At 36.7% G+C, this 72,089-nt stretch overlaps 2 protein-coding genes and 1 non-coding gene across 3 annotated transcripts; 1 reads left to right on the forward strand and 2 right to left on the reverse strand.

Moving 5' to 3' along the window:
* Positions 1–6,230: 6,230 nt before the first annotated feature.
* On the reverse strand, positions 6,231–7,817 carry LOC133792378 (uncharacterized). Its single transcript, XM_062230278.1, has 2 exons — positions 7,614–7,817; positions 6,231–7,211 (listed from the first exon to the last, which is right to left on the reverse strand). Exons 1-2 carry the CDS (start codon positions 7,815–7,817, stop codon positions 6,231–6,233), a joined length of 1,185 nt encoding a protein of 394 aa, XP_062086262.1.
* Positions 7,818–34,442: 26,625 nt separating this feature from the next.
* LOC133793304 (small nucleolar RNA R71) lies at positions 34,443–34,548 on the reverse strand. The gene has a single exon (XR_009874754.1). It is a non-coding gene; the product is annotated as a small nucleolar RNA R71 (small nucleolar RNA).
* A 25,653-nt stretch (positions 34,549–60,201) lies between these two features.
* On the forward strand, positions 60,202–63,120 carry LOC133792379 (uncharacterized). Its single transcript, XM_062230280.1, has 6 exons — positions 60,202–60,260; positions 60,626–60,728; positions 61,247–61,600; positions 61,719–62,151; positions 62,232–62,338; positions 62,437–63,120. The coding sequence occupies exons 1-6, from the start codon at positions 60,202–60,204 to the stop codon at positions 63,118–63,120; spliced, it is 1,740 nt and encodes a 579-aa protein (XP_062086264.1).
* Positions 63,121–72,089: the final 8,969 nt, after the last annotated feature.

A 72,089-nucleotide genomic window follows, 5' to 3' on the forward strand; every position in this document is an offset into this window, starting at 1 on the left:
GCCGCGGCGCCAAGGCGTTTCAGAAGAACCCAACGCCTCTGACGGGTGTCATGTCAAATTTAATTATTATTTTATTTTCAGTATGACAAATTATATCAGTATAACAGTAAGTACGTGTCGAACCCACGCGGACTAGGTTAAAATTATTATTCAAGAATTAACAACGAAAATTAAAGAAGGGGTATTTTTCTCAAACTGAAACTTAAATACTGTAATGACCCAACTACTCTAGACTTTTGGACCATTAACGAAAACTATACATAAACACTAATTCTTAATAACACTTACAAGTGATAAGATCATAACTTTATTAAAACTTGAAAAAAAACAAAGGGTCAAACTTACATAAAATTTAAGTTAGGATATGGGATCCCATTGTTTTAAAATCAAAACATGACATAATGATAATTAAAAAGAGATTACATAATAAAATGCAGAAAAAAATACATATAAAAATCATAAGAAACAAAAAAACTACATCCTCGAATCGAAACTCTCGGCTCTTTGAATCCATTCCACCTCAATACACATTCCCCGAGCTTCCAAGAACCTTTCCCGCCACTATAGCTATTTTCTTGCACATATAAACATAAAAGGAATGAGCCTAATGCCTAGCAAGGAAAATCTAACATATAGCCATATACATAAAAATTCATAATGCTACATAAAACATATCATAACACTTATGTCACATACATAGTATAATGACCATTATTACTTGGGGTCCCATAAACTAAGCAAGTCATATGCCCATTAGATTAGTGGGGTCTTGCTAGCTAAGCAAGTCTTATGCCCATAATCTATTTGGGGCTTGTTAGTCATATAGGTCATATGCCCAAGTCTACAATCATACTTAACATAACATATTACATAACATAAAATCATAAGATAACATATAAAAGCATATAACACATAAATCCTATCCTATTTTCCTTACCAAAATAACCAGGATATGAGAACTGATTTGGGACCTTGGAACACTCCTAAAAACCATTTATAATAGGGTGAGTATATTGAAGAAAAAGGGATGAAAGTGATGAGGGAACTATACTATCAAAATATACTTACCAAAAGCCTTGTGCTCAAGAACCTAGATTTCCTAACCAAGAATAGGAATAAGGTTAGAATATGAGTAGAAGACTATGAGAACTTTAAAGAAAATAATACAGAAATGGACTAGAGTTTGGGATACCTTGAGTACTTCTATGACCAATCTACACCTTGAACCGAAATGTGAATAGAACCTTACTTCCCAAGTGTTTGGTAAGCTTATAGTGATCAAGCTTATAATTCCTAACCCAAGTGTTTACACTCTCACACTAACCTAGCAACTTGCAGCCTCTGAACTTAGAGTAATAGATGAATAAATGGCTGGGTACTAGGTCCTATTTATTGAGTTTAGGAATGAAAAGATCTTCATTTAACTTGAATAAAAATAATGGATTTTTAAGTGAAAAACATTTGAATTATCGTTCAGCAGAGGCTGAAGACTCGTTCAAAAAGATGTTGGACTTATCAAGAGGTTGAAGGTTTGAATGGAGAACGTTTTTGAAAACTTTCAAAATATGTTGAGAGAGGCGATATATCGCCCCCTGTAGGCGATATATCGCCTGGGCCAGTATGCCTGAGGCAATCGTGCAACGTTTCGTGTTTTTTGTATCTTCGTGCTGCGATATATCGCCCCCTATAGCTGCGATATATCGGCATACGCTGAATATTTAAACACGAAATTACACATTTTTAGCTTAATTTGAATTGAGTAAACAGCCTTGACTAAGCCCTCTAACGTTTTCAAAGCTGCTGACTGACCTTAGAGTATTCAAATTTTAACCTTAATAAATTTGATCCTCAAAATACTTAATCATTAATAAACCTATACATAACATGTGCTATTATCTTATTGGTTCTTATCTAAACCTTATAGTATAATAAATATTATCCTCAATATCAGTCATATTAATCAAACCTTAGGTTAAAATTAATATTCCTAAACTATAGGTTAAACTTAGAAAATATACAAGTACTACTTATGAGTGTCCAAATAAATCCCGGTCTGAACCAAAAATCCACAGTCATAAAGATAATACTATTATTACTATTATACTACTATCTAACTTAGCTAAGTAAATTTCTTTGGACTCTACAAATACCATAAACATAAAAGCAATAATGAGTTGATAGTATGATTTAAAGAAACAGTTAAGAGTCATTCTCCACCCTCCACAATCATTCAATACCAAAAATAATAAACATTATTCTAATTTCCCAGTTAAATTATTAACCCCGTAGATAACGCTAAAGCAGTCAATTATTCCAATTACAATTAATCAAGGTGAAGCACTCAATAATTAAATCTTTATAATAAGCAATAGATCTATGAAGCATGTAATCTATTTAACCTAGGAATAACATTAATATATATGGAGATAGGATAATCTAAGCAACAAATCAATTTACCATATAATTTGTTTAACCTAGGTTCTAAACTTCATCACAATCAATAATACCTATGACAATAGTATCAATTTCAAATTATCACATACACTTAGAACCCTAAACTATTTGGTGAATAGTAATCTAAGATGATAGTAGAACAATGAAACATCCTAATTAGTTGGCCATCTAACTAAATATCACATAATCCATAACATTAATCATAGAAGCAATTTAACATTGGAGAAATCAAGAAATAACATTCATTATTGAAAATCAAGAATTTATGTTTTGGGTTTTGAAATAACCCTTAAACTAAAAGAAGATTACTCCATAGTTACAAACATAACCAATAACATAATGATAATTGAAATTAAAGAGTTTTAAAGAGAAGAAGGAAAAACTAGTTTGACGTAGGAAAGATTGTTGTCCTCTCCTCTCCTCTGTTCTTCTAATCTCTAGAATTCGTAATTAAAAACATATGAAAACCTTAGCCCTAAAACTCTTTATATTCCTCTTAAAAATATAATTAAAAATAAGATAAAATCTGGAATCGCGTTGACTGGCTGCGGCAAGGAAAAGTGGTTGTTGCAGCCAGTGTGCCTGATTCTTGATAAAATTCACCTTGAGCCGCGACCTGGAAAAGTAGTGGTCGCGGCCAGTGCACAGTTTCTCTTAAAAATTGGTATTTTGGCCGCTTCTTGAAGAAGCATTCGCCGCAGCCAAAACTTGCTGTTTCCAAAATCCTAATTCCTTGTAATTAGGTTGCGACCACCACTTCTTTGAGCCACAACCAACACTCCAAATTTCACTTCTCTTGGTTTTGTAAGCCGCTACTCAAGCTTCATTCACCGCAACATCACCATATATGCTTAGAGACTTTAAAACACATTATAATTACATCTCAACTTCATCTTGCAACCCTTTTTGTAGCCTATAAAATTCTTAAACCAAAATTGCATCAAATATATTAGTATTATCAACAAAATTACAACTTAGTTTAAAGATCGAAAACTTACAAAATGAAGCTAAAATATCTTAATACGCTAAATTAGCATCATCTAAATATGAAATAACATGCAATATATATATAACGATGAACTTATCAAATTCCCCCATATTTGAACTTTGCTAGTCCCTTAGAAAACTACTAAAACTAAAATAAAAATAAAAATAATAAAAATAACATCAAACAAAATAAACTAGACTCAACTAAGCAACAATCTTGTTGAAAGTGATGATTGTCTCAAAGAATCACACAAATTTATAATGCTAGAATAAATCCAAATTCCATATTCATTAGAATTTTAACCCTAGAGTGAATCACTAATAAAATTCAATCTTTATGGCCTCATTCATAATCAATCTTACCCACTTAGATGTATCAAAATCAATTCCTGCATGTCAAACATTTTGTTATCCCCAAAATTTCAGTTCGATGACGTGGCAATTAGAAGTGACAAGTGGCAATGCATGGTAAAAGGGGATTTAGATGCACGTGGTTCCAAGTTAATGCCAGATAAATAGGATGTGAGGAAATTGCACATTAATAGCCAATAAATGTATTGGCTCTTCGGAGTTGTGATATTAAAATTATTTATCTGGTTTGGAAGTGATCTGACCGACTTGGTAGAATTTTTGTCCGACCAATAAAATTTTTGACTGACCAGTTAGTCGTTTTGGCCGACCAGTCATTCGTTCTGGCCGACCAGTCAGTTGTCTTGACCGACCAGTCAGTCGTTTTGGCTGACCAGTCATTCCTTCTGGTCAACTAGTCAGTTGTCTTGACCGACCAGTCAGACGTTTTGGCCAACTAGTCATTCATATTGGCCGACCAGTTAGTCATCTTGACCGACCAGTCAGACGTTTTGGCCGACTAGTCATTCGTTTTGGCCGACCAGTCAGTCGTCTTGACCGACCAGTCAAGTGTTTTGCTAGACCAGAAATGTGTCATGCTAGACCAGAGATGTGTCATGTTAGACCAGATGTGTGCTAGAGGAGTGCTTTTGCTTGTGCCGACTGGTGAGTTGTCTTGGCCGACCAGTCACTTCAGGGATGGATTTGGTCGGTCCACAAATTAGAATCTCAGAAGTTACCATCTACTTCAGTAAAGCCTCAGTAATAGCTTCAACCCGAATCATTCTCAACTGTCGCGGGAATCTCTCAGATATCCCGGAATAATAGCTATATTATTGTAATTTAAATTCATTCATATTTTATTAATTAAAGTCTGTTGGAAGAACCAAGGACTCGGTCAAAGGAATATATCTGATGTACGATCCATTAGCCTATAAATAAATGGCTCATGGCATCATTTTGGGGGGATCTGATCTTTGGAGACTGAGAAAAACTCTCTAGTTTGGAGACTATGGGACTGTGACTTGGGGCATTTTCTGAGAGAGTTTAGAGAGAGAAATTATATATTTTTCTACTTACACCTAAGAAACTCAGTTGGCTCAAGTTCATCTGATCTTAAGTGTAGGATATATATCACAACTCCAACTGGATTAGGCTATTACCAATAAATTGGGGCTGAACCACTATAAAATTATCAGTGTCGTATTTTTCTCTTGAAGGTTTATTGTAGTTTTGACGTCTACTCGTCGTTGACCAAAATTGTGGTCAACACATTTATATATATATATGTATGTGTCCCTTGTATAGAAAATACTTATCATGAAAGAACATTCACTCCATAGACATTGACCAATTATTCTCCACTAATATAAATACACATAACCAAGAATCAAAAGGTCTTTATAAGCTTGTAATGTAAGGCTAAGGTTAGAGGTAGATGAAAAAGTTACATTTATGCTCAATTCACACCATAGCATACATTTTTTTCTCTAATCTTTAGATCTTCCCACAAACTTCCCATACAAACCTAGAATAAATATTCTTTTATCTTTTTCTTTTCACATCGATCTCACTATTTCTCCCACACTTATTCTTTTGCAATATATATTTTTGAAATTTTTCATTGCAAACTCTTTTTTTTTTTCAATTCACATTTCACAGGGAAATAGGAGATCATTTACATTCACAGCACAACCCAAACAAAATAACCATAACATAATTTGCCTCCCTTTTTTATAATATCCATCCCACAAAATAACATTCACTTATGACTATGGTGCAACGGGTTACAAGAAAGGATTAAAATTTTCAAAGCTGCAAAGGTCTAGATTCGAGGTTCATAGAATAAAATAATAGTCATTATGGCTCAAAAATGGAAAATTATGGAATAACAAATCAAGGGTAGGCTAAAAGGCTTAAACGATCCAAAGAACTTGCCTTAATCATCTCCCTAACTATGTGTACTCATGATTTCGCCTCAAATAATTAATTAATGCTTTCTAGAGTGATAAGGACTTTAAATTTCCAACATGGAAAAAATTGCTTCCAATACAAAGAAGAAGTAAAATCAATTGTGTACATAAATTCCAAAATACAAGCTCAAGCTTAAGTAGCAATCACGCATGGGTTAAGCACACAAATCATACAAAATTCATCATTATCTAGTATCACATTCAGTGAAATCCATAGTTCTCATCATCGACCACTACATTCAACAAGAACAACACAAGAAAATACACAAACAAATAAGAAAAAGGAAAACATAAAGAATAACAGAAAAAATAAACCCAACAACAGACAAAATGAAATTGTTCCTTCCCCTACACTTAAACAATATTTTGTCCTCAATGAAAATAATACGAAAGATAAGGAAAGGAAAACTCCCTCAAGTGCGCTTTGTTTAACGTCATTAGCTCGACTGAATGTTGCTCTCAAGATCTTTATGTTGGGTATTTCAATGAAGTCTTTGTCCCTTTCATCTTACCAGGAGAATCAAACATATTGAATTTGATAACTTCACCATCAAATTTCATTGTCAGCGTTCCTACTCTAACATCCACCTTTGTATTTTTTGTCATCAAGAATGGCCTCCCAAATAAAACTGGTGTCGGATTGGGTATTGATGCATCCCCCATTTCAAGTATATAGAAATCTGCTGGAAAGACAATGCTATCAATCTTTACCAGTACATCTTCAACTACCCCTAAAGGATAAGCATTAGTGTGATTAGCCAGCTGAACAATAACTCTTGTTTCCTTTAGTGGCCCAAGATTTAAAGAAGCATGTGATGAATATGATATGCCAGTAATCAATGCTCCCAAATCTATCATACATTGCTCAATCCTTTTATTCCCAGTCATACAAGGAATTGTAAAGGTTCCAGGATCCTTGCATTTTGGTGGCAGCTTCTTTTGGAGAATAGCAGAGACATTCTCCCCCACACTTATCTTTTCATCACCCTTCAATTTCTTCTTATTCGTGCATAACTCCTTCAAAAATTTAGCATAACAAGGCACTTGTTTAATAGCATCAAGTAATGGAATGTTTACCTCAACTTTGCGAAAAGTCTCAAGAATTTCCTTGTCAACTTCCTCTTTCTTAAACTTTTTCAATCTGCTTGGAAAAGGCAGATGGGGGACATAGGTTGACATAGTTGGTTTATGTGACTTTTTCTGCATTGATGATTCATCATGGATGGAGTTGTTTACTACTTGCTTTTGCCCTGGAGCTGGCAATGAAGGTTGTGTTGGTGGCTTACATTGTATACCACTTTGCAGTGTTATCACACTTACATTATCCTTGGGATTCTTTTCAGGTTGTGAAGGCAGTTTATTAGAAAGATGAGCTTCCAACCTATTATATGATGTTTCTAGTTGTCCCACCTGATTCTTCGAACTTTTGATGGACGCTTGGGTAGTTTGCTGAAATTGAAGCATATTTGTAGCAATTGCATTGATTAAATCTTCAGTAGAGGGTTTTGTACTTGGTGGTTGAGCAGCTTATGGCGCTTGTGATGGTCTAGGTGCATAATTCTGTTGAGATCACTACTAAAGAGAAAAACCAGGTGGTATAACAGGTGTAGACTATGGAGCAGCTTGTTGGTGATTCCCGTAATGAAGATTTGGATGATCACGCCAGCCAAGATTATAAGTTCGTGAAAAATGTTCATAGTACATTTGAGGTAATTGACCTGGGAAATTACCTACAGCATTAACACCCTCAGTCTCTCCCTCAAATATAGTAGGGCAAGTATCAGTAGCGTGCCCCACAACCTGACATATTCCACATGGTCGCACCTATTGGCCTAAAGCAAGTTGTTGTACCACTGTAGTTAATTGAGCCAATGGATGACCAAGCTGGTTCTCGTTTGAATTGCTCACCTCATTAATTGACTTTGGTGGTGGATTAGGATCATGGCGAATGCTAAACTGTTGTGAGTTGGCAGCCATATTATAAATCAAGCCCCTGGCTGCAGCAGGAGTCTTATCAACTAGTGCACCCCCACTGGCTGCATCAATCATACTCATATCCAATGATTGTAATCCTTCATAAAAGTACTGGATTAGGAGTTGTTCACTTATTTGATGATTATGCCAACTAGCACACAACTGCTTGAATCTCTCCCAATATTCATACAATGACTCCTTTGTATACAATACTGCAAATCTCTTTCTTAATGCTTCCAACTTTAGATGCTAAAAATATCGTTCCAGGAACATAGTTGTAATGTCTCAAAAATGCTAATAGGGTTTAGTGCCTTGATTAGCGTGCCGAGAGGGCATAACTGGATATATGTATGATTAACTGATTAAATGCATGACTATGTGGCATGCATGATATATATATATATATATATGATAATGTGAGTATGATTATATGCATGTTTATGAGTATTAAGTATGCATGCGCGCCCACTCTTGATAATTGGAGCATATTTGTAATATTGGCCCGTCTCGGGCATAAATGTGATTATATGTGTGTAAATGATTGAGACCACATTATTATGTGGATATATTTTCAGTATACGACTCGAGGCGATCCCAGTGAGCGAATTTGCAGAATAGTCACAGCGGGGTTTAATACCCGGCTTAGGGCGAGCCTAGGTGTATTTTGGGAAGTTTAATGTATATTTTGGGGTTTATTGAGTAATGGGTAAATATTTCATGATTAAATGGGCATGTTGGGATTAATTGGGAATTTGTAGGCCTACTTGAGGAATTAGTGGGAACTACAGCAAAAGACTGATTCACCCTTGAGGGCATTAGAGGGTAAGTTAAAGGGCACGGGCATTTCTGTCATTTACTGCCTAAAGGGATGACATAGTCAGTCAATTTGAATAGTGTAGAACCAAGAGGAAACCTTTAGAATATTCAGTAAACTCTCAGCCCCTCCTTTCTCTCTCTATTCGGTTCATTCTTCCTTTTGGCTGGGGAAAACGCATAGGAAAAGGTTGGATTTTCTGGGTTTGGGGCCTCGGGTCGCAACCCTGTTCTTCAGGCGTCGTGACCTGCATGCTTGAAGAGGCTAGGAAGCCTTTATTTCGACAAGCACACCATGACTCAGGGGAGAGCAAGTCGCGGCCCTAAATGGAAAATAAAGGGGAAGCCAAGGTCTTAGGCTTGGCGAGGCTCGAGGATTCTAACCTAAGCCCGGGACAAATTCTACTACCCAGTTTAGTACAATTTGAGGTCCCAGAGGCTAGTATTTGTTTTCAAAGTATTTAGTTGGTTTAGAATATTATGGTTATACATTATCACAGTGTGACTAGGTTTTACCGCAAGGGCTCGAGATTTAAGGATCGTGCTCGGGGCCATTATAGCTTGCTGCTCAGGATCTGAGCTAAGAAAACTGCACACCCATGTGGTTTTTGTTGGGACTGAGATTCCCTGTAATTGAATATATGGATTCTATGAGATATATGTCTGTTATATGGGATATGAAAGTACGGCCTAAGCGTGTTGGGGCTGATAATAAGCGTTCTGGACGCAGCTTGGCCAATGCGAGCTGGGGTCAGCTAAATAATCAGAGGACTCGGCTTAAGCAAGTCGGGGTTAGCTGAGTAAATAGAGGGCTCGACCTAAGGGCGCTGACCCTGAATATTTTTATTACTGATTGAAATGTATGCTTGAGAATATATGTGTTTGTCATTGTTTAGCTTAATGCTTGTACTCTGTTGAATAATTGACTGGTTGGGTCAAGGTAGACTAAATGCTACTATTGAGATTGTTGACTATAATCTATTACCAGTTGAATTTGGTGAATTATGTTTATTGTTTTTATATTGTTGCGTAGTTGTGCATGTTGTTTTAAGTTTTCTTGCTTGACCTTGGCTCATGGGTGCTACGTGGTGCAGGTAAGGGAGTTGGTAGCTAGACCAGCCATGAGTTGGAGAGATTCAGGGGCAGTGTATACATATGCAGCGTGCTCGATCACCACGGTCAGGGTAGCTTGGGAGGAACTAGGGTTAACCCCTGTTTTTGCCGCCTAGGACAGCTAAATTGTATCTGTTTATCTTTTACTAATCTATAAATTGATTTTTTGGGATCCCGTGTAAAAACTTAATATTTTAATGAAAAATTATCATTTTGTTGGCCAAATATTTTATTACATGACCTTGAATTAGTCTTTAATTACACATTTATCTTGCTTATCAAGTTAAGCACTATTTTAAACACATAGTGTAACGGTCTTGGTTATCCAGGGCGTTACAACTTAGTATCAGAGCAGTCTAGGTTTTAAGGGTTCCTTAAGACTAGTTGGGTGTGTACACTGTTATATTGTTTTATAATATAATGTAATATTATATTATTTTATAATATAATGTTTTAGATTAAATAAATGTGACAAAGAGTGTCACATATTGTAACATATAATAGAGAGTTACATTATTTAGATATATGTGAAATATCCAAATATGTAACATATTTGGTGTTACAAATTCAATCACAAATTTGTAACTTCAAAATATTACACATTATTATGTAGATTTGTTGTTACACAATATTGAGATGAATTTCTTAAATCCATATGTGAAATGGCTGTTAGAGATGTGATTTTAACTCCCATAATGTGTATGGAAGTTACAAAATCAAGTAGGAATGAATTTGGAACGTGTTGGAAAATTTGGAAAATTGGTTGCTGAAAAAACATCTTGGGTCGCGGCCTGTGCTTTTCAGGCTGCGACCCAAGAGGCTGAAAAACATCGTGGGCTACGGCCAGTGTTTTTCAGGCTGCGGCCTAAGCGGCTGATAGCATTTTCCAAACTTCGATTTCACCCAATTTTGAACATTTCCAACAACCAAGTAACTCCCAAATCTCTATTTTAATTCCATAAACATCCAATTAATCATTGGTAACAACCACGGGGGTTGGTGGAATTTGAAATTCAAAGGGTGTCTCAAAACTCTATAAATAGGAGCCTATTGCTCACTTGAAAGACACAACTTTTCTATCCATTAGAGCACTTGGCTAGAAAACATCTAGAGACTTGATTATTCCAGAAAGCATTTCCAAAATCTGTGAGAGATCCCTTAGTGCTTGAGTTAGGGGAAAAAAGCTTTTGGACAAAGGTTTCAGACCTTGTTCAAGCTGGTGATCCCCAACACTCTTCACTTTGGTTGTGTGAGTGAGAGTTTTCTTATTGTTTTGTTCTTGTTCTTATTTTTCTTCTATTGCTTCTCTTCTCATCATTCTTGTTATATTTACTTGTATCTTTGTTTAGGGTTGTAATCTTTATTTCTTTTGTTTCAAACCCTTCACTTTATTTGTATCTTTTGCTTAGAGTTGTATTTCACTATTCTCTACTTCTATTTCTTCTTTTGTTTATTTGTATTTTTAGTTATAGAGTTGTAACACTTTATTTTATCAATCCTTGTCTATTGTATTTTTTCATAGAGTTGTAAATTTCTTACCATTTCCATTGAGGCAAATATATATTTTAATAACATACACTCGCCGCTAAAGATAAGTTCGACTCACGGTTAGGTATTTAATGACATGATTATGTGGTTAATTGTTTAAATCGAACCTATGTGCCTTATCTACATGTTAGTATAGAAAGCATGATGTGTATGAATATATTTGGTAAAAATGGAACTTGATAATTAATGCATGAGTAATGTAGATTGGTGCTTTGATATGCTTATTGTGTGTGTGATTATTGTGATTTTTTGGACCTGCTCGTGGGATGTTTATGGATACGAACATTAGGGCTGAGGGGTTTAGTCGGTGTTTGCAGACTGATTCATAATGTATGTAGTCAAGAAAGTTAATTGGACCTAGTATTGTTAGAGTGGGGGCTCTAGATGATAGTTAGGGTTGGGACCCTTCATTTGCCCCTGGAATTCGCATCAGAAGTTTGCTGGTATGCGAGTAAGGCTACTAGATCAAATTAAGGGAATTAGGTGGTTGAGCAGCGGGTTTCATCAGGGAAACACTGCTCCATATGTCTTGACAGTAAGGGCTCTAGTGTTGGTTCAACCTGAGGATGGAACACAGATAAGAGTTATTGTATGAACGACGTCCGAAGCATTATCCTCTAGTTTTCAAGGAAGGTTTTGGTTTGCTTAGGAACAAATCAGTAGATGGGCGTGATTAACTCTATCCTTGATGATATGATAATGGTAGGCCATGATAGAGTAGTTTCTCCATGCGCATGCGGTAGGTGGATGCCCTGAAGTGGTGGGGAATAGTACCCCAAACCTAGAATGTTGTCATGATGGGTTGGGAGGAATTCAGACAGTGACTTGACAAAAAAGACTAATATGACGCAATTTGAATTGCGTAGACCAAAGAGGTTATGAACCCGGTTCAGAATGGTAGGACAATGACAAAGTATGTTGATGAATTTGATGGGTTGGTCAAACTTCTTGAGGGTTTGGTACCAGCGGATGTAGGCCGGAAATAACGATTTATTTAAAGACTGAACTCTGGGATGGCCCAGAGCACCAGGGTTGCTCCAGTGCATGAGATTTTCATCTATGCTTGGGCAGTAGGGAGGGACTTATTATTAAAGATATGGGAGATGAGTTATGGAGTGTGAAAGCCGTAGGGCAAGAAGTGCGGGAAATGGTATTCCCATTAGCAGGATTTAGTAAGGGTAGATGCCCAGTAACCAGAAAAGAAGGACCCTTGATGGTTCTACTTCTCTTCGTTTTGATAGGAAGGGTTATAATTTACAGGTTAGCCGCCAGGCCGGCGATGAGGCCTGGTAAATTTATTTAGTATGTGCCAGATGCGAGAGACGCCACCTGGGAGGACACTAAGTGAAGGCATGTTTTCTACATGGAATAATTAAGCACGTTAGGTCAGATTGCCTGAGATTGGAGAAGGGAGGACTGGTCTGCCTTGTTATGGTTAGAGCCTGAGGCTAGTCCCTCAGAGGTGATTGGTTGACTAGTTAGTCCTCATCCTTTGTTATATAATGAGTTGGAAGAGTTCAGTGCTGCGTTTCTCCCAAAAAAGACTCAGATATGAAGCGCATGCTTCAAGGTTGTTATACGATGGGGCTTAAGATATTAGTGCTTGCTGGGGAAGAATTGGAATACTAATGGTAAAAGGGTTTACGGTAAAAGTGATTGATCTCATCATATGAGAGTTTTGATATGAGCCTGAGTAGGAGCTAATCAGTTAAATAAGGGACAACCATGGATTACAGGAGACGGCAGTAATGCCTGGATTTGGAAGGGAAGGACCCGATTGTATATATGAGATGCCTGGACATTGGGGTTGATATCGCCTGGAATATATCAGTTAGATTGAATGGAAACTAGATAAGCCAGTAAGGTTTCAGATAGGTGCACAAAGAATTGTTGAGTACACTACGAGCTTTGGGTATGGATAGACTTGGTATCAAGGACATCATGAAGAATGATATTAGCTTAACAGAAAGAATTAATGGTTCAGTTGAAGAAGGTATCTGATTTAAGGATGAATCAGACGAAGCATTGTATCGTGGGACACCTTGACATCGCCTGTTAAGAATGAAGGGTTCAATTGCCCAGTTGCAAGATAGGACAATGTTCTCAGGAATTGATCTTTGATCTGGTTATTACCAGCTAAGGATCAACGAAAGAAACATTCTTGAAATTACTTCTTGCACCAAGTGGGATGTGATGGGTTACCAGTGAAGGTTCTTAACTGACCAATGCTTTAACGACACATGTAAGTTCGACAAGCAGAGAGTACAAGAACGACAAGGATGAGCCACATTGAGATTGGTTAGGAATGTGATGGTTTACTCCCAGTTAGAAGCAGCACGCAAACAACTACTACATTGATAATACTAAGACTGATAAAGTAGGGTTTCAGGTAAGGCTCCATAAAATGTATGCTTCGATTCCTCCAAATGTATTCAAGGTCATGTTGTAGAAGGTGATGGGATCATGTATGAAGGAATTCAACCAGATGCCACAAAGAAATTACTGAAGAATGCCTGAGGGGTAAGAAGTGCAGTGAGACTGGTAAACACGTCATCTACTACTTGAAGCGTCTTCGAAGACAGCTACACCTGAGATTGGGATGACACAAGAACTTAAAGTTGGATTGAATGGATAGTTTTGTATCAGATATTCAGAAGATAGACTAAGAATTGGTTGGCACCCTATGGTATTAGAATCCCTATCCAATGGATGGATACGGAAGGGCAACGGGAAGGGTATTGTCTTTGCTTAAGACATGAAAGTATAAGGCGATGCATTAAAGACTAAGACCCGCCTAGGTATAGACTAAAAGGATGATTGTTCGTGCTTCATGGTATATGAAAGAATAACAACATGAATGTTAAACATGGAGCATTAAGTTGACGGTACTGCTAGATAGCCATAATTAGGCTGCAGTGTGGGCACCTGCAGAATAGAAGTGAATGTATTAGTGCAAAGGATTTGAGCGTTTAGTCATCTGTAGAGGAATAACCTTGAGACCAAGACCTAGTGGAAATTAATGGGTTATTCATATTGGAAACCCTTGGTTGCATAAGGGAAAATTAACATGGAAGTTGACCTCCTAATGTTGGAAAGACATGTGCCAATTGGATAGGACGCCACAGATTACAGTAAAGTCAGACGAGGTAATGATCAAGATTGATATAGTATCTACAGTTGACAGTGGATAGATATATCTCTATGGACAACGAAATTCAGAGAGAAGATCTTGTAGGAATGGTTCAGAATCCTACTATCATAATATGAATGAATTAAAAAATGAAGATTGGATAAGTGATCCGATGGAGCCTGGTGTTGAGGTGGGGATTCTAGATGAATATAGTAACCATGACTTTTAAATGGATGTTGAAATTTAAAATCCGCACATTGGAAGGTAAAGAGGTGTAGTAGTGGACCGTAAGAGTGGACCACATTAGACGACAAATAAGAAGGTTGGACATGAAAGGTTGCGACTCAACAAATTGAGTTAACACACTTTGGTTCGTGTGAACAGGTGACACAATAAGGTATTTGGGCAACATGAGATTGTATGTCCCCGTGGAACACAGAAGTTGATAGTGCTAGGTTGAGACCTTTTATTTTCCAAGTTCTGAAAAAAGATATAGAAGACAAAGAGTATAAGATTGAAACCTGGAACTATTGGTTACCTTCAGATTGACTGACAATCTGAAGAAGTGATTCAAATTTTGAAGAATTATGCATCGAATGTGCAAGTGTTTGGGGCATCAAGACAAGTATGGTCCCTTGATGGAATAGTCACAGTGGTGAATGCTGGTCAATGGCTAGGGTGACTCGGCATAAGATATAGTAAAGTAGAGAGCAAGAAGTACTTGTTCTAAGTAATGAAATGAAAGACAAAGAATATTGTGATTCAGTACTGATTCAGGGAAACCAATGAAGTTATTAAGATTATTAGGGCAGAAGTGTTTGCCTATCTAAAAGGGCATAAGAGTTCGCAAGTTTCAAGTATGGGAACACGAAGTTCCAGGACGGAGACTTGTATTTCTCTGAATATTGCAGACAAGAAAGAGTATGATATTTTGGGAAAGAAAGAGGAGATTTGACTCCCGATTAAATAAGGGTTATGAGGTCATAACAAGGACCAGGTCGGGGGCCTGCAGGTTAGCCTCACCCTAGTAGGGGTGGTGGCTTATGAATGTTACTGGTGTTAATGTCAAGGAAAGAAATGTAAGATATCACCGCTAATGAGGTAAGGAGACCCTAGGATTCCAACGGGAGTTATTGCACAAGGAAAAGTTAATGGAATTATGATAAATGAGATAAGGTTTTATGGATTAAGACTGTCACTCTAACAAGAGTGCTACTAAAGGATAAAAGGGTAAAAGACTGGACTCTGTGGTTATAGTCAGGTTTACAGGATTTGTGTTCCGAATTGTTTGAATAAATTTCGAGGATGAAATTTCAATAAGGAGAGGATAGTTGTAACGTCCCAAAAATACTAATAGGGTTTAATGCCTTGATTAGTATGCCGGGAGGGTATAATTGGATATATGAGTAATTAATTTATTAAATGCGTGACTATGTGGCATGCATGATATATATATATGATAATGTGAGTATGATTATATGCATGTTTATGAGTATTAAGTATGAATGTGGGCCTATTCTTGATAATTGGGGCATATTTGTAATAATGGCCCGTCGTAGGCATAAATGTGATTATATGTGTGTAAATGATTGAGACCACATTATTATGTTGATATATTTGCAGTATACGAATTGAGACAATCCTAGTGAGCGGATTGGCGGAATAGTCACAGCAAGATTTAATACCCGGCTCGAGGCGAGCCTAAGGGTATTTTGGGAAGTTTAATGTATATTTGGGGGTTTATTGAGTAATGGGTAAATATTTCGTGATTAAATGGTCATGTTGGGATTAATTGGGAATTTGTAGGCCTACTTGAGGAATTAGTGGGAACTACAACAAAAGACTGATTCGCCCTTAAGGGCATTAGAGGGTAAGTTAAAGGGCACGGGAATTTCTGTCATTTACTGCCTAAAGGGATGACACAGTCAGTCAATTTGAATAGTGTAGAACCAAGAGGAAACCTTTAGAATATTTAGTATACTCTCAGCTCCTCCTTTCTCTCTCTATTCGATTCCTTCTTCCTTTTGAAGTACTTTGGAGTCTCTTGGGAAATTTGGGGTGGAAGCTGTGGAATTGAGGGAGCCAAGGCTAGAATTTCCTCAGGGTTAGTTTAGAAGATCACATCACTACTGAGGTAAGCTTCACAATCTTAATTTTTTTTTAGAATTTATGTGATTAAGTTAGGTTGTGGCTGAGTATAGTTCTAGCTTGGGTTTTGAATTTTATTAAGGATTTGTTGTGGATTCCAAGTTGATTTTGGGTGTTTAATAAGTGTAAGGATTGGTTTATAAGCTAGTTATGATGTTTAGGCTGTGAGGATAAGAACTCTGGGTTCAATTCTGGGTTTGGGCTGATGATTGGGTTTAAATTTATGGGTTTGTCTAGGGAAAACACATAGGAAAAGGCTGGATTTTATGGGTTTGGGGCCTCGGGTCACGGTCCTGTTCTTCAGGTGCCGCGGCCCGCATGCTTGAAGAGGTTGGGATGCCTCTATTTTGCCAGGCATGCCGCGACTCAGGGGAGAGCAAGTCGTGGCCCGTGTCCTCCAACAGGGAGGGCCTGGCCTCTGCCTAAGGGGTCGGCCGCGACCCTTAAGGGCAAGTCGCGGCCCTAAATGGAAAATAAAGGGGAAGCCAAGGTCTTTGGCTTGGCAAGGCTCAAGGATTCTAACCTAAACGCCCAGGACAAAATCTACTACCTAGTTTAGTATAATTCGAGGTCCCGGAGGCTAGTATTTATTTTCAAAGTATTTAGTTGGTTTAGAATCTTATGGTTATTTATTATCGCAGTGTGACTAGGTTTTATCACAAGGGCTCAGGAGTTAAGGATCGTGCTCGGGGCCATTATATGCTTGCTGCTCTGGATCTGAGGTAAGAAAACTACACCCATGTGGTTGTTGTTGGGAATGAGATTCCCTATAATTGAATATATGCATTTTGTGAGATATATGTCGGTTATGGGATATGAAAGTACGACCTAAGCATGCCAAGACTGATAATAAGCGTTCTGGACGCAACTCGGCCAATGCGAGCCGGAGTCAGTTGAGTAAATAGAGGGCTCGGCCTAAGGGCGCCGACCCTGAATATTTGTATTACTGATTGAAATGTATGCTTGAGAATATATGTGTTTGCCGTTGTTTGGCTTAATGCTTGTACTCTATTGAATAATTGGACAGGTTGGGTCAAGGTAGACTAAATGCTACTATTGAGATTGTTGACTATAATCTATTACCAGTTGAATCTGGTGAATTATATTTATTGTTTTTATATTGTTGCATAGTTGTGCATGTTGTTTTAAGTTTTCTTGTTGGGCCTTGGCTCACGGATGCAACATGGTGCAGGTAAGGGAGTTGGTAGTTGGACCAGCCATGAGTTGGAGAGCTTCAGGGGCGGTGTTTACATATGCAGCCTGCTCGATCACCACGGTCGGGGTAGCTTGGGAGGAACTAGGGTTAAACCCTGTTTTTGCCACTCAGGACGGATAAATTGTATATGTTTATCTTTTAGCAATCTGTAAACTGATTTTTTGGGATCCCATGTACAAACTTAATATTTTAATGAAAAATAATCATTTTATTGACCAAATCTTTTATTACTTGACCTTGACTTAGTCTTTAATTACACATTTAAATTCAAACGACTTGCTTAGCAAGTTAAGCACTATTTTAAACACACAGTGTAACGGTCTTGGTTATCCAGGGTGTTACAATAGTCTTCATACCATTCCAGGTTTAAACAATACTGGGTGGAAGATAGTACAACCACTCTTTAGTTGCATCCTTCAAGGAGAAAGGAAAATCTCCTAGCTTAATTTGGTCTTTAGTCACTGCAACAAGTTTCATACTAGAATAGACAATATGAAACTCCTTCAAATGTTTATTCGAATCCTCACTGGCCAACCCATGGAAAGAGGGCAATAAGTGAATGAGGTTCGACTTCAACTCAATGTTGACATCAAAAGGTGGATACTGGATGCAAAGCGGTTGTTGGTCAAGATCCGACACTGCCAACTCTTTCAACATCCTTTGCTTGGCCATAGTTCTATAGGATCGAACTGAATCATCAGAATCAGATTCGTTGTCAGACGGTAATGGTTCTTTAACAGACTCTACATGTTGATAATGACGCTGAAAGAGTGGATTGTCAACGATAGTTCTAGAAGAGTGTGACGCGGACGATGCCTCAAGATAATCTTTGATTTTTTTGTATTCGATCTAGTGTATCGTCTTCACCAAACATATACATGTGACAATTCCACATTAAAAACTAGTTAGTTGCAAATAAATTAATTTGAAGAATAAAGTGAATAACAATAGTCCCCGGCAACAGTGTCAAAAATTTGACAGGTGTCGTGAGCCGTGTTAAATTTAATTATTATTTTCTTTTCAGTATTACCAATTATATCAGTATAATAGTAAATACAAGTCGAACCAACGAGGACTATGTTCAAATTATTATTCAATAATTAACAACGAAAATTAAAGATGGGATTTTTTCTCAAACTGAAACTTAAATACCATAAACATAAAAGCAATAATGAGTTGATATTACGATTTAAAGAAATAGTTAAGAGTCATTCTCCACCCTCCACAGTCATTCAAGACCAACAATAATAAACATTATTCTGATTTTCCAATTAAAATATTAGCCCCGTAGATAATGCTAAAGCAGTCAGTTATCTCAATCTCCCAATTAGAATTAATCAAGGCAAAGCACTCAATAATTAAATCTGTATACCAAGCAATAGATCCATGAAGCATGCAATCTATTTGACCCAGGAATAACATTAATTTCTGTGGAGATAGGTTAGTCTAAGTAACAAATCAATTTAGCATATAATTTGTTTAACCTAGGTTCTAAACTTCATCACAATCAATAATACCTATGACAATACTATCAATTGCAAATTATCACATACACATAGAAACATAAACTATTAGGTGAATAGTAATTCTAAGATGATAGTAGAATAATGAAACATCCTAATTAGTTAGCCATCTAACAAGATATCACATAATCCATAACATTAATCATAGAAGAATAGAAGCAATTTAACATTGGAGAAATCAAGAAATAACATTCATTATTGAAAATCCTGAATTCATATTTTGGGTTTTGAAATAACCCTTAACCCAAAAGAAGATTGCTACATAATTACAAACATAACCAATAACACAACGATAATTGATATTAAATAGTTTTAAAGAGAAGGAAAAACTAGTTTGATGTAGGAAAGATTGTTGTCTTCTCCTCTCATCTGTTCTTCTAATCTCCATAGTTTGTAATTAAAAACTTTTGAAAATCTTAGCCCTAAAACTCTTTATAACCCTCTTAAAAATCTAATTAAAAATAACCTAAAATCTGAAATTGTGCTGACTGGTCGCAACCTAGAAAAGTGGTTTCTGCGGCCAGTGTGCCTAATTCTTGATAAAATTCACCTTGAGTTGTGGCCTAGGAAAGTAGTGGTCGCGACCAGTGCACAATTTCTCTTAAAAATTCTTATTTTGGCAGCTACTTGAAGAAGTACTCGCCGCGACCCAAACTTGCTGTTTCCAAAATCGTAATTCCTTGTAATTAGGTTGCGGCCACCACTTCTTTGAGTCGCAACCAACGCTCAAAATTTCACTTCTCTTGATTTTGTAAGCCGCTACTCAAGCTTCATTCACCACAACATCACCATATATGCTTAGAGACTTCAAAACACATTAGAATTACATCTCAACTTCATCTTGCAACTCCATTTTGTAGCCTATAAAATTCTTAAACCAAAATTGCATCAAATATATCCGTGTTATCAACAAAAATTACAACTTGGTTGAAAGATAAAATATTTACAAAATGAAGCTAAAATCTCTTAAAACATAACATTAGCATCATCCAAATACGAAAGAACTTGTAATATATATATATATAACAATGAACTTATCAGCCTCTGAGTTCATGCGGGCCGCGACGCTTGAAGAACAACACTACGACACAACCTCGCGAACCCAGAATTCCAACGATTTTCTCCGAACCAAAACCCCTAAAATCATCCTCCAAACTTCAACCAAACCCATAATTGAGTTCTAAACTCATAACAACACCTCATATTAACATCAAGAACCAAGCCAAAACCTCACCATAACTCAAAGTCCAAACCTTGAATTCAAAACTCAAGAACACTAAAACAAACCAGAAATTCACCAAAAACAGAGTATAGATCCTTACCTCAACTGAGAAATTCAACCTTAAGTTACTCCTAACCCAATTGATGCTCCTCCAAGCTTCAAATTCAATCAATTCTCCTCAAAAATCAAATAACTCCAATCTAAACTAGGAGAAAGAGAGAGATAACGAGAGAGAGAGAGAGAGAGAGAGAGGGAGTTGTTTAGTGTAATCTGATTTCTTCTGAAAGCTACTAATTGACTAAGCTATTCCAAGACTATGGAAAAGACCAAAAATACCTATTGCCAAAACCTTATTTCTTTAATGCCCTCAAGGGAAAAATGGTCTTTTGCCACCATTTCCCACTAATACTTTGTTAACAACATATTTCCAGATTAATTCCAATATCCCCAAGTAATCACTAAATAATTATCATTACCCAATAGATCCCGGTAATGTGCTAAATTGCTAAAATATCCTTAGGCTCACCCCGAGCCCAGTATTTAACCTCGTTGTGACTTTTTCGCTAATTTGCTCACTAAGATTGTCTCGTGCCGAATAATTCAAATATATGCACATAATAATGTGGTCTAAATCACAAAACACATATTTACAAATATACCCTCAACGGGTCAAAATTACGAAAAATACCCTTCTAATAAGAAACAAGCCCACATGCATACTTAATACACCTAAACATGATACAATTGTATATCATAATATAACTCACCTAATTCATATAATCATGCATATAATCATAAAATGCACATAATATTCGTTTATGTCCTCCTGACACACTAATCAAGGCACTAAGCCTTATTAGCGAATTTGGGATGTTACATGTCGCCTGTCCCATGCATAAAACATATGTAATGCCAAAAGCAACAGGCGATATGTCACATGTGACCGACGACATGTTTGTTGATATTAAATATGAAAATCAGAATTTGCAATGGAATGTCTTCTTTTAAAAAAAAATTATTAATACCAGCCACGATCATACATATATAGATATATTAAATCAAACACAAATAGATTAAAGATTACCTCTTGTAGCCTATCAAGAGTCCATGAATCTTTTTGTATAAATCAATGATCTTCCTATCCTTAAATCTCACACCTTTATCTTCCAGACCAATCTTCAAACACACAAGGACATGTGTGGGCACGTAGGATTCAAAAGGTTGGTTTAGAATTCACTAGATGTACTCAACACATGCGATCTAGTGAGGTTTGATAAAGAGAGGATGTTGAGAATAGATTTTCAGGTTTAAAAAATTATATTGCTTTCTTTTTCTCAGAGAGAGTCTGACAGTCAAAACTTTTGGAAAAACACCTTATTGAAAAGTATCGCTTCTTTTCAGATTTATAAAGATAATTAGCTAATTTAATTAATCTTTATTTTATTTAACCTATTTAAATCATATTATATTGTGTTAAGGATTGGCTTGGAAGATCGCGATGTGGATCTTGGTGCAATCTTGTGGATTGGATGTTCATTATTATATACTAAAAGATAGCGATGATACTTGATAGGATACTAGAGGTATTAGATCTGGATCTATCTTTTATTGTGTTTAATTTAATGTATACATACATATATTGATCCTTGCTCAATATTAAAAATAATTTTTTGCAATGCACCTTCCGCTACACACTTTGATTTACACATTTAATACCAATAGAGTAATGACATGAAAGACATACTAGAAGCAATGATATTTCTTTCTTCTACTTTCTAAATGAAGGACCTTGGAGAGGTTGATACCATTCTAGGTATCAAAGTTAGAAGAAATTTTGATGGATGTGTCATAAGTCAATTACACTATTGTAATGACCCAACTAATTCTAAGACTTTGGACCATTAGTACTACTATACATAGACACTACTTTCACAAAAACATACATAAGAAACATTCACAAACTTTATTAAAAACTCTAAGTAAATGTTGAAATACATAAATTCAGTGCATGGGATCCCGTTGTTTGAAAAATAAAATATAACTTTAACTTAATTAAAATTGTTTACAAAACCAAGTGCTGAAAAATACATAGAAACATAATTAAAAAGACTGATAACAACGTCGTCCTCGAATCGTTCACGCAGTCCACCGAATCCATTCTTCCTCAATACACAAACCCAAACTCCCAAGAATCCTTCCGTCGCCATAACTATTTTCCTGCATACATAAAAAAATAAAGGAATGAGCCTAATGCCCAGCAAGGAAAATCTACTAATAACATAAAACATAAGCATAAACATATACTATAACATATGCCATATACTACTACTACAATGGCCTTTATACTACTTGGGGCTTGTTAACTAAACAAGTCATATGCCCAATAGATTTGTGGGGCTTGCTAGCTAAGCAAGTCATATGCCCATAAACTATTGGGGCTTGTTAGCAATACAAGTCATATGCCCTAGGTCTATCAACATACATAATATAACATTACATAACATAACATAACATAACATATAAACATATAAAATTCTATCCTATTTTCCTTACCAAAACCGGGATGTCAGAACAAGGACGGGATTTGGAACACTCCTAAAACCAACAATAAAAATGTGAGTATTTCTAATGAAAGAGATGATCAAGAAATGAACTAAACCACCAAGATTAAACTTACCGAAAAGAAACCTTAAGTTCAAAGAACTTAAATACTTAACCAAGAGTGAAAAACAGCGAGTTAGGATTTGAGTAAAGAAAACTAATGGAAACTAAAGAGTCATACAAAAATGAACATAAGATTAGGAATACCTTCAGATGTACTAGAACCGAACTACACCTCGATATAGAAAAACACACTATTTATCTTACTTCCCAAGTGTTTATAAATCTTAAAAATGATAAAGCTTATAACCCAACCCAAGTGTTTATCACTCAATAGTAAACCTAGCAGCTTGAAGGCTCTGAACACAGCTTGAAGAATGAGAGAAATAGCTGGGTACTAGGTCCTATTTATAGAGTTCAAGGAATGAAAAGATCTTCTTTTAGCTTGAATAAAAATAATGAATATTACTTGAAAAACATTTGAATATTCATTAAGCAGAGGCTTAAGACTCAGTGAAAACATTCAGAGGCTTGCTAAGAGGTTAAGGAATAAAATGAGCTCGGTTTAAAAAACGTTTGAAATTTTTTCCCTAGGGTCAATATATCACTTGGGCTTATGCCCTGAGTGTTCGTCGATGCGTTTGTGCGAAGTTCACGTGTTTTCGTATTCCTCGTGTGGCGATATATCGCCCCTATACCTGCGATATATCTCCATACGCTAAAATATTATACACGTAATTGCACTTTTTCAGCTTAATTTGAATTTGGGTAAACAGCTTTGACTGAGTCATATAACGTTTTTAAAGCTGTTGGCAGGTTCTAGGATTTTCAAATATTTCTTTTATAAAACTATTCATAAAAAATGCTTAATTTCTCAATAAACATGCACACGACAAGTGTCATGATCTTATTAGTTCTATCCAAACCTTATAGTATAATAAATAACATCTTTATAATCAGCTATATTAATCAAACCTTATGTTATAATTAATATTCTTAAACTATAGGTTAAACTTATAAAATCTATAAGTGTTGCTACGAGTGTTCAACTAAGTCCCAGCTTGAACCAAAATCCACAGTAATAAACATACTATAACTACTACTAGCTATTACTACTACTACTACTATCTAACTAGCTAAGTCAAGTTCTGGGACTCTACAACTATATTGAGAAAATACTTGACAAGTTTAGTCATCTTAATATTAAAGAGGCAAACACACTATTCGATTCAAGTCAAAATCTTGAAATGAATGAGGGAAGAGAAGTGGTTGAACTAGAGTTTACAAGTGCATTAGGAAGCCTAATGTATGTCACTCTTTGTATTAGAGTAAACATTGCATATGCAGTTTGTTGACTTAGTAAACCAACAATCCAAGTATCAGGCATTAGAAGGCTATTGAGAGAGTATTGGGGTATCTTAAGAGAACCAAAGGACTAAGCCTTCAATACTCAAAGTTTCCCAAGATACTTGAAGGATATACCAACGCTAGTTAGATATCCTGTGTGGGAGATAATCTCTCCATAACCGATTAGGTGTTTACTCTTGGTAGGGGTGCAGTTTCTTTGGGATCTAAGAAATAAACGTGTATTTCTCACTCAACCAAGGAATTTGAGTTTATAGCTCTAGCAGTGACCGAAAAATAGGCTTAGCAGCTTAAAGATCTCTTGTTGGAGATACTTTTGACTGCAGTTGATGTATCAACGATCACGATACATTGTGATAATCAAGCCACAATGGTTGAAGTATATAGTAAAGTATACAATGGGAGGTCTAGGGATATAAGTCTAAGTCATGACTTTATGAAACAATTGATTCAAGGAGAAATCATATCAAACTCCTATGTCAAATAATGTGAGAACTTAGTGGATCCATTTACGAAACCTCTTCGGAGATATTTGGTTAGTTCTACAACTAGAGGGATGACACTAAAACTCCTTGACAAATAGATTTACCAATGATGGCAACCTAACTCAAAGCTTGTTTACATCAAGCATAGAGTTCAATGGGTAAGATCAAATCATTGATAAGTGAATAGTTAACAATACTAAAAAAATTGTGCGTCCCATCTAGGGGGATTAGTGGTTGTTACTACCAAACATAAGGGTTAGGCCTAAGGCTTTTAATGAAGTTTAGTTGAAGAGCAACAAGGATCTCTAAAGGTTGCAAATATGTTGTAAGAACTTCACCTATGTGAACCTAGATGTGGTGTCAACTATCATGAGAGTTGTAGTTGATAGGTGAGTTTTAGGTGTGTTTTAATGTGTTAGTTTATGTTATTTTTTAGTAATTTTAGGATGTTTTGTAGCGTCTCGAAAATTTACTTAGCTAGATAGTAGTAGTAATAGTAGTAGTTGTAGTATTTTAGTTTTAGTGGATATTGGTTCAAGCTGGGATTTATTTGGAAACTCATAGAAATAGTTATGGATTTTATAAGTTTAACCTATTGTTTAGAAATATTAATTATCACATAATGTTTGATTAATATAGCTGGTCCTAGAAAAATTATTTATTATAACCTAAGGTTTAGATAGAATAATTAAGAGCATGACACTTGTCACATGCTTGTTTATTTAAGGATTTAAGGATTTTAGATGAATTAATTAATAATGGATGAATCTAGAAGCTCTAAAACCTTCTAGTAGTTGTTGGGATTATGTTTTACTCAGTCAAAGTTGTTTTAACAAACTTCAAATATGCTAAAAGTGTGCAAAAACGTGTTTAAAATATCAGCGTATGCCAATATATCGCAGCTATAGGGACAGATATGTCACCTACGGAAGATATGGAAAACACGTCGACTTCGCACCAACAAAACCATGGAAGCTCGGGACATAGGTAGGGGCGATATATCACCTAGGGTAGGCGATATATCGGCTCCTGGAGCCATTTTTGAAATTTTATTGATTTAAATTAGAAATATCCCTCAACAACCTAGATTTGCTTCTGAACGTTTTTAACCGAGTTCTGGGCATATGTTGAACCAAAAATTCAAATATATTCAATTTATATTCATTTATTTATTCATTTTAAAAGGGGTTAGTTTCACAACTTGAACTCTATACATAGGACCTAGTACTCAGTCATTTCATTCATTATTCAAGCATTCTTCAGAGGCTCCAAGCTGCTAAGTTTACTCTTGAGAGAAAACACTTGGGTTTGGGATTTAAAAGTTTTTCAATCTAAGCTTTTATAAACACTTGGGAAGTAAGATAGAGTGTTATTTTGGTATCGAGGTGTATATCAAAGTTATAGTCCATTCAAGGTATTCGTATCCTCGGGTTAAATCCATCATAGTTCTTTTATTTACTTTCATTTTTTTTTCAGATCCTAACTTGATTTTATGACTTCTTGGTTAGGTGTCTATATTCCTTGAAACTTAAGGTTCTTCGATAAGTTTCTATCTTGATGGTTTAGATCTCCTTTTCATCTCCATTTATTTAGAAACTCATGGTTCTTATTGTTGATTTTAGGAGTTTTCCAATCCCGTTCTTGTCTCCGATATCCCAGTTTTTGGTAAGGAAAATAGGTTAGATTATATGTGTTATGATATGTTTATATGTTATGATATGTTATGTGCTATCTATATATGTATGAATATGTTTAGTCGTTTGGGGCTTATAGTTACTTAGATAGCAAACCCCAAGATTTTTATCATTATCGTGGTTTAGAGTTATAATTTACCCTACCTCGATTAGTAGACTGAGGACCTAGATGGGTTATCATATACTATTTTGTGACCTAACCTATCTTGATTAGTAGACTGAGGACCTAGATGGTTTTATCACATGCCACGGTAATGAGTTAATGGCCATTAATATTGTAGTCCTATATGATATATGTTTTTACGTCATATGTTTTATGATATAGTCTTATGATTTATGATATATGTTTTTCGTAGATTTTCCTTGCTGGGCATTAGGCTCATTCCTTTTATTTTAGATGGTGCAGGAAAATAAACATGGAAGGCGGGATGGATTCGTGGCAGCTTGGCATGTGTATTGGGGATGGACTGATTAAATGGACTGCTGGAAGATCGAGGATGAAGTTATTTCAAGTCTTTTAAATTTATGTTCTTATGTATTTTTGCACTTAGTTTTTAAACGATAAGTTAAAGATTATGTTTATGTTTATGTTTTTATATAAATAACAATGGGATACCATACCAAATTTTGTATTTCGTACTGTATTTTGGATTTTTAATAAAGTTATAATATTTTATGTATATGTAATCCAAAATAGTATCTATGTCTTAGTAGTTTTTAATGGTCCGAGGTCTAGAATTAGTCGGGTCATTACATGTATGCCTAAGAGAGAATTCAAATCATATATAATGAATAAAATAGCTAGCAACATATTAATGTATGAAATCTTTAATCAACGGTTGCTAGAACGGTTTACTAAGCATATAGTTTGATGCAAGTAATCTAGATTCAGATTACTGATGTGGATAGACATCTTAGTAAATGTACTTTATATAATTATGATTATATATGACTGGACCGATGTGAATTAATTTCTTTATAAACTTATTGTTTTCCATAATGATTTAATTCATATCTTAAAAGATGATCATTTGTAGATCATGCTAAATCCTAAGTAGTCATGAACTCATATTCATGTTTATTGGATCTTTTGATTCATTCATTAAGGTCTCTTAATATAATGAGGCTAGTGACTTTTGTTTTGGAGATTAAATAATTTGAATGGCTGGGAACATGATTTTACAATAATGGAATTCATGCTTTCCTATTGGATCGAATATTGGTTCCCTTACGAATTAATTCTGGGACTGAATAGTTATTGAGCTCAAATCTCTAATATGATTATAAATTAATTATTCACCGGTGACTTAATGGTACTTAAGGAACATGAGGTAATTATAAGGGTAAAATGGTAATTTTTGGGAATATATGGGTTTACACTTTCTAAATCAACAATTAATAATGGGAATAATTCAATAATAGAAACCCTAGATGCTAAAATTTATAATAGATAGTAGAAAGGGGCATGCAATGTTTCTTCTCTCTCTTTCATGGCGAGGAGGGAGAAGACTATTCTGAAGCCTGATACTAGGAAATTGGTTCAAGAGCTCCCTTCAAACCAGGTTAATGAAAATTCGAAAGACACTGAGAGTGACTGGGGGTCTTTGCAAGAGTATCTAGGGTTTGAGGATTTCACAAAGGAGAAGGAAATTGTGGAGCCAGTTAAGAAGCCTTCGACGATTTATGGGGTTGGATGTAGTGTGTCAATCTCCTGCGATTCAGAAGCAGCTATTCGAGATGAGAACTCAGAGGCATGGTCTGATGTGGTTGATGAACCTAATGCCTTTCAAGAGAAATTGAAGATGGTTTGGGAAAATTTCAAGGATGTTCAAGCTAAGAATCAAGGAGCCAAACTAAACTTGAGAATTCAATTAAGAAGGAAGGTAAATTGATTGCTCAAATAGATGTTAGTGAGGTTGAATCTGAAGCACAATATTGGAATTCTACCATTATTTGTGTTGTTTTGGGAGCTAATCCTCCTTCACTACTACAAATATAGGATTTTCCTATGGTTTTTTTTAGCCTTAAATAAAAAGCATAGAGGAAAGGTTTGAAGGACTCTTAAGTATTGTGTTATTGCGGTTTTAAAAAAAACGCAGTGTAAAGTAGGAAACGAGGGGAATAGAAACTTTTTCTCTACATTTTTTAAATAAAAACACAGAGAAAATATTTTTTGAAAAAACTGCAGAGAAAAAAAAATAGTCTTTTCTTTGGATAGATATCGAAAAAATAGCCAAGTTAAAAAAACACCCAAAACGGACAACCGAGCACAAAGTTATGCTTATTCAAAGTTTTAAAAATTACAAGACTTTTCTCTGCGGACCGCGGAGAAAAGTCTTTTTTCTCTACGATTTTTTTAAAAAAACCACAGAGAAAAGGTTCCCAGACCTATATATCAGCCTTTTCTTCCCCACAAGGTTGGTAGACCTATTTCGTTTCACAAAAAACTTCACTAGCGGCAGCGGTACTTCTTTCAACCTTAATCTTAGTATTTTTTCATCATTTTATAGCTAAATCTTAGTTAAAAACTAAAGTAGATCCTTGATATTTGTCCATTTTAAGGTTTTTTGTAGTAAAAATGGTTAGGATTTGGTCGACAAATGGTCCATTTTCACCCCTTTTGGCCATACATTGTGTTTTTGAGCTTCAAAATATGTAATTATCTATATATCTTTATTTGCATAGTTTTTGTTTTGTTTTCCATCGTGATTTTTAGAGTTTATTTTGTGTGAAATGGCAAAATAAAAATAAAAATTTTGAGAGGTTTTTCATAAATCATTGATTTGGTTGCTGAAAAAGGTTTTTTTGTTTTTGTTTTTTTTCTTCAGATTTTTCGGTGACCAAACCTAAAAAAGTGTTTTTTTTAGGTTTTCTTTGTTTGTAGCTGCATAGATATAAAAAAAAATACCCAAAATGGACCACCGAGCACAAAATTATGCTTGTTCAAAGTTTTGAAAAATTACAAGACTTTTATTTGTGGTTTTTAAGAAAACCACAGAGAAAAGTCTATCTTCCTCTACAGTTTTTTAAGAAAACCGCAGAGAAAAGTCTTTCTTTCTCTGTGGTTTTTTTTTTCTCTACGATTTTTTTGTGGAATTTTCTCTGCGCCCGATTACAGTGTGATACCCATTGCTCCCAAAAACTGCAGTCTATTAAGGAAAAAAACTGTAGAGAAAGCCCAATTTTGTAATAGTGATTTATCTATCTTCGAAGGGCTTGTTAAGAGGATATGAGGAATGTTAAGGGTAGAGAAGGTGGTTAGAATGAATTATGGGTTTACAATTGTGAAGTTCAAGGATGAGGTGACGAGGGATTTGGTGTTGGAAGAAAGGGTTGTTCTTTTCGACGGGAAACCGATGATTCTTCACCCTTGGACTACTGATTTGGATTCGTTAAGGCTAGTTCATTATGTTGTTGTCTGGATTAGGCTCCATGATTTAGGTTTGCACTATTGGGGTATCAACTGTCTTAGTGCTCTAGTAAGTACTATTGGCAAGCCTATCATGGTTGATAAGGTTACAAGGGATCAATCAATGATTAAATTTGCTAGAGTTTTGGTTGATGTGGTTATCTCATAAAAGATCCCAAAAGTGATAAGCTTCATTAATGAGTGAGGTTAGCTAGTGGATCAATCTATTGAGTATGAATTTCTAGCAACTAAGTGTGCTACTTGTGGAAACTATGGTCATGGGTCTGTTTGGGAAAGGAAGCACAAAAACGTAGAAGACACTACACTTAAGGAAACAAGAGAAGAATTTCCAAAGGCTGGTCTCAATGGTAAAACTAGTGTTGTTTTGGGTAGAGACAAAGAAGTGGTTGCTGAGGTTAGGAATGAGGCTTGGGTTACCCCTAAAAAGAAAGGAGGTGGGAGTCCAAAGGCTGGTCTCAATGGTAAAACTAGTGTTGTTTTGGGTAGAGACAAAGAAGTGGTTGCTGAGGTTAGGAATGAGGCTTGGGTTACCCCTAAAAAGAAAGGAGGTGGGAGTAGGAAGAGTGTTAACCATTCAAGTCATACTAAGAATTATTTTAGTGTGTTACTAGTTGCTAAGGAGAATGTAAATGAAATGACTGCTCTGAAATCGCATCCTACTGATGGAGTTTTTGTTGATAACTAGTTTACCATGTGCACAGCGGAATGCACGGGGTGGTGCGCCCAGAGATTTCAAAAAATAATTTATTCAAAAAAAAATTAAATAACGGATCCATTAATATGCAAAACATTAATCAAAGAGAAAGAAAATTATAAGGTTTTACCAGTTGTAGAATAATCAAGAATCCTTGCTATCTCTTAGTACCCCAAACGAACATCCAATCAAAAGCAGCCTTGTGAATACTCAGACTAAGATCTTCCAAGATGTATCTCTACACCTCAAGACGTGTGTGTGCACGTAGAGTAATGGTGGGAAAATTTCAGATTCACAAAATGTACTCAACTATAAGATCTTGGAATATTAGGTCTGAGCAAGCCCGGCTCAAGGGTGGGGCGAGTGAGGCATAGGCCCAAGGCCCCTCCACTTGAGGAGGCCCCAAAATTTAAAAATAGCATATATATATACATATATATATGGAACAAATAAAACAATACATATACATTTAGTCAACATTATGTTACTTAACTTGGATAGCATAATTGGTGAGGATGAGTTTTGTTAGGCGGAGGATAAGGGTTTGATCCTCCATCACAACACTATTTTTTTTAAATCGTATAAGGCTTGGAAAGTATATTTTTGTTTTATTAAACGAAATAATATATATAATCTTCAACATACAACTTCGTTAAGTGGTATAATGGTTTTAAAAGTTTATTCTTATGAGGAGTTCATGGTTTGAGTAGGTCTTTTGTCAAAAAAATTATTGTTAATTTTTTTTTTAAAATAGAAGGCCCTTTTTAAAATTTTGCCCAAGGCCCCTTAAGACCTTAACTCGGCCCTGGGTCTGAGGCAGTTTGTAGGGATAGAGAAAAAAATATGATCTATTTTTTTAGTGTAAAAGACTTAGAATTCTTTTGAATCTTGTTGAGACTAATTTCTATCAGAAAGATTTATAAAATAATTAATTAAATTCAAATTATAAACTAATTATTAAATAAATAAAAGAAATATTCAAGACCTAGTCTTGGACGTAGTCACACGCCAATCACAGTGGTGTGTAGCATATCCCAATTTCAGGGATATGTGTCTTAACCACTTTTATTTAATTATTATTTAATAATCATTTATTTAAAAATATCTAAACCTGATAACTTATCTTATCAGAATAATTAAAGAATAAATACCATTTCAAATTCAAATCCAATTTGAATTATCAGAAATATCTTTTCACATCATTTAAATAAATAAAACTAATCAATTCAAAATTAATTATCTTAATTATTTAAATGTTATTTTCAAAAATGCCAATTTTATTTAAAAAATAATTTTTGAAAATTATATTAATTTAAAAAATTAATATATTAATTAATTATTTTGTCTCAATTACATATTTGACCCTGAAGAACAAATTTCCAAATATGTCATGTCTTTGATTTTTCCCAATTTCAACTCTTACCTTGAATAATGTTGATAGAGTCATCTTGAGGACCTATTGACCTATAATTTCAAGCTCCAATAAATTTAGATTATTAATTAAAACTCTTTAATATAATATCCTTAATTTATTAATCCCAATATTATTCCACTAAAAATATGAGACTGGACTCTTGTTATTATTGACATTTATTTATTGAGTACTTTCAAGTATAAAAAGCGTCCTGATAACTCTTGAATAAAGAGTTATTTCATGTGCTTTTGAGCTTATAATTGTGAAAAAAATCGTGGGTGATGTTAGTTTATTTTTAGCTTTTGTAGCAAACTTTGGTGTTTTATGATCTTAGTTAAGTTTCGTTATTTTTGTAGTTTTTAATAGACAATGGGTTGTAGATACTAGTTTCATGAATAGATATTTGTACAAAGAATGAACTAACATGTGAAACTATCTAAATTGAATTTTTTATGGCTGAATTATCAGGTTTTGCTGAAGCATTTTGATTAGGCAGCTTTTGGGCACCTAGAACATGTGGAAAGTCAAAGGGGTGAGCTGGAATAGTGGCTGAGGTGGCAAGTACAGAAAGTATGAGTAAAAAAAATTGGGAGTAATTGCCAAAAGAAAGGAGGAGACCCACGTTTTTACAAGGAGGAGGGGCAATATGGTAAAAGAGGGCCAAATGAGGAAACCTAGATGATACTTAGAGAAGCATCAGTTGAAATAGGAAGAAGACAGCCATTTTTGGAAAGATAAACCAACAAGAAAGAAGGAGAAAACCATAAATCAGCAAGAAGAAGGAGAAGGAAAAAGAAAGCTCAAGCTTCATTTTGGATTTGTTCTTTCTTCTATTTCTAAACTTCATTTTTATATTTTCTGAGTTGATTTCTGAATCTGAATATTATGGGCTGTGTTGATTGTGGATTAATGTTTATTAACTCAGCCTTGAACTAATTTTTATGTGGCTTGAATTGTTGATGAACCCTATGTTATAGTGTAGAAATTTCTTGCACTTTATTTTAGTAAAATCTCTCTTGTTCATTCAAGTGTGCTTATATTAATTTCTTGTTGTTGTTTGGCCAACAATGGCAAGATATTTAATTATGTTTAATGCTGGAAATATTAAATGTAATGGGAAGAACTTGGATGACACAAGTCATAATCTAGGTTAGATTATGTTAGTAAGTAATGTAGGGATGTGTGTATTTTCCTTGTGTAACTTTTGAGAATTAAACTTTGAATTTGCATATGAATATGTTTAATTAGGTAAAAGAATTAATGTCATAAAAATTGGGAAAGTTTTATGAGTGTTTAATGAATTCTTGTTAACCTAAGAGTTTTGCTAGAATATTGCTGCCCCAATCTGTTGAAGATGATTAATATAGGGGGAATCAATAATTCAAGTCCATTTTGCAATTCATATATTTCTTTCAATTTTCTTGTTTAGTTTAGTTTTGATTTTAGTATTTCCATCTCTTTTAATATTTTGTTTAGCCTAAAAACAACCCATTTAATTTTTAGTACTTTTAAGTTGTTTAGTAATTGTTTTGCTTATTTTTTTCTATTTTTCAACCCTTGTGGAGATGATCTACTTATCATTATATTACTTGTGTGATTACGTGCACTTGCGTATTTAAATCAATTTAAATTTATCACAACAAGTTTTTGGCGTTGTTGTCAGGGATTGGAATTATAAATTTGTGTAATATCAATTACTTGCAATTTATTTTCCTTTGTTGAGCTGACTTTGTTTGCTTGCTCTTGGGTTTTCTCAGGTGATTTACTATATGAAAGAGCAAGAAGACATTGAACTAGCTTCTATTGACCCTAAGATTGAAAGAACAGTTAGAAGAAGACTAAGGGAACAACAGGCTCTAAATCGCCTTAATATGGCTGAAGAGGTTGAAGAAGTTGAGGGTGCTAATAATATCACTAACGCGATTGCTATGGCTGATGATAGAGAGAGCCATAAGGGAGTATGCTGCCCCCATGTTTAATGAGCTCATCCGGGCATTGTTAGGCCTGAAATTCAAGCACCCCAATTCAAGTTAAAGCCTGTTATGTTCCAAATGTTGCAAACAGTGGGTCAATTTAGTGGGCTGCCTACTGAGGATCCTCATCTTCATCTTCGTTCATTTTTGGTGGTGAGCGATTCCTTCAAGCTACAAGGAGTGAGTGATGAGGCCCTAAGGTTGAAATTGTTCCCTTTCTCTTTGAGGGATTGAGCTAGAGCTTGGCTCAACACCCTTCCTCCCGACTCGGTGACTACATGGAATGAGTTGGTTGAAAAATTCTTGATGAAGTACCTCCCTCCTACCAAAAATGCCAAGTTTCACAATGAAATTATGTCCTTTCAGCAGTTGGAAGATGAATCATTCTGTGAAGTGTGGGATAGATTCAAGGAGTTATTGAGGAAATGCCCACACCATGGGATTCCGCATTGTATACAAATGGAAATTCTCTACAATGGGCTCAATTCTTTCACTCGCATGGTGTTGGATGCTTCAGCTAATGGGGCTATTCTCTCTAAGTCCTACAATGAAGCCTATGAGATTTTGGAGAGGATAGCTAGTAGCAATTACCAATGGTCCAATGCTAGAGCCTCAACAAGTCGAAGAGTGGCTGGTCTACTTGAAGTCGATGCATTGACAACTTTGACCGCTCAAGTTTTATAAATGACTAACCTTCTTAAGAACATGAGTTTGGGGGGAATGGTACAACCAGCTGCTATGGGACAAGTTGCTGATGTGACTTGTGTTTATTGTGGAGATGGGCACACATTTGAGAGTTTTCCTTCGAATCCTACTTCAATTTGTTATGTGGGGAATCAAAATACCAACCGTAATAACCCATATTCGAACTCTTATAATCCGGGGTGGAGGCAACATCCAAACTTCTCATTGGGGGGGGGGGGGGGGGGGGGTCAAGGAGCTAGTTCAAGCGGAGCACCAATGCAACACAAGCCTACAAATCCACTGGGGTTTTCGCAACAACAACCAAGAGCTCAACCACCTCCTCCTCAAGTGTCTCAATCAAGCTCTTTGGAGAGTTTAATGAAAGAATATATGGCCAAGAAGGATGCTGTGATTTAGAGCCAAGCGGCATCCTTGAGGAACTTAGAAATTCAAATGGGGCAGCTAGCTAATGAGCTAAGGAATAGACCTCAAGGCACCTTGCCTAATGATACCAAAAATCCAAGGAAAGATGGTAAGGAGCATTGCAAAGCGGTTACTTTGAGGAGTGGCAAAAATATGGAATTGACTGAGGATAAGTGTAAGAGAAACAACGAGCCCACTTCAATCCAAAGTAGTGTGGACAAGGAAGACAGAGTAGTAAGTTCAAAAATGTCAAATGCTAATCCTAAAGCAATTGGTGCCGCAATTCCTCAGCAAAATGCTACAGAGAAGCCTATAAGCAAGCTACCTCCACCATTTCCTCAGCGCTTTCAAAAGTAGCAACAAGATGGTCAATTTTAAAGATTTTTAGATGTTTTGAAACAACTTCACATCAATATACTGTTGGTGGAAGCTTTGGAGCAAATGCCCAACTATGTGAAATTTTTTAAGGACATTTTAACTAAGAAGAGGAGGCTTGGAGAATTTGAAATGGTGGCTTTGACTAAAGGTTGTAGTAATATATTGAAAAATAAAATTCCTCCTAAATTGAAAGATCCGGGCAGCTTTACAATTCCTTGTTCTATTGGTGGTAGAGATGTTGGTAGAGCACTTTGTGACTTGGGGGCTAGTATCAATTTGATGCCCATGTCAATTTTCGGATTGGAGAAGCAAGACCAACCACAGTCACTTTGCAATTAGCGGATCGATCTATGGCACATCCGGAAGGCAAGATTGAGGATGTACTTGTGCAAGTTGATAAATTCATTTTTTCGGCTGATTTCATCATTCTTGATTATGAAGCAAATAGAGATGTTCCTATTATCTTGGGTACGCCATTTCTATCTACTGGGAGGACCTTGATTGATGTACAAAAAGGGGAGCTTACTATGAAGGTGAATGACCAACAAGTGACTTTTAATGTGTTCAACGCTATGAAGTTTCTGGATGAGATTGAGGAATGCTCTCAGCTGAGTGTAATTGAGTCAATTGTCGTTGAAAAATTCCACAAGGAAACTTTTAAAGATGGAATGGGGGTGAGGTCACTTGAAGAGCTTGAGAGCTTAAGTGAAGAGGAAGAAATCAAAGTTACATGGGCAAAGTCAAAGCAGCCCTTTACTAAATTTATGAGGCCTTTTGAGTCACCGGACTTGTCGGAAGGGAATTTTAAGCCTCATAAGCCCTCTATTCAAGAGACACCAAAGTTAGAGTTGAAGCCTTTGCCTAATCACTTGAAGTATGCCTATTTGAGAGATAATGAGACATTTCCTGTGATTATTTCAGCCATGTTAAGAGCTGAAAAAGAGCATTTGTTGCTGGCTGTTTTGAAGAAATATACAAGGGCTATTGGTTGGACCATGGCAGATATTAAGGGTATAAGTCCCTCATTTTGTATGCATAAAATTATGTTGGAAGATTGCTGTAATAATTTTGTTGAGCAGCAGTGAAGGCTTAATCCTATCATGAAGGATGTGGTTAGAAAAGAGATAATTAAATGGATGGAATATGGAATTGTTTACCCAATTTCAGATAATTCTTGGGTCAGCCTGATTCAGTGTGTTCCTAAGAAAGGTGGAGTTATGGTGGTGGCTAATGAAAATAATGAGTTGATTCCCACAAGACAAGTGACGGGGTGGCGTGTTTTTATGGACTACCAAAAGCTGAATAAGGCTACTCGGAAAGACCATTTCCTGCTGTCGTTCATTGATCAAATGCTTTGATCGGTTGGCGGGAAAGGATTTCTATTATTTTCTTGATGGGTATTCAGGATATAATCAGATTTCTATTGCGCCAGAAGACCAAGAGAAGACTACCTTTACTTGTCCTTATGGCACATTTGCCTTTAGAAGGATATCGTTTGGGTTGTGCAATGCTCCCGCTACTTTCCAACGTTGTATGATGGCGATATTTTTAGATATGATGGAAAAGTCTCTTGAAGTCTTCATGGATGATTTTTCAGTATTTGGAGAGTCATTTGACATTTGTTTGGCTAACTTGGAGCAAGTCTTGGTGAGATGTGAAGAAACAAACTTGGTACTCAATTGGGGAAAATGCCATTTCATGGTGCAAGAAGGCATTGTGTTGGGCCATCTAATTTCTAACAAGGGCATAGAAGTAGATAGAGAAAAGCTTGAAGTCATTGAAAAATTACCACCACCTACTACAATCAAGGGGATTAAAAGCTTTTTGGGGCACAATGGCTTCTATAGGAGGTTTATACAATATTTTTCAAAGATCTCCAAGCCCCTTTGTTCCTTACTTGAGCAAAATTGAGCATTTGAGTTCACCAAGGAGTGTCAAGAAGCATTTGTGACTTTGAAGAAAGCTCTTATCACCACACCCATCATTGTAACTCCGGATTGGTCTCTTCCCTTTGAGTTGATGTGCGATGCTAGTGACTTTGATGTGGGTGCCGTACTTGGGCAGCGAAAAGAGAAGGCCTTTCATTCCATTTATTATGCAAGCAAGACATTAGTCGATGCTCAATTGAACTATACCACCACCAAGAAAGAACTTTTGGCAGTGGTGTTTGCTTTTGACAAGTTTACAGCTTATCTTGTGGGGACTAAAGTGGTGGTTTACACTGATCATTCAACAATCAAATATCTAATAGCCAAGAAGGATGCTAAGCCAAGACTTATTTGATGGGTGTTGCTTCTTCACGAATTTGACTTGGAAATTTGGGATAGAAAAGGAATGGAGAACCAAGTGGCTGACCATTTATCTAGACTTGAAGCTAGAAGTGAAAAGCAAAATGAAGGGCCTATTAAGGAGACATTCCCCGATGAACAATTGTTGGTTGTGAACCAAGTCACTACACCATGGTACGCTGATTTTGTCAACTATTTGGTGAGTGGTTTGCAACCACCTGATTTGAATAGGCAGCACCTCAAGAAGTTCTTTCATGATGTGATATTGTACTATTGGGATGAGCCCTATTTGTACAAGCATTGTCCAGATCGAATCATGAGGTGTTTTGTGCCTGAGGATGAAGTTTCAAGCATACTAGAGCATTGTCATTCAGCTCCTTATGGTGGACATTTTGGTGGGCAAAGGACAGCAGCTAAGGTTTTTCAATCGAGGTACTATTGGCCTTCTATTTTCAAGGATGCTCATGACTTTCTTAAAAGATGTGATCTTTGCCCACGTGTTGGAAATATTCAAGCAAGGAGTGAAATACCTTTGAATAGCATCCTTGAAGTGGAATTGTTCGATGTTTGGGAAATCGACTTCATGGGGCCATTTCCTCAGTCATTCAGAAATTTGTGTATCTTGGTGGCAGTTGACTATGTTTCTAAGTGGGTTGAGGCAGTGGCAAGTCCTACTAATGATTCCAAGGTGGTCATGAAGTTCTTACATAAGCATGTGTTCATTCGTTTTGGCACTCCAAGGGCGCTTATAAGTGATGAAGGCACCCACTTTGTGAACAAGGTTTTGGCAGCTTTGTTAGCCAAATATAGTGTGAAACACAAGATTGCTACAACCTACCACCCTAAAAAAAATGGTCAAGCGGAAATATCAAATAGAGAGATCAAGGGAATCCTTGAGAAAGTGGTGAATCCTAGTAGAAAGGATTGGTCTCAGAGATTGGACGATGCTCTTTGGGCCTATAGAACGTCTTTCCAAACCCATTTGGGCATGTCACTGTATCGTTTAGTTTTTGGGAAAGCTTTCCATTTGCTCATTGAGTTGGAGCATAAGTCATATTTGGCCACTAAGAAGTTGAATATGGATCTCCAAGCTGCTGGAGAAGCTCGTAAGTTACAATTAAATGAGCTAGAAGAAATGAGGTTGGTCTCCTATGAAAATGCTAAGTTGTACAAGGAGAAAACTAAGAGGTGGCATGACCAAAAAATTCAAGCTCGAGTTTTTGAGAAGGGGCAGAAAGTGTTACTCTTCAACTCACGCTTGAAGTTGTTTCCTGGCAAGTTGAAGCCCTGCTGGTCAGGCCCAGTCACCGTGGTGAAAGTTTACCCCTTTGGAGCAGTTGAAGTTCGGGAAGATCAATCCGGAAGGGAATTTAAAGTGAATGGGTAGCGTTTGAAACATTATTGGGGAGGTGAGATCGATCGCAAGAAGACCTCCATCACTTTGGAGGATCCTTAAAGACGTAGTTGTTTTGGGCTGTCAAGTGATTTAGGCACTAAATTTAAGGCAGCCCAAAAAGAAGAAAGTGCAAAATAAAAGTGTATATATATAAAAAAAAAAGAGAAAAAGAAAGAAAAGAAAAAGAAAAATATATATATAAGTGCTTTTAATTTTTGTAATTTTAATTCCATTTTATTGTGATGTTTTTAGAGTGGTTTTATGTGTGTTTTTGTGTTTCAGGTGTTAAGAAAGCAAGAAATTGGTGCTTTAGAAGTAATTTTGGGGTCTGATGGTTCTGTGAAATTTTTGCTTCAGCAAACTGGGAGCAAAAATTTCTGAAAAAAACGAAGGAGTTACGTCAAATTTTGGTTGCTGAAACAAAACTTAGGCAAAATGGTGGAAATCTGGGTAGGCACAATTCTGGGTCGTGGGTTCATTCAGAGAAACATATATATATAATAATTATATATATATATACAAAAAAAATTATATATATACATATACAGAAATATATGTATACAAAAAAAACCAAAAATATAAAATAAAAGATTTGAAATATATATATAGATTACCAGTAACATATATAAAATATATACGTATATATCATACTCAGATACCATTTTTTCCTCACCCACACTTCCCATTTCCTCACATCAATACCACTATTCCCCATCCCTTCCGCCCACGACCACCCGTAATCAAGCGCCTCCCTCACTCAACTCACCAACCATCACACGAGAGAGCCATTGGACCTAGGTGCGCCTCTATTCGCGCATCATGCAGAAGCTCCATTCACCAGCCATCTAGTCGAGCGACCACTAGGCGCGGCTAGCACTTGCGCACCACTCCTAGGTGCGAATCCGCTTGCGCCATGCAGCCATTCACCCTGTACCCAAGCACTAAAGTCAAACGCAATCCCCACCCTCAGCAGTAAGGAGCCATTTGCTCAAGTCCCTTTGATCTTATCCACCCATGGTCGCCCAAAGGAGAGCCAGAGCGACAGCCCCCATCACCAACCCGCTCACCACCCTCGGACCCAGGTGCCTTCGACATTCAAGCACCAAGCAAGAGGTTGGGCTTCCCAAGTCATTTCCTTTCACAAAACCGATCAAAAGCCACCAGCTCTTTCAGTCAAGCCATTCTAATTTGGGATACTAAGTTCCTTGTTCTGTTATAGTCTTGTGAATATTGTTAGGCATTGGATTCATTGCTAGTGTTTGATTTTGGGGTCAGCCATTGGGAAATCTGTTGGCATTATTGTTCAGGGGTTGTTATATTGCTTGTGTGATCTGTGTTCTGCTGGCATTTTGGGGGGTGACCTATTGTTGTGAGCTGTATTATTCAAGTGTTCATTAAGAAGCAGTGTATTTGGTATTTGGGTGTTTGGGTTGCTGTGTTGATTGATTTGTGATATATTTGCTCCTTTTTTTACCAATATGGCCACTAAAACACGAGCCCAGAGAAAGAAATCCAAACCAACCCCTACCCCACCACCAACTAAACAAAATACCAAGGTCCCAACCTTTACCCCACCATCAACTGTACCACCACAAGACAAACATAAATCTAAACCAACCTCTCTCTCATAACCAGCCAAAAAGAAATCCAAACCCACCACTGCCCCACCAAAAGCCACACAGATTCCCACTGCCCCATTACTTTTTCCTTCCCCAATCACTATAAATGATCCTACCCCCACCATCACTACCCCACCAGCAACTAAATCAACACCAACCCGACCCAAATCCAAAAGAGTTGCCAAACCCGCAACAACCGCACCTCCACTCAAGAAACAAAAGACTTCCACTACCACCAAAGTTGCCTCCCAGCCACCACCCACTACTGTACCGACCCCAACCACCAAGAAAACTCCTGCCCCTTCAAGTCCTACTAAGAAATTTGTTTCTGCTCAGGCCAGGGCACAGTATGAGTCCATTAAGACCTGCTCCCAGAAAAAGGATTCTTACCCACCACTATTGAGGTGCCAGCATTCATCAGTAGTGTCATTGAGCATCACAATTGGGAGGTTTTCTGTCAAAAACTAGAGCATGCTATCATCCCATTGGTGCACAAGTTTTATGCCAACATAGCATCCTCTGAGAATTCTGAAGTGTTCATTCGAGGCAAGGTCGTTTCCTTTTCTGGTGAGGCTATTAACTCACTATTTGGGATGGCCAGTGTTGAGTGCGCTGTGTATAATGATATGGTCTTCGCCCCTACACCAGACAATTTTGACAAGGCACTGTAACTTGTCGCATCTCCTGGCGCTCAGTGGTGTGCGCACTTTATTGCACGTTTCTATTTTGCCTGAAGCTGGAGTGTGGTGGCATTTCCTCAAATGCCACTTGCTGCCTACCACACATGACACTGCGGTGTCCAAGGAGCGGGTACTTATGTTATACTGTATGCTGGCTAGTTTGAGAATCGATGTGGGCAAGTTGATCACAAGGCAGATTGATAGTTGTGCCAAGAAGAAAAAGGGCAAGTTGTTTGTAATGTCCCAAATTTTCTAATAAGGTTTAGGACATTGATTAAGAGGTCGGGAGGGCCATAATTGATTTATTATGCTATTAAATGATTATATGCATGTTTAGGTGTATTAAATATGCATGTGAACCCATGTTTAGGTGTATCATATTTTAGCCATTTCGGGCATATTTGGCATATATGTGATATGTGTGTGTGGTGTTTTATTATTATTTGGTTATGCTATGGTTACTTAGCACGAGACGATCCTAGGAGGTAAGCTAGTGGGAAAGTCACAACAGGATTTATTCTTGACTCGGAGTGAGTCAAGGGGTATTTAGAGCATTACCGGGTTATTGGGTAATGGGAATAAATATTTGATGATAATTGGGAGTTAGTAAGATTAGGGGAAATTCTGGAGGTTTTGACTATTTTGCCCCAGGGACGTTTCTGGGACCCCGAGCGTTAGGATTTGTTTGAGGCTACTTAAGCTTGAAGTAAACTTTTAAGAAATAAAAAGAACGTTTAGTAAGTTTTCTCTCCCTTTAAGTTCCACTTTCGTCTCCTAATCACATTTTCGAAGGAAACTTGAGTTCTAGGACTCGGATTCAAGCGAGGATCAAGGCATAGCGATTCTAGGAAAGATTAGAAGCTTATTAGCCGGAGGATTTAGTTGGGAAACAACTCAATCGGAGGTAATTCAAGTTTTAAGTTCTAAGTTTTTGATTGAATTGAAGCTTGGGTTTTGTTGGTTTTGGATCATGGGGATGTTTGGGAACTTTGATTTTTGAGTTTGGAGATGTTTGGATAGGTTTTTGGAAGGTTTTAAAATGGTGAAATTGAAAAAAAAAAAATGGTTCATTCGTGGTTGGGCCGCGACCCTATTCTTGGGTGCTGCGGGCCAGGCTCGATGAAGCAGGTGGAGGTTTTCGTTTGGCCTGAGGGTTGCGGCGCTTCTCAGGGGGACAGCGGCGCTTGATGCCATTTATGGTCAAAATGATGTTTTGAGCATGGGAACTCAAACCTTAGGCCTCGGGATCGCTCATACTTCCCGGTTTAGTGGGATTTGATGTCTCAGAGGCTAGGTCTTGGTTCCAAGATTGGTTTTAGAACTTGAACTCATTGGAGAACCGTTTATGGTTGTGACTAGGCTATCACTAGAGGCTTGGAATCATGATCGTGCTTGTGGCTTGTTTATTGGTAACCTGTGCTTGGACTAAAGGTAAGAAAACTACACCCTATATATATGACATCTGTGGTTGTTATTGAGGCATGTCGAGTGTTTAAATGTGATGGATGTGATGCACGAGAAACATGTGGTTAGGGAATGAGTCTCTGTGTTTGTGCATGATTCTAACTATGCTAGCAATTGTTAAATGAGCATGTTGAATGCCCTGTATTCGGATAATTGACATATGATATATGCCTGGTAGCATTGCTTACTTGTGCATGTTACTGACCTAAGAGTCAGAAGTGGCATAAGCGTCATGAACGTAGAGCCGATAAAAGATTAGATCTAATCAACATCAGCATTGAATGACTCATATGGAGCATTAATGCTGGACCGACCCTAAGTTCGATGAACATCGGCATTGAATGACTCATATGGAGCATTAATGTTGGACCGACCCTAAGTTCGTTGAAAATCATAAGCGCTTGTCTAGTCTATGACCAGTTACTCAGATCCAAGGCCAAAGGCCTAGGTGACTGTTTTTTCAGATGGCTGGGGGAACGAAATCCCACATTGGTGACTTTATGGTCACTTGGTAGGTTTATGTTGGTGACTATTTCATCAAATACCTATCTTGTTTAAGCTAGTGAATAGATCACTTATTTGTAAAGCTCAGGTGACCGTATCGTCACGGGGTTGGTGGGAACGGAACCCACCTTGGTGACTTTTACAACTGTCACTCTTTTATTTAGGGCTATAAGCCCAGCATGGTTATCGGAACCACCAATGTTAAATCACTCATCTGAATAGGAATGACTTGATAGTCATCCACTCAGGAGGGAAAGATTCCTTATCCTGGATACCCATCATTATTTGAACTTATTTGCATGTGTGATTAAGGCTATTATGGCTAGGCATGCACTTTATGATTTGATGACATGTTATTACTGTTCACGAGCATATTGAGTTTTCTTGCTGGGCTTGGGTTCATGGGTGCTATGGTGTGCAGGGAAAGGCAAAAGAAAGCTGGACCATCCTTGAGTTGGAAAGCATAGGTGACGATGTGTACATATGCGGCTGCTCAACCACCACGGCCGAGGGTTGAAAAAGGAACTAGGGTTAAACCCTTGCCGCTTAGATCGACTGGTTGTAAATATTTTCTTGTAATAGACATTTAAATTATATTTTGAAGATCCCAATGTATATAGTAAATGTTTTAGTGAAACGTTATATCTTAACCAAAAAATTTAATCCCTAAACCGCTAATCATACTTAGTTACACGATTATGGCCAAATGAATCGGTTATCGAGTTTAGTACTGTTTAAAATGCGCACCATAATGGTCCCTAGAGTTTAGGGCGTTACAATTTGGTATCAGAGTGAGCCAAGGTTTATGGTTCCTAAAGACAAGCTGGGCATGTACACTCGTCACTGAAGATATCTTCACTCAGGGAATGGTAACTATTTTTGTAGTTATGTGCTTAACTGCTTAAATAGAATGTAAATGCTTCACCTGCACATTGTATTAGGGAGCATGAGATTCTGATAGAGCCTGGCTCTTGACTATATGAATGCTCCGTGAATATATATATATATATGAATGTGATCATCTGATTACCTGCTCTATGAATATATAATTGTGACATTTGCATGCTGGAGTTGGAGGCATGGTGTGAATGTTGAAAGAGCAGGGATTATGATTGATGTATGAATGCCATGGGCATGTTTTTAGCATTGCAGTGATTTGTGAATGTGGTATGGTAAGATTGTTTTCGTGGGGAAAAGCTCTTGATATACTCATCATGATTAATGGGTCAAGTTATTGACTGCAGATTTAATCAACAGGTGTGTGTTCTAAGAAAATAATGAGGCCTGGTGGTGGTTATATAGAGGTTGGGAGTTACAGCCAGGGTTTTAGTTCTTCATCTGCTCCCATGAATTTTTAGCAGATGTTCACAGATTTGCAATCAAGATTGCAGAGGCATGAGGAAGAGATTAGGTGTTTCAAGCAACAGCAGAATCTATTGGGGAACACTTCTTCCTTTGTTTTTCCAGGAGTGACACCATCTTTGGCTCAGCCTAGGGTTGAGAGTAAATGGGAATTTCTTTGTGGAAGATTCTAGGAGTATTACCCTCCAGTCTTCGAAGGAGGCCTAGATCCATTCGGAGCTAAGTAATGGATGGGCATCATTAGTTCCATTCTTGACAGTATGGGGCTGGTAGGTCACGATAGGGTGATCTGTGCTACATTTGTATTGCGGGATGATGCACAGACGTGGTGGGAAGTAGTATCCCAGAAATGAGACACAGCCGTGATGGATTGGAAAGAATTTAGGCAGTTGTTCAATGAAAAATATTACTGTGATGCAGCCAAGACTGCTAAGATGATTGAGTTTCTAAATCTCGTTCAAGGAAAGGCATCAGTAACCGAGTATGTTAACAAATTTGATGGGTTGGCCAATTTTTCTTTTGATATGGTACCCACAGATGTAGCTCAGAAGGAAAGGTTTATCCAAGGATTGAATTCCAAAATAGCTCAGGGCATTAGAGTTGCCCCAGTGCATGAAATCTCTACCTATGCTTAGGTGGTAGGGAAGGCTCTTGTTGTTGAGAGCATAAGAAATGAGAAGAAGAGTGCTAGAGAGCACGGAGTTCAAGCCACGATGCCTCTATTTATTGGAGCAAGCAAAAAGGAAAGCTGAAAGACTTATCCAGTATGTGCTCGGTGCAAGAGGAGTCATCTGGGAGAATGCCGAGCAAAGGCATGTTTCTTATGTGATATGGTTGGACATTTCAAGAAGGATTGCCCAAGGCTAAGAAAGGATGAGCAAAAGGGGATGGACAGCTCGACTCCAGCTCGAGTGTTTATTCCGAGGCAGTTAGAGACTGAGACTGAGACTAGTTCCTCAGGGGTTGCAGATCACATGATTATGTTATGATGGGAATGCGATACCGCATTGGTGGTTTAAGAGACGAGTTAGGTTATATTGAAAAGAACTCATCAGTGATTTTGATAAAGTTGGTTATGACTGGCTTGGTATGATTCAGTGTATGGATTGGTTAAGTAAATGTGGGGCGATGTTAAAATTGCAAGGATAGGATAGTAGCTCTTGGGTTTGAAAGTGGGAAGCCTTGTGATAGTTGGCACTGTGCATGGATTTTGTATGCTTATGACATATGTATTGAGAGATAGAGTTTTATTTCAGGGAGATGCATAGAACTCTTAGCTAGTGTGGTGGATACCACTTAGATTGTGCCAGTGGGGTCAGGACAGACTGGATTAGTCTGTGAGTTTTTGGATGGGTTTCCAGGGGATTTGTCAGGGTTGTGTTTGCATAAAAAGGATAGAATGGTGATTGGATTGGTGCCAGTAATGGATTCAGATCTAGGTCACTGTTTGAACGGCTTCAGCAAAGTTGTAAGACCCAAAGGATTCAGTTATGGGGTAAGATGGTATTCTCCAAGGTGAATCTTAGATCTGGTTAGTACCAGTTAGAGATCAGGGAGAAGGTTAAACAAAAGACTATTATATCAGATAAGGGCACTGGGAGTGTTGAGTTATGATTTGAGAGTTTGATTAACGTTGAGTTCTCTTGATGAATTAGATGGATAAAGCCTTCAAAGGATTATTTGAATGGGATTTGTGATCGTCTTGGATGATGGTATTGTGATGTATTTCTTGCAGAGATTTGCCAAGGTCAAGGAGCGCCTCGGTAGGCAAGAGTTTCCTTGGTTGGGCAGAATATTATATGTGCCTTGGGAAAGAGTTCTGAGTCTTCTTGCAAATCAGAATAAGTTAGTAGGTGGTTATGGCACTTCAGTGGCAGGGATAAGTGATTATCTATGCAACATGTTGGTTAAAGGTTCTGAACAGAACTAGAGTAGAGTTTCTGGTGGGCCAGGTGGCCAGTTTTATGCTTGAGATAACTATCTCAGAGAGGATCAAAAAGGAAAGACAATTAAGTGAACCACAGATAAGAAAATTGAGGAGAAAGTCTTAGTTGGATTAGCTAAGGGTCATACAGTGTCAGGTATGATTTTATTGAAGTATAAGGATCGGACTTGGGATCCGATGGACACTGAGATTAATTGGGAGATTCTGGATGAATCTCATGCTACTCTTTTATTCTCTTTATTAGGGCATCATGATAGTGTACCAAAGTTTGAGAGTTTAGTATTGATGGCCTGGGATAGAAATGGACATAATGGAATATGTGGTAAAGTTCTTAACCTGTTAGCAGGTCAAATCAGAGTATCAGAATCATTAAAGTCATTGCAGCCTTTGAGTATTCCATAGTGGAAATAAGGAAACATCGCGATGGGTTTCGCGGTGGCGCTGCCCAGGATAGTGGGCCAGTATGAGTTGGCATTGGGTCATCATGGACCAGTATTCCAAGTGAATTCATTCCTATCAGTAAGAGTAAATAACACAGCTGATCAGTAATCAGATCTCTTTGTGAAAGAGATAGTGCGCCCTCATGGGAATTCAAGGTCTATCTTATCAGATGAAGACTTAGTTTTTACTTCTAGGTCTTGGAAGGGTTAAGGAAGGCGATGAGTATACAGTTGGAATTCAGTACAGTTCATTATCCTCAGACTGATGGTGAATCAGAGAGAGAGAGAGAGAGAGAGATAGTTATTTAGTATTGAAAGGTACCTTATGAGATAAGGTATGCTTGAGAATGTTTATCACTCGTTCATTAGAATGAGATGGGTGAGGTGTTGATTTTGGATCCTGAGGCTGTTCAGGGGACCATTGAGATTATTAGAGGTTAGAGCTTGGATGCTCATTTCTCAGAATAAATGAAATTTTTTTTACTGAATTGAAAAGCAGGAACATAGAGTTCCAAGTAGAAGATTGTATCTTCCTTAAAGTATCACCATGGAAAGGGGTGAGGAGTTAAGGGAAAGTTGAGCCCTAGATTATTTTGACTGTTTGAGTCCTAGATAGGACTGGTTAGGTTGACTTTGGATCGACCTTATCTTTGGCAATGTCAGTTATATACAGTGTATTATGTATTTCCATGCTAAGGACATGGGTTGAAAGAAACTCATGAGTTGAGTTATGAGAATCTGGGGATTTGAGGCTAAGTTATCGTGTAAGGAATAGCCAGTTCAGAAATGAAACAAAAAGAATAAGGTTCTGAGAAACAAAGTGTACCTTGAGTTAAGGTATATTGCAGAAACAGTGAGGTCGAGGGAGCGACCTAGGAAACTGGAATCAGTTTTGCGGAATTCTTATTCCGGGCAGTTCAGATAAATTTCAAGGACGAAATTTCTGTAAGGAGGGGATAGTTGTAATGCCCTAAATTTTCTAATAAGGTTTAGGACCTTGATTAGGAGGCCGGGAGGGCCATAATTGATTTATTATGCTATTAAATGATTATATGCATGTTTAGGTGTATTAAATATACATGTGAACCCATTTCTGATTAATTGGGTGATTTTCATATTTTGGCCATTTCTGGCATATTTTGCATATATGTGATATGTGTGTGTGGTGTTTTATTATTATTTGGTTATGCTAGGGTTACTCAGCACGAGACGATCCTAGGAGGTAAGCTAGTGGGAAAGTCACAACGGGATTTATTCTTGACTCGGAGTGAGTCAAGGGGTATTTAGAGCATTACCGGGTTATTGGGTAATGGGAATAAATATTTGATGATAAGTGGGAGTTAGTAAGATCAGGGGGAAATTATGAAGGTTTTGACTATTTTGCCCCCGGGGACGTTTTCGGGACCCCGAGCGTTAGGATTTGTTTGAGGCTACTTAAGCTTGAAGTAACCATTTAAGAAATAAAAAGAACGTTCAGTAAGTTTTCTCTCCCTTTAAGTTCCAATTTCGTCTCCCGATCGCATTTTCGAAGGAAACTTGAGTTCTAGGACTCGGATTCAAGCGAGGATCGAGGCATAGCGATTCTAGGGAAGATTAGAAGCTTATTAGCGGGAGGATTTAGTTGGGAAACAACTCAATCAGAGGTAATTCAAGTTTTAAGTTCTAAGTTTTTAAAGTTTTTAAGCTTGAATTGGACTTTGTGTTTTGATGAGTTTTTGATTGAATTGAAGCTTGGGTTTTGTTGGTTTTGGATCATGGGGATGTTTGGGAACTTTGATTTTTGAGTTTGGAGATGTTTGGATAGGTTTTCGGAAGGTTTTAAAATGGTAAAATTGGAAAAAAAAAATGGTTGGTTTGTTGTTGGGTCGCGGCGCCCGCCGCGGCCCAGGCTCGATGAAGCAGGTGGAGGTTTCTGTTTGGCCTGAGGGTCGCGACACTTGTTAGGGGGGCGGCAGCGCTTGATGCCATTCATGGCCAAAATGATGTTTTGAGCATGTGAACTCAAACCTTAGGCCTCGGGATCGTTCCTATTACCCAGTTTAGTGGGATTTGATGTCCCAGAGGCTAGGTCTTGGTTTTGGGATTGGTTTTAGAACTTGAACTCATTAGAGCACCGTTTATGGTTGTGACTAGGTTATCACTATAGGCTTGGAATCATGATCGTGCTTGTGGCTTGTTTATTGATAACCTGTGCTTGGACCAAAGGTAAGAAAAGTGCACCCTATATATATATATATATATGACATGTGTGGTTGTTATTGAGGCATGTTGAGTGTTTAAATGTGATGCATGTGATGCACGAGAAACATGTGGTTAGGGAATGCCATGAATGTTAAATGTGAGATTGATCAGAGCTTGAGTCTCTGTGTTTGTGCATGATTATAACTATGCTAGCAATTGTTAAATGAGCATGTTGAATGCCCTATATTCGGATAATTGACATATGACATATGCCTGGTAGCATTGCTTACTTGTGCGTGTTACTGACCTAAGAGTTAGAAGCAGCATAAGCGTCATGAACGCAGAGCCGATAAAATATTAGATCTAATCAACATCGGCATTGAATGACTCATATCGAGCATTAATGTTGGACATATCCTAAGTTCGATGAACATCGGCATTGAATGACTGATATAGAGCATTAATGTTGGACCAACCCTAAGTTCGATGAAAATCATAAGCGCTTGTCTAGTCTATGACTAGTTACTTAGAGCCAGGGCCAAAGGCCTAGGTGACTGTTTTGTCACATGGCTAATGGAACGGAATCCCGCGTTGGTGACTCTATGGTCACTCGGTAGGTTTATGTTGGTGACTATTTCATCAAATACCTATCTTGTTTAAGCTAGTGAAAGGATCACTTATTTGTAAAGCCCAGGTCAATGTATCATCGCGAGGTTAGTGGGAACGGAACCCACCTTAGTGACTTTTACAACTGTCACTCTTTTATTTAGGGCTATAAGCCCAGCATGGTTATCAGAACCACCAGTGTTAAATCACTCATCTGATTAGGATTGACTTGATAGTCATCCACTCAGGAGGGAAAGATTCCTTATCCTGGATACCCATCATTATTTGAACTTATTTGCATGTGTGATTAAGGCTATTATGGCTAGGCATGCACTTTATGATTTGATGACATGTTATTACTGTTCATGAGCATATTGAGTTTTCTTGCTGGGCTTCGGCTCACGGGTGCTATGGGGTGAAGGTAAAGGCAAAAGGAAGTTGGACCATCCTTGAGTTGGAGAGCTTAGGTGACGATGTGTACATATGCGGGTGCTCGACCACCACGACCGAGGGTTGAAAGAGGAACTAAGGTTAAACCATATTTTGCCGCTTAGATCGACTGGTTGTAAATATTTTCTTGTAATAAACCTTTGAATTATATTTTTGGGGTCCCAATGTATGCAATAAACGTTTTAGTGAAACGTTATATCTTAACCAAAAATTTTAATCCATAAACCGCTAATCATACTTAGTTACACGATTATGGCCAAATGAATCGGTTAGCGAGTTTAGCACTGTTTAAAATGCGCACCGTAATGTTCCTTGGAGTTTAGGACGTTACATTGTTCTTTCCATCGCTCATCACTCAGTTGTGCCTTCGACTGGGTTGCCTTCTGCATCCACTGAGGATGTTCTCTTTGAGCGTCGGGACATTGACTTCACCATCACTACTCAGAGTCGCGAGTCTGCATCAGCAGCTGGGCCATCCACAACACCTCCACCAGTTCCTACCCTTGTACCCACACTCGCCGACATCATTGCTCAGCAGTGGGAACTTATTGGGCCGCTGGTGTCCCTTGAAACTCAGCAGCACGACTACTGGAAATATGCCAAACAGCAGGATGCAGCGCTCATCAAGTCCCTTCAGCGGAACTTCACCAAATCAATTGTTGCCTTTCCGGTGTTCCCCAGCTCCATTTTGGAGGCTTGGACCCTTTTCAGTTGTTCATGATGACCCTATTCCTTCAGATGTTGATTCTGAGGAATAGGCGCAGGGAGCCGCTTTAACCCAACTTTTGATTTGTATTTAATATTCTGTACTTAATTTCTGTTTTGAACTATCTTGTTGTTTACTTTTCGTTGTCTATTGTTTTGTATTTCTTCTGTGTTGTCTTGTTGATTGTTGTGTCATTGTCCTGTTGTTTAGTTAATCTTTTGCGGATAATCTTTGCTTTTGTTAGTGTTTACTAGGGGGCTCGATGACGACTTTGAAAAACTTCTAAATATAATCAATCTAAGTTGTAGCTGAATGTCTCTCTTGCTTAAGTTTTAAACTAAATTCTTTGGGTGTGAATGTTGCTAGCAATTGATGGATGCGAGTGTTTCTCTTTTTAGTATGTGCATAGCTTGATTAAACAATTTTGAGACCCTAGAAAGAGCTAGTTCTTGTGAAAGCTTAAGTTTCTAGAATTACGTAGTGATTTTCCTTGAGGCAAAATCCTAGACAACACCACACTGATGAAATGATTTAGGCCATCCTTGGACCGTTTGAGCCTTTGAAGCCTACCTTGTATGCAATTTTATCCCTAGTCACCCCATTAAGCTTAAGTGTCACTTTTCTTTCTTAGCCACTCATTAGCCTTGCTTTATATATATATATATATAAACCCCTCTTTTCACCACACCCTTTTAGCACATTGATCTTTATAGGATTTATTTGTTGTGCATTTTGGAGGGTTGAGAGGAATTGTTTGTGAGAGAGAAAATTGGGTGAGCATTTTTCTTTTCTTCTTTTGCTTGTTTTCACCATTGGGGACAATGTTGATTTTAAGTTTGGGGGGAGAGTGTGTTCTCAATTTTCTTGTTCTCTTGCCATCTAGTTGTAAATTTTTATTAAAAATATATATATATATATAGAACATCCAAAAAGAAAAAAAAAATTAAAGAGTGCACTCCCTTGCATCAAAGCATCTAAAAAAAATCAGAAAAGAAACATAAAGCATAAAGTATGCATGTTGTAAATAAGTTTGGGGGTGTAACTCTTCAAATAAAAGGAAAGTTGTTTTAGTTTTTGTCCTTGTACGTTAGTAATAAAGGCTAGTGGCAAGATTTATATTGTGTTGTGGGGTTTTCTTTGGGGGAAATTAATGTGTGCATTTATGTATTTACGTCCTAGAAAGATTGAGGTGCTTAGGGTGATTTGAGCCAAAATTTATCTCTCTTATCCTACCTTCACCCTAGCCTATCATTACAAGCTTGATAAAGTCCTAGTAATCTTTGGTGTAGTGTTTGTCTATATTAGTGGAGAGGAAATTACTAAGTAACTTATGGAGATATTATTTAAGCTTTAGGACCAAGGTCTAGCTTGATTTTTGGTGATTGAAAATGTTTAGGAAAAACTATGCATGCACTAAAGGGTGAAACACTTGATTCATATTTTGGCAGCAACATTAATGCTTGAAAATTTTGGTTTAAAACTTGTGAAAGATTGAAATTCAACTTCTCTTATTCAAAATAAAATTTCCCGAGAGCCTTCCCCTTTTTACCATTGGCATAGCAAAGTTTGTCCATTGTTGTTGTGTTTTGTCTTTATTGTTTTTTTGTCTTGTATTGTTTAGTTTGTGCCCTTTGTGTCTTTTTGTTATTTGTGTTTTGTTTTCAGAGTCATCACTCGAGGATGAGTAATGTCGTAAGTTTTGGGGTGTGATAACTCTTGAATAAAGAGTTATTTCATGTGCTTTTGAGCTTATAATTGTGAAAAAAATCGTAGGTGATGTTAGTTTATTTTTAGCTTTTGTAGCTAACTTTAGTGTTTTTATGATCTTAGTTAAGTTTAGTTGTTTTTGTAGTTTTTAATAGCCAATGGGTTGAAGATAATAGTTTCATGAATATATATTTGTACAAAGAATGAACTAACATGTGAAACTATCTAAATTGAATTTTTGATGGCTAAATTATCAGGTTTTGCTGCGGCAAAGCAGATTTTGCTTAAGCATTTTGATCAGGCAGCTTTTGGGCACCTAGAACACGTGGAAAGTCAAAGGGGTGAGCTGGAATAGTGGCTGGGGTGGCAAGTACAGAAAGTATGAGTAAAATTTTTTGGAGTAATTGCCAAAAGAAAGGAGGAGACCCACGTTTTTACGAGGAGGGACAATATGGTCAAAAGAGGGCCAAATGAGGAAACCTAGATGATACTTAGAGAAGCATCAGCCGAAATAGGAAGAAGACAGCCATTTTTGGAAAGAAAAACCAACAAGAAAGAAGGAGAAAACCAGAAATCAGTAAGAAGAAGGAGAATGAAAAAGAGAGCTCAAGCTTCATTTTGGATTTGTTCTTTCTTCTATTTCTAAACTTCATTTTTATATTTTCTGAGTTGATTTCTGAATCTGAATATTATGGGCTGTATTGATTGTGGATTAATGTTTATCAACTCAACCATGAACTAATTTTTAGGTGGCTTAAATTGTTGATGAACTCTATGTTATAGTGTAGTAATTTCTTTTACTTTATTTTAGTAAAATCTCTCTTGTTCATTCAAGTGTGCTTATATTAATTTCTTGTTGTTGTTTTGCCAGCAATGACAAGATATTTAATTATGTTTAATGTTGGAAAGATTAAATGTAATGGGAAGAACTTGGATGACACAAGTCATAATCTAGGTTAGATTATGTTAGTAAGTAACATAGGGATGTGTGTATTTGCCTTGTGTAACTTTTGAGAATTAAACTTTGAATTTGCATTCTTAAATCTGATTTTGCATAGGAATATGTTTAATTAGGTAAAAGAATTAATGTCATAAAATTTGGGAAAGTTTTATGAGTGTTTAATGAATTCTTTTTAACCTGAGAGTTTTGCTAGAATATAGGGGGAATCAATAATTCAAGTCCATTTTGCAATCCATATATTTCTTTCAATTTTCTTGTTTAGTTCAGTTTTAATGTCGGTATTTCCATCTCTTTTAATATTTTGTTTAGCCTAAAAACAACTCATTTGATTTTTAGTACTTTTAAGTTGTTTAGTAATTGTTTTGCTTATTTTTTCTATTTTGCAATCCCTGTGGATACGATCTACTTATCATTATATTACTTGTGTGATTACGTGCACTTGCATTTTAAATCAATTTAAATTTATCACAATACGTCCATCAATTTAATCACTACATACAATTCAATCCTCTATTAATTGTTCATAATTAATTATGAATTAATTCTTGTTTAACCTCTTTAACTATATCTTGTTTCCTTAATTACCATTAACTTTACTAGTGAGGGTTAATTCATAAACTGATTTATGAATTTGAGCTCAATAACCTTTCAGCTCCAAAAGCCAACCCTTAAGAGAACCATTATTCAATTCCTCTTATAAATGTATAGATTCTATAACTGTATATTATGTAACGCCCTGGATAGCCAAGACCGCTACACTGTGTGTTTATAAAGTGCCGGACTTGCTAATCAAGTCGTAAAAGTAAAAAACATGTTCTGAAACAGTAGAGGTACTAGGGTTAAAATCGTTTTGGTCTCAAAAGCTATGTTCTCATTACTAAACATTGTTTATGTCCATGGGATCCCAAAAATGACAGTGTAAAAGCCATTTACAAAAGTTACAAAGTTTAAGTACATTAACTGGCCATACTAAGGCAAAAACGAGCAGTTAGGTAATCTCCGTCCTGACACACTCCTTGACCATGGTGATCGAACGGCTAGCTATGTACATTTCACCTCGGAGCTCTCCACCTCAGGCCTGGTCCAGCTTGCTCTTGCCTTTACCTGCACCACGTAGCACCCGTGAGCTAAGGCCCAGCAAGAAAACACAACAACAATAGAGCATGCATATCTAGCTGTCAAGTCAATTACACATATAGCATCTCATAAACTCAAGCATATCAATAGTCAAGTATTTCATATACTAAGCATCTCAGCTCATAATACACAATGCACAGACGATAACCAGGGCTAGTGCTCACAGGCTGCTCCCTCTGTTATCCTATTGTTTCTGGCTCCCAGTGGCCAATTCGCACCCCGTGCGCTAAATTCATGAACGGTACTCTTAGACCGCTTATACGTGTCCCTTGGCATAATACCAACGATGACACAATACAACTCTCGGGAGCACTTAGTCCCATTCACAACCATACATTCGGGTGCAGTTTTCTTACCTTTAGCTTTTATATGAGTTAGTTACGGGCGATACTCCGTGAGCGCGATCTGATCCTCGAGCCCTAACTTAGCACCTAGTCACAACCATGAAGAAAGACACCATCAACAACCTTAAATGAGCTTCCAAGCCAAGTTCTAGTACTCGGAACATTGAACTTCACCAAATATGGTAAAAGACTCAACCCCGAGCACCCTAGGTTAAATTCCCAAGCCTAAAATCTCAAAATCCCAAAATCCCTTAAGCGCCGTGGCATAGGCCACCCATGCCGCGGCATGGCCCCCAAACAGAGCCAACCAAGACACAAAAACAGGTAAGGGCCGCGGCATTGCTTGGACCATGCCGCGGCCCGCCCTTCTTCCTCAGCATGCAGCACCCCTTGAAGGGCCGCGGCTCTCCAAGAACCATGCCGCGGCCCGACCCTTCGAACCCAGAAAAAAACTCCATTTTCAACCTCCAAACCTCACCTAAAGCTATCCCAAAGCCCCCAAACCAAAACCAATTAACTCCCAACCTTTTTAACATGATCTAAGCAACATAATTCCCCAGAAAACACAGCCCAACACACTTCAATCTCTTCCTTCCAACTTCTGAAATCCAAACCCAAAGAACTTAAAACCAGCCATGATAACCCCCAAATTCAACCATCAAACTATAATTTAAACCTTACCTCAGTTGTAGAATCGATTCTCCAAGAGTCCCCTGACCTATCTTCAAAGTCCCTAGCCTCAATTTCCACCTTGAATGTCAAAACCATAACCATTTAAAACTCAGTCATTTCTTTAAGTTCCTAACCCCAAAACAAAAATTCAAAACTTACCTTAACTCTATCTCAGACCTTGATCAGTTCCTGAGCTAATCCTCCAGATTACTTCCTTCAATTCCCAAAGACACAGCTCAATCCCAGCAGTTCCCTCTCAAACTCAGTAGTTTTTCCTTTGTTTTTCTGTGTTTTTCCTTCCTTTGGTTTCCTTTGAGCGTGTAAGTGAGCTGAGAGAGGTATACTTAGTCGGTTTGTGTTTTCTTCTAAAGACTTCCTTAAGTCTAACTTATCCATTAAGTTAATCCCAAGGCTCGGGGTACCGGAACCGTCCCCGAGGCCAAAATGGTAAAATCCCCCAATATTCCCGCCTAGACATCCTAACCTCAAATATATCTCCAATTATTTATTTTCATCACCTGATAGTCTAAATCACTATCTGACACCTAAAATACCCCTGACTTGCCCAAAATCAATTATAATACCCCGTTGTGCCTTTTCCCGCTATCTAGCCCTAGGATCGCCTCGAGTCACCGGCTGCAGATTTATCCACATCATAATGTGGTTCTCGCATATATCTCAAACATTTATATCACATCATCATATAATATAATCAATTATCATGTAAGCTTCATTAAACATATAATTACTCAATAAATCACAATTATTCCAGTAATGCCCTCCTGGCACACTAATCAATGCCCTCAAGCCTTATTAGTGAATTTGGGTCGTTACATATTATATCCCCAGCCATTTACATCAATGAGTTCCCAAACCGAAAGTTTTCGGCCTAATCATTTTGACAAACCACAACGAGTGAATCAAAGACTCATATAACATAAAAAGGAGTTCATAATAACTTCATAATTAAGATCAATTTGTGTAACGCCCTACTTCCTTAGAGCCGTTACTAAGTGAGTTTTAAGACAAAACAGTGCAATGAACTCGCTAACCGAGATTTTGAAGCAAAAGTGTGACTAATAAAAGTTAAGGCTGTAATCTTAGAAAATGCGTTGACTCAATAAAAACTTATAGTATTAAACAATTAGGATCCCAGAAATAAGGTTTGAAAACTATTTACATCTCGAAATAAGTTTACAGTTGATCAGTTACAAAATCATAGATTATTACAACCATTTTCAAACAAACCCCCAACCAAAGCAGTCGGGCAAGCCAAACATGTACGCGCCGCTTCACGCTCTCCGTACTCATGGTTGGTTGACTCAGTCATTGCCCTTACCTGCAACACAGAGCACCCGTGAGCCGAAGCCCAGCAAGAAAACTCATGCAGAACATATCATATGCAGTTTATACAGTTTATCATAACAGATAGTCCACAGATAAACAAGTCAACCATTAGACTAAGCAAACACGGCCAAGCCGCCCCAGAGCCTTACCAAAGCCTGGGGTACCGGTTCTCACCGCGAGGATAACTCATGTATCCCTTGGGTCCCACCCTGAATATAGCATAACACATGTATCCACCGGGCCCCGCCCTGACTATAGCATCCCATGTGCTAGGTGTTACTTCCGGCCCCGTTGCCGTACCCGGCCTACGCCGCTCTCGGCCCTTGCCGTTCCTTCCATTATAATCACACATATAATATAACACAACAACATGCAATCAAACATTAATTCATTTAAGTCTGCACCCTAACATGTGATGCAATATAGGGTCGCGCCCCGCAATCATACTATGGGCCCATGCCCTATCCTACGGGTGTTATAGTTTTCTTACCTGCATTCCGAGCCTCCTGATGCACTAAAGTCGCGAGCACGGTCCTCTAGCACGAGCCTCTCCAAGAACCTAGTCACAACACACAAGAAACATCCCTCATTACTAATCAACCCAAAACCACTTCCCGGGACCAATCCCACACTCCCGGGACCTCTAAAACCTTAAAACAACACCCCGGAGACATCCCCCGAACCCCCGGAGCAAAGGCCTAAAATTGCCAAAAATGTCAACCTGAAATTTGCCTTGTGCCGCGGCACCCATCAGTCAGGGGCTCCCTTGCCGCGGCACGAAAAACCTGTGTCGCGGCACGCCATCGCAGACCCAGAATTCTGGGTTTTCTCCTGCGTTTTCTCCGAGCTTAAACCTTCCCAAATCATACCAAACCAATACCCAAACCCCAAAAACCAATTCCAAGCTTCATATGAACAACTTAACAACCTATAGGCACTAGATACAAGATCAAAACATCAACACACCCAAGAATCCACCCCTTGATTCCTATTTTCAGCCACCCAAACCAAAACTCAAACAACTAACTCAAAACTCAACAAAAACAACTCAAGCTCTAGATTTTACCAATCAAAACAGAAATCAAAACTTAGATGTGTCTAAAAACCTACCTCAAATGGAGAACCCACACAAAGTCCTTGATCTCCTCCTAGACTCCCACTTCTCCTTCTCTTCTTCTTCTTGCCCTAACCTTCTTTCTCCTTCTCTTTCTTCTCTTCAATTTCTATTAAGCCTCAAGTGGCATAAATGCCCCAAACCGTATACCCCCAAATCCCAGCTGCCATTTATCTATTTCCCAACCAAATGACCAATTTTCCCCTCCTTGCCAATCCTTTCCTACTTAAACCTCAAGGGCACTTAAGTCCTTTCATTTCTATTTCATTTCTACCATTTTCTTTCTAAAACTTGTTACTCTCAGCAGTAACTAATGGTTACCCAGGTTACTAAATCTCCAATAACCATTACTCGCTAAATCTCAACTTAACCATAAAATCCCGAGGTACCCCTAGGCTCCTCCCGAGCCGGGTATAGAAATCCCGTTGTGACTCTTGAGTTAACTAGCTCTCTAGGACCGTCTCGGCACGTGCATCACAATAATACAACCACGCCCACGTGGTACAATTCACAGAATACAATTATCACATATCAATACAGTTATGCCCAACATGGCCAAAATTACAATTATGCCCTTCTAACACGATCCGGGCCTACGTGCATACTAGTAAACATAGCCATGCATCTCAGTTAAACAAATAGCCAAATAACATGCTTTAAATCATAATCATGCATTTAATTCATAAAATCACACATAAATCCCAACCTGCCCTCCTGGCACACTAATCAAGGCCCTTAAGCCTTATTAGCGAATTTGGGTCGTTACAATTTGCATATGATCATTTTATTGATATGTTTAATTAATACTTATAAAGTAAACAGTATTTTTAAGTATTAATAGCATATCGGGTCACATTCATGTATAACCACTTTATACAAAGTACCTCCACTAAGATGTCCTACTACATCAGTAATCTGAATCTAGATTACATGTATTCATAATACTAGTGAACCATAATTATTGTATTTAATCCAAAGATTCCATATAACTTTGTTTTACTGCGAACTGTTTAAATTTGTTCCCTACAATGTTAATCATCTCGTACCAATACAAGATTGTAGTCACAATAACGAATTTGAGAATTTTTCGATATTCATATAATATTGTTCTATCAATAATAATAAACAATCAATATATGATAAAATTATTTTCAATTATTTAATTCATAAAAAAATTGCTCAATACATATGCTTTAAAGGGCACTAATCCCAACTGTTTTACAACCTTCTGTGTTGGAACGTTAGGGGTTTGAATAAAAGGAATAAGCAGAGGTCAGTCTTGGATCTCTGTTGGGTGAATAAGATTGGTATAGGGGCTTTGCTAGAAATGATGGTGAGAGGGGAAAAAATAAATGATATGATGATGAATCTTTTAATAGTTGGGATTACTATAGTAGTCATCTTGTAGAATGGCGAATCTTGCTTGTTTGGAAGACAACGTTTGTGAAATCTAAGATTTTGGAGGAATGCACTCAGTATGTTCATTGTAGAATTAAAATTTTTGGTCAAGCTCAAGAGTTTTGTTTGACTGTTGTGTCTGGTCTATATACCATTGAGGAGATAAAAGTGTTATGGACTAGGCTTGCTAATCTTATGTTCCTTGTGCAACCTTGGATAATGATGGGTGACTTCAATACAATGTATGAACTGAGGATGGAGTGGGAGGTCAGAGTATAAATGCTTAAAAAATGGAGGATTCACGTAGTTGGCTTGCTCTTGGGATGGTGGATGAACTGAAAAGCTTGGGGTGGGTCTCTCTACACTTGGTCAAATAAACAAGATGATGGGGCTAGAATTTTCTCTAAGCTTGATAGAGTGTTTAAGAATGAGGCTTGGCTTGATTTACATCCCAATTCAGAAGCAATCTTTCAATGGGAAGCTATTTCTGACCATTTCCATTGTATTGTGAAGTCTATGAATGTTGGGAAGCTTAGGTTTAAACCATTTACGTTTTATAATACGTGGAATGAGGATTTGTCATTTAAAGAGACTGTAATGAATGATTGGTGCAAACCTGTGAAGGGGGTTGATTTATTTAAGGTTATGTTGAAGTTGTCAAGAGTTAAGCTTCATCTAAAAAGTTTTAACAAGGAAGTTGTTGGGGATGTTCAGATGGGTTACAAGGCAGCCAAAGAACACTATCAACAAGCTCAAATTTGGAGCACTACCATTCTCAAACCGCTATGCAGTAGGAGGAAAAGGAGGCTCAGCTAAGGTATGTTCATCATGCCAAACTGCATGAAAGTTTTCTTAGGCAAAAAAGTAAAGTTACTTGGCTTCTGTTTGATGATGAAAATATAGCTTATTTTCATGCTAGTTTGAAGAAAAGTCGTGAAGAAAATAGAATAGCTTCATTTGTGGACTCGTTGGGTATCATAGTGGATGATTATGAGGAAGCAGTGGCTCATTTTTTTTAATCATTCTAAGGGTTTCATGGGAAATTCTAGTTCAGCCACTTCCCCGATTTAGCAGCAAGTTGTGGATTATGGTCCTAAATTGGATGTGGATATGCAACTTAATCTCATTAAGCTGTTCACTTCCAAGGAAGTTAAAAAAATGTTGTTCAGTATTCACTCTATAAAGAGCCTTGGCCTAGATAGTTATGGTTATGGTTTTTTAAAGCTTTATGGAAAGAAATTGGGGAAGAAATATCTACAACAGTGGTGAATTTCTTTTGAGACAGGTCATATTCCTTCTCGTCTTAATATGACATTACTTTCTTTGATTGCTAAGGTGGATAGGCCTTCAAAAGCGGTGGATTATCGTCCTATTGTGTGTTGCAATACCCTGTACAAATGCATCTCTAAAATTCTCTGTTCTAGGCTTTCAGAAGTCTTGTCTTATTTGATAAATAGTAACCAGGGTGCTTTCATCAAGAGAAGATATATTGCTTACAACATTATTATTCTGCAAGATCTTATTAGAGGGTATAACAGGAAGGGTATCTTGGCTAGATGTGTGATGAAAATTGACTTGAGTAAGGCCTATGATACTATTGATTGGAATTTTCTTGAAAAATTTAATGGTTGCCTACTGCTTTCATGCAAAGTTTATTTCTTGGGTGAAGATTTGTTTGAGAGGAACATCGTATTCTCTTTTGATGAATGGCAGAATCCAAGTGAGATTTAAAGGAAAAAAAAGTTCTAAGGCAAGGAGACCCAATCTCTTCTTTATTGTTTGTTCTTGTTATGGAATATTTAACTAGAGAGTGTTGTTGCAAGCTGCTCATTTGCCAGAGTTTCGGTTTCATCCGCTTTGTAAGAGCCTGAATTTAGTTGGCCTTTGTTTTGCTGATGACCTTATAATATTATGCAAATGGTCTCATAAGGTGATCAAGATCATTAATGATGCTTTCATAGAGTTCTGTAATTCTTCAGGATTGGCAGCGAATAAGTCTAATTCTCATGTATATCTCGGAGGTGTTTCTGATGTTAATAGGAAGGACATTCTAGAAGTTGTTCAATTTGAGGACAGCTCTTTTCCTCTTAAGTATCTTGGGGTTACTATGCGGCCAACTAAATGGAGAGAAGTGGATTGTGAGAAAATAATTAAGAAAATTTTCTTGAAGCTCAATGCATCGAAGAGTAGACATTTGTCTTTTGCGGGAAGAGCCCAGCTAGTTCATGTTGTTCTTTTAGGTATCAGATGTTATTTGATGAGCATTTTCTTGCTGTTATTGGGTATCAAGTGTAGTTAAAGAGATTGACAAACTTTGCAGGAACTTTCTCTAAGGTGAAAGAGGGAGTGCAAGTAAGTTGCATTTTACTTCTTGGGAGCAGGTTTGTCTCCCTAAGATGTTTGGAGGGATTGGTTTTTGAGAAGGGAGTAAGTGGAACAAAGCTTCCTTGGCTAAGTATATTTGGGCCATTGCTTCTAAACAAGATGTTTTGTGGGTGAAATGGATTAATGTTATTTATCTTAAGGGCCAAGATCTTTGGTCGTATGAGTTGAAACCTGATGTTAGTTGGTATTGGAGGAAACTAATGAAGCTTAAATATTGGTTTTCCCATTCAGATTTGTTTGAAGCGAAAATTCATGGCAAGTTTAAAGTGAGCAAAATTTATAACAAGATGCTTCCTTTTTATGAAAAGGTGAACTATTACAAATCGTTTTGGTGTAGATTTTCTGCTCCGAAACACAAATTTATATTGTGGCAAGAGATTAATATGCAATTTTTGACTAATGACAAATTGTTGCGGTGCAAAGTGAACATTCCATCTGCTCTTTGTCCAATTTGTGAGTTGTGCTTGGAGAGTCACCACCATCTTTTCTTTGACTGTATTTTTTCGCAGAAGGTTGTTCAAGGGGTTCAAAGCTGGCTGGCAGCTACTTCATGGCCTTTACATATCCAGAGTTGGATTAGTTGGCTGGGTTCTAAGTGGAATTTTGGTGTGGTTAACAATATTGTTTCAACTGTTATGGCAGCCACTGTCTATAGTATTTGGATCAATAGGAATCTTTTCATATTTGAAGGAAAGTCTCTTATTACTATTCAATGTGTTGATAAGCTGATTCGGCAATCAATTAAAGCTCGAATATTGTTACTTGACAAAAGGAAAATGACTGGGAGGGATAAAATTGTTTTGGATACTGTAAGAATTATGTAAGGGACTGGGTTTAGTCTGCTCTGTTGAGCAGCTGGTTTGTAATGGTTTTGATTTGATTAATGAGATCTTTTTCTTCTTGATAAAAAAAAAACCCTAGATGCTAATCAAGAACCTTGTTCAAAGTATGAATGCAAATCTTGATAATTAAATAAACATATTCACGGTATGAATGCCAATCTTGAAAATAAGAAACTAAATGTTTATATGATGATAAGATGAACTTACAAACATTTAATCATCAATACTAACAATGAAAACACAATAGAGTAAAAAAAACAAAGTTAGGGTTAGATAGATACAACCTTTTGTTTAGAGCAACTTGAATCTTCAAACTTGGGGAAATTTTAAGGCTTATACACAATAAGAATATTGTTGTTCAAATTCTCTATTACAAGTCTTCCCTGGTTGTTTGAAGCTTCAACCAAGTAGAATGTGATTTGGGATTGAACAACCCTTAAAACTCATGCAAGTCAAGCAAATATTGATGAGTTTCTTGGAGAAAACTTTGGTCTTTGAAAGCTAGAGAGAGAGAGAGAGAGAGAGAAAGGTTAGAGAGAGATTGGAGAGAGTGATCAAGTCTTCCAAAACTCTATTAGAACCCTTTTATAGTGTAGGCATCGTCATTAGGTCTAACAAATAGGATTAGAGTTAATTAACTCGTCATTTGGAGCTTATTTTACGTGTTTGTACGGACAAGTCAGACGATATGTCGCCAGCATGTAGGCGATATGCCGCCTACTAGCAGGTGATGTATCACATGCTGGGGTTTTGAGCTCATTCGCATTTAGGCGATGCAACACCTCTTAGGAGGCAACACATAGCCAACCCCTTTGACTTTTGACCCTTCCAATGGTCCTAAAATTGCTCCAAATGTTACCAAACTTTTTGTGGATCCTTATATACCTCCATGTATCACTTTAGACCCGTAAAAGTCACTTTTAGATGTCTACTACACAATCTCATGTTTTCACTTCAACTTAAGTGAAAATTGTTAAGTGTTTTGCACCTCAACGTGTAAACATATTAACCATTATATTACACCAATCTCAACAGTAATTCTTCACCAACTCTAATTGACGAACCAATAAATGGAGGACAAAGCTACGTATATTGATTATATCAATGGACTGCAAGAGAATACTCCATAAATATAATTATATAATTACTAAGAGTGCAATTCCATATTTATAGTGGATTAATAATAGATTTAATAAATAAGATTATTTATTAAAGAGTTTGAGATTTATTGGAGCTTAGTATAATAGGTACATGGTCCTCGAGTCACATCTGTACTATATTGACAAGGGTAAAGATGTCACAAACTAATTAATTAATGGAGAAAAGGACTGAATTGCAAATGAATTAATATTTCAAGGTTAATTGATAATTAAGTGTAATTAATTGACTTTTATTTAAAAAAAAAACTTTATATTAGTTGAAATGAATATTAATCAGTGTTTGGATTAATATTATAGAGAGTTTAAAATTATCTTAGAATAAGATACTTGTTCAAAACTAATAATTTAAAATCAGGTTAATTTTGAATTGAATAATTTTTATTTTGAAATAATATTTATATTATTTTTGAATAAATATGTCGTCTTAATTTTAATTAAACAAACAAATGAGAAAATGTAGGGCAAGCAGGAGTGTGGTGCCAGTGTGCTACGCGCCACTCATTGTATTTGAATTTTGAATTGTTTAACATTCAAATTTTATTTGTTTATTTAATCATTTAATTATTGTTTTAGTTTCGTTAAAATAAATAATTAACAATAAAAATATTGTTAGGATTAAGGCTCTAAAAGCATGTAAAGACATTTTATTGGTTTTAAATAAAAGTACAATTTTATTATATTTGAATGTTATAATTATCATTTGAATTAATTATATGATAATATCAATAAAATTCTCTATTCATTCATGAGAATATGATCTTGTATTAGTATGAGAAAATTAAGATCATATATAATGAATAAAATAGTCAATAACATATTAAAGTATTGATTCTTTAATGAATGTTTACTAATACGATTTGCTAAGCATACGATATGTGAGTAATCTAGATTCAGATTACTGATGTGGATAGACATCTTAGTAAATGTATTGTATATAATAGAGATTATATATGACATGACCGATGAGAATTAATTATCTTTATAAACTTGTTGTTTGACATAAAGATTTAATCCTTATCATAATGGATAATCATTTGTAGATCAGTCTAAATCCTGAGTATTCATGAACTCATGTTTGTGTTTATTGGATCTTTTGATTCACTTGTTAAGGTCTCTTAGAATAATGAGGATAATGACTTTTATTTTGGAGATTCAATATCATGGATGGCTAGGGACATGAATTACAATATTGGAATCCATGCTTTCCCAGCGAGTCGAATATTGGTTCCCTTAAGAGTTAATTTTCGAATTGAATAGTTATTGAGCTCAAATCTATAATTAGATTATAGATTAATTATTCGCTAGTGAATTAATGGTACTTAAGGATCAAGAGGTAATTAGAAGGGTAAACGGTAATTTTGACCAACTCTAGTTAACGAACCAATAATGGAGGACAGAACTACATATATTGATTATATCAATGGACTACAAGAGAAAACTCTGTAAATATAATTCTATAAATACTTAGAGTGCAATTCTATATTTATATTTGAGTAATCATGGAATTAATAAATAAGACTATTAGATTAAAGAGTTTGATTAATAATCTGGTTTATTGGAGCTTCGTATTATAGGTCCATAGTCCCCAGATTACATTTGTCCTACACTGTCAAGGGTAAGGATGTCAAAAGAATGATTTGTAGAGAGAATGACTAAATTACAAAGGAAATAATTTTCTAAGGCCAGGAAATAATTATGTGATAATTATGGGTAATTAATTAGTTTTAAATTAATTAATTATTTAACTATATAGTTTTTGTTTTGAAAAACTATAGGTTAAAATTAATATTAATCTTGTTTGGATTAATATAAAGAGAGAAAATAATAAATATCTTATTTAGAATATGATATTTATTTATTTAATTTAAAATTGATATTTTAAGATAAAGTTAATTTTGAATTAACTGATATTTATGTTGGGATAAATATATTGTATTAAAAGTTAATAAAATAAACGAATGAGAAAATTAGGGAAACATTATAGGGCTGGGCGACACACACTGTATAGTACAGAGTGTGGCACCTAACTTAGGGATTTTTATTCCTGATATTTGAATTTTGAATTTCAAATAAGTGTGTTTAATCAGTTATTTAATTATTTATTTTTAAATATTATTTAAATAAATAATTAAATATAAATATAAGATCAGTTTTAATTTGAATTTTATTTTTAATAAAATATATATTATTTAATTGGATTAAATAATTTTATATAAGTCTAATAGTACATGACTTTCAGAACAAGCTTTAATTTTATTTTTATGAGATTAAAAAAAATACAGACTCATTCTCTAAAGCGATAATTTTCTCTAAACCTGAAAAACTATTCTAAATCTCTTCTCTCAGTCAAACTTCTCTAGATCTCATGTGTTGAGTACATCTAGAGAGTCACGTAAATCAACATTTTGTATCCTACGTGCCCACACATGTCCTTGTGTGTTTGAGGATTGGTCTGGAAGATCAAGGTGTGAGCTTTCAGATTACTGGATAGGAAGATCGTTGATTTTATACAAAAAGACTCAATGACACTTGATAGGCTACAAGAAGTAATCCCTGATCTGTTTTGTATGTGATTTAATGTTTATACATGTATATGATCCTGAGTGGTATTAATATTTATTAAAATAGGTCCATATATTCCGCTGCGCATCTTTGATTTGATCATTTAATACCAACAAATATAACATATCAGTTTTGAATTAATTAAAATAAAATAATTTTATTATCTTTAAAAAGAAGTGATCTTTAAAGCCATCTCTAAATCTGAAAAAATTCTCTTGAACTCTCTAAAGCCTTATATTCTCAATCTCTCTAGAAGTTATGTGTTGAGAACATCTAAACAACCTAAATAATCAAACCATTGAATCTTGTGTGCCGACACACGTCCTTGTGTGTTTGAGGAACGACTGGGAAGACTTTGGTGTGAGTCTTCGCGTGGATATAGGAAGATCGTTTGATTATACAAAAAGACTCAAGGACTCTTGATAGGCTACAAGATGTATTCTTCTGTTCTTATTTTGTGTATATAATTTATGTAGAAATATATGTATTGATCATGGCTCGATATTAATGATTTTTAAAATCACTACCCCCTTCCATTGCGTCTCTGATTTTCTAAATTAATACCAAAATTGCCAACTTCCTTTTCATGATCATAAAGAACTTCATTGAGGTCTTACCACAAAGCCTCGTAAATCCATGAGCCAAACATGACAAGAACTCCCAAAAATATTTTCTTAAAGACAGATCGTGTTGTCCATACAAACCGGTGAACCTCCATTTGAAGGAATCATGAGAGGTAACAAAAACATCAGTGTGAAAACGAGTGAAAAAAATAAATTCTAACTCCACATCATTCGACCATAAAATACATAGCCTGCCACTCCTACCACTCTTTTTCCACACCAATTTATCATTGAAGCCCAACTTAACCTATTGAGATTCCAACAGTGAATAATTACTTAAAGTTTCAGATAAGAAGACGAGATTCGGTTGGAACTTTGTAACATGGGCTAGCAAAGCTTGGAATGCTCGATCTTTGCCCATACCTCGAGTGTTCCAAAATAATGCATTCATGGCGTCTAGTGTCCCTAAACAATAGGGGCCAAGTCTCTAACCATCAATGGTAAAGATGACACAGCCAAATGACTCATCTCTTCCGCGTTTTTCGAAACTTGAACTGAGTGTTAGGTACCATCAATTCCTTTTATGCTTTCTTTGAGCTAGAAGATTTCAATACCATACGAAGATTGTATGTTGATTTTGTACCTCGATTCCTAATACTCTATCTCTTCGGTCTGAATCCGACGACCCTTCCTCAGAAAAACCCTTCGATACTAACCATTTTGACACTTTCTACCCATCATCAACCTCTACCTTTTCCACCACACTAGCTTGAGTTTTCGTAGCATATAGAACAATGACACCATCAAAGATTTCAGAGTTGATAATCAGTGTGTCAATGACACACATGCACGCAGAACTAAAAGTCAAGGTAAACTCTACATGTAAAACTAGGTTGAGCACCAATTAAATGAGGCACATGATCATCATGTGCCTTTGACTTCTCAACACTGGATAGATTTTTCTCTATTTTAAGATCCAAACCCCTACTCCATTAACACCATATTAGACTCAAAACCTAACTCATCAACCACAAGAGGATCTAGCTTAGCCAACCCAATTCCATCCCCAAAAGTCAATAGGTCCACCTTGGTTATGCTTGAGCTCCCACGTGCATGCTTCATGCACATAATTTTAGTTACCAAAGGAACGAGTATATTATGTTTTTTGTCATTTTTATTCTTAATGCTTAATGAATAGGGAATGCTAGAATCCCCATTTCCATGCAAAGATGACATGATGGGTCTTTTTAAGGAAAGTTGAGAATTAAAGGGCAAGATTGCTTCATTAAGTCCCAAAATGTCATTCTTCCCATTACAGGAAGATTGCATTTTAGTCATAAATTTAGATCCCATAAGCAAAGGATTGGTCGTGAATTTGCCACCTATAGTACTCGAAACACTATCATTTCCAATTTTAGATATTGTAGTCCATTGATTCAACACCAGCACCACACCACTCTTCGAAACACCGTCGTTCACCGGCTTCCCTCCGTGACTAAACATCGCACTACCCGAACTACGACCTCTAATCAAAGGACCTTCAAAGTTACTTTGTCTAATTCGTTTATTAGGTAATGGCTATTTTGAACTCAATGACACCTAATCCATTCGTCGTATTTCAATCTTTGCACCCCATCTTCCATCACTATCTTTGATGGGCATTCAGAGAGATGGTGCCCCATAATTATGCAATTATAACATAAATCTGGCAACCTATCGTACTAAATAGCAATCAGTAAATCATCTTTGCCATCGATAAGAGTTGATTTGACAACTCTGGCGAGAGGTTTAGAGATGTCCATTGAGACTCTTATACAGATATACTTACCAAGCCAGTCTCCAGATGCATTAACGTCTACTTCTTCTATGACACCAATCAGTCCACCAAGTTTCTGCCCAATAGTTTTTGACATATAGAATATGGGTAGACAATGAAGTTGGATCCAAAACAAAACTCTACCAAACTTCAGATTCGAAAGGTCCCCTACACCATCTAACTCCTTCAACAATAACAAACTATTTAAAAAATCCAAAGTCTTGCACGAACATGGTGACTGTCTGCTTCCAAGCTGAATTGAAAAAGAAATAGATTATTGCCCAACAATTCTGTTGACTACCTTTTTCTCTATCAACCTTAAAACAAGCAACTAAAGAAATAAGCAATAAGAACACAATGATTTTTACGTGGTTCAGGTTATAAAAGAACCCTAGTTTACGAGTCGCTGGTATTAAGAGGATTGGAAGCTTGTGATGACAATCTCCAATGGTGTATTCTCAGGCAACGTTTAGATTGCTCTAAGTACAAGGTGTTTTCTCTCTCAAAAACCGAACCCCTTACAATGAGACTTCCATCCCAATTTATAGAGGTTTGGGTCATTAATACTAATCATCAGTAATTAATACACATTCTTCCCATTATTGGGGGATTAATACTAACTCAATGTATTGGGCTGCATTGAATAGAGACCACGACCCAAGCGAGATCTACGGGGACCACCACAGAAAGGTACCTAATTTATGGGGAACATGCCCCAGGTATTGTCAGGGCGTGCTGTAAGTACCTCCATGTTAGACAGCGTAGTGGGAGTGCGAATTTTCGAGTCGTACACTCAACAACATTGTTGACGGATCGCCCAAAAAAGTTGTCATATGATCCTCTGGCGCTGCAAACCCACATTGGCTGACACCTGTCACCTTATCTTAGGTCCGAGAATTGAAACCTCGGACTTGGGAGAGGACTGAGGGAAGAGACCCCTTGTAACGCCCTGGATAGCCAAGGCCGTTACACTGTGTGTTTATAAAGGTGCAAGACTTGCTAATCAAGTCATTTAGTTAGAAACGTGTTACTGAAGTTGTAGAGTCCCAGAATGTTTACTTAGCTAGCTAGATAGTTAGTAGTAGTTATAGTATGTTTATTATTGTGGATTTTGGTTCAAGCCGGGACTTAGTTGAACACTCGTAGCAACACTTATAGATTTTATAAGTTTAACCTATAGTTTAAGAATATTAATTATAACATAAGTTTTGATTAATGTAGTCGATTATAATGATGTCATTTATTATACTATAAGGTTTAGATAGGATTAATAAGAACATGACACTTGTCATGTGCATGTTTATTTAAAGATTTAACTATAGTTTAAATCATAAGAAAGTTCAAGAAAGCTCTAGAATCTTCCAAGACCAATAAGAGCATGACATTTGTCACAACCTTGTTTATTTGAGGATTTAAGTGGATAATTTAGAAATAGAGGTTTCTAGAAGCTCTAGACCCTTCCAAAACCTGCTGGAATCTCGTATTACTCAGTCAAACCTGTTTTATCATTTCAAATTAAGCTGATAATGTGCAATTACGTGTTTAAAATATTCACGTATGTCGATATATCGCAGGCTAGGAGCCAATATATTGCCACACGGGGAATACAAAAAACACGTGAACTTCGCACAAACACATCGACGAGCCCTCAGGATATAAGCCCAGGCGATATATCGCCTACAATGGGCGATATATCGGGTCTAGGGTTATATTTTCAAATGTTTTTGAAACCGAGCTCAATTCAACACTTAACCTCTTGACAAGTCTCTAAACATTTTGATCGAGTCTTAAGCCTTTGTTGAACGAATATTCAAATATTTTTCAATTAATATTCATTATTTTTATTCAAGCTAAAAGAAGATCTTTTCACTCCTTGAACTCTATAAATAGGACCTAGTACCCAGCCATTTCTCTCATTCTACAAGCTGTGTTCAGAGCCTTCAAGCTGCTAGGGTTACTATAGAGTGATAAACACTTAGGTTGGGGTATAAGCTTTATCATCTTAAGCTTTATAAACACTTGGGAAGTAAGATAATAGTGTGTTTTTCAATATCGAGGTGTAGTTCGGTTCTAGTACATCCAAAGTTATTCCTAATCTTAAGTTCATTTCTATATATTTCTTTAGTTTCTCTTAGTTTTCTGCACTCAAATCCTAACTCATTCTTTCCATTCTTCGTTAGGTATTTAAGTTCTTTGAACTTAAGGTTTCTTTTCGGTAAGTTTCATCTTGGTGGTTTAGTTCATTTCTTGATCATATCTTTCTTTTAGAAATACTCACCTTCTTATTATTGGTTTTAGGAGTGTTCCAAATCCCGTCCTTGTTCTCAAATCACAGTATTGGTAAGGAAAATAGGATCGAATTTTATATGTTTATATGATATGTTATGCTATCTTATGTTATGTTATCTTATGTTATGTTGTCTTATGTTACATTATGTATAGTATGTTTATAGACCTTGGGCATATGACTTGTCTAGCTAACAGGCCCCAGTAAATTATGGGCATATGACTTGCTTGGCTAGCAGGCCCCATCAATCTATAGGGCATATGACTTGTTTAGTTAACAAGCCCCAAGTAGTATAATGGCCATTGTAGTATATGACATATGTTTATAGTATATGTTTATGATATAGCTTATGTATATGTTTTATGTTTTTAGTAGATTTTCCTTCCTGGGCATTAGGCTCATCCCTTTATTTTTGTGTATGCAGGAAAATAGTTATGGCGGCGGAAGGATTCTTGGCAGCTTGGGGTTGAGTATTGAGGAAGAATGGATTCGATGGACTACGTGAACGATTCAAGGATGACGTTATTTTCAGCCTTTTTAATTATGTTTCTATGTATTTTCCG

The sequence above is a fragment of the Humulus lupulus genome, chromosome 7, assembly GCF_963169125.1.
Source record: "Humulus lupulus chromosome 7, drHumLupu1.1, whole genome shotgun sequence".
Taxonomy (NCBI): domain Eukaryota; kingdom Viridiplantae; phylum Streptophyta; class Magnoliopsida; order Rosales; family Cannabaceae; genus Humulus; species Humulus lupulus.

What these genes read in the sequence shown, in the direction of transcription:
- LOC133792378 (XM_062230278.1), bottom strand. Translation starts at nt 7,817, where the DNA reads ATGAGTATGATTGATGCAGCCAGTGGGGGTGCACTAGTTGATAAGACT. An exon ending in TGGCTCAATTAACTACAGTG is followed by an intron (nt 7,212 to 7,613) that starts GTACAACAACTT and finishes CTTCAATTTCAG; the next exon opens with CAAACTACCCAAGCGTCCAT.
- LOC133792379 (XM_062230280.1), top strand. Translation starts at nt 60,202, where the DNA reads ATGGAGGATTCACGTAGTTGGCTTGCTCTTGGGATGGTGGATGAACTG. An exon ending in GAAAAGGAGGCTCAGCTAAG is followed by an intron (nt 60,729 to 61,246) that starts GTATGTTCATCA and finishes TTGATTGCTAAG; the next exon opens with GTGGATAGGCCTTCAAAAGC. An exon ending in AGTTCATGTTGTTCTTTTAG is followed by an intron (nt 62,152 to 62,231) that starts GTATCAGATGTT and finishes CAAACTTTGCAG; the next exon opens with GAACTTTCTCTAAGGTGAAA.